General features: G+C 47.1%; 1 protein-coding gene across 1 annotated transcript; it reads right to left on the bottom strand.

The window, feature by feature from the left end:
- Window positions 1-15,774: 15,774 nt before the first annotated feature.
- Window positions 15,775-55,813, bottom strand: GPKOW (G-patch domain and KOW motifs). The gene is made up of 11 exons (XM_029608197.1): window positions 55,527-55,813; window positions 54,571-54,734; window positions 51,387-51,526; window positions 30,614-30,720; window positions 30,181-30,385; window positions 21,314-21,446; window positions 20,966-21,077; window positions 20,530-20,683; window positions 20,282-20,351; window positions 19,933-20,018; window positions 15,775-19,701 (listed from the first exon to the last, which is right to left on the bottom strand). Exons 1-11 carry the CDS (start codon window positions 55,703-55,705, stop codon window positions 19,573-19,575), a joined length of 1,479 nt encoding a protein of 492 aa, XP_029464057.1. The 5' UTR covers window positions 55,706-55,813; the 3' UTR covers window positions 15,775-19,572.
- Window positions 55,814-72,089: the final 16,276 nt, after the last annotated feature.

Below are 72,089 nucleotides of genomic sequence, written 5' to 3'. Positions count from 1 at the left end.
AAGATCCAGGATGTGATACAGAAAAAGGATGAGTCCCCCGGAGATTTTCTGGAGCGGTTGATGGACGCCTACCGACGATACAGTCCATTTGATCCAGAAGATTCCAAGAATCACCTCATCTTAGTGATGAACTTTGTCGGACAATCCTGTCCGGACATTCGCCGGAAATTACAGAAAGCAGAAGGATTCGAGGGAATGATTATCAGCCAACTAAAAGCAATGGCAGATAAGGTCTATGTACACCGAGAACCGGACGGAGAAAAGAAGGACAAAAAGGAAAGTGGTCGAAAGTTAAGAGAAAGTGTTAGTTTGCTAGCCACAGCTCTGGAAGAGACTAATTTTGGGAATTTGTCCAGGCACTATCAAGGATACCCTGGACATGGAGGAAGAGGCAGATCGCCCTTTAGAGGGCCATCTAGAGGAAGACCGAGTAGAGGAGGACCGTTTGGAGGCGGAAGAATGACGTTAGGAATTAATCAATGTACATTTTGTAGAAAAGAAGGACACTGAAAGTCTGAGTGTCCGGAGTTCCTGCAAACGAAGCAGGAAGGATGCACTCCGTCCAAACCAAAGGAAGCTGAATGGCAGATGACCGTGGGTGAAACATCCGGCGAAGAAAATGAAGCATGACTAGATAAGGAGAATCTTCCCCTTGATCCTTTGGTGGAAATCAAAGTGGGAACCACGACATTTACAGGATTGCTGGACACTGGAGCGCAGCGATCAGTTATGGCAACTGCTAGAACCACGCCCACTGCAAGGAACATCTCTATAGTCGGAGCCTCTGGAAAGCCACTGGCAGCTCCCAATCCAGTCACCCATAATTGTGAAGAAGTTATGGCTACAGTACATTCCAGTCGACCTGATTTACGCAACCAACCCTGGCAAGGAGCATGGACTTTATTCACTGATGGAAGCAGCCAGGTTATAAATGGAATCAGGGTCGCTGGGTATGCTGTAGTCTCCGAGGATGACATTGTTGAAGCCGAACCCTTACCCCCAGGGACATCAGCGCAAAAAGCTGAACTAACTGCGCTCACAAGAGCTCTGCAGTTGGCAGAAGGAAAAACTGTAAATATCTATACAGACTCTAAATATGCCTTCCTTACAATTCAAGTGCATGGAGCATTATAGAGGGAAAACAATTGAACAATGCATCAGAAGTACGTGAATTACTAGACGCAGTTTGGCTACCTCGCAAGGTGGCTGTAATGCATTGAAAAGCACACACCAGGAAATCAAACCCTATTGTCAAGGAAATCAGAGAGCAGATGAAGCAGCAAAAAGGGGCAACTCGGGAACCCTTCCAAGCAGTATTAATTGCATCGAATCATCAGGCTTCAGGCAGTCCTGGAGCTCATCACCAACGACTGCTTTCGCTCTTAAACTCTGGGCAAAACAAAATACCAAAATTATGACTGCAGTGTACCAGAATAGATTGGTTTTAGATTACCTTCTGGCCCAGGAAGGAGGGTTTGTGGAACATTTAACCTCTCCAATTGTTGTTTACAGGTAGATGACCAAAACAAGGTTATCCAAGACATCACTGATCGCATGGTCAAGATGGCACACATCCCTGTCCAGCAATGGAATAGTGCTTGGGACTGGACCAATGGATTCCGTGGTTGGTTTTCCATGATCGGTGGATTTAAGAGCTTGTTTGTTATCCCAGCCAGTTTAATTCTGTTTTGTCTTTTAGGACCCTGAATTATTCCTTTCTTGCTTAAATCGCCTTCGTCGGATGATGGAGGACATTGCTGAACGCAATACAGCCACGCAGCTCATATCACTGTACATGTATTCCTCTGAGCCTATAGAACCTGTTTAACCATCCTCATGTTTTATCCTGGGCCATCTTCCCATACATGACAAGTTCGGGCTACAAAGGGGGGTGGAGCCATTAGGGCCCATCCGTCTCAAACCCGTGAAGAAACCATCGGACTGTTTGGGAAATTAGGGCCCCCTGAGAACTCAAATTGCTAATTTTTCTTGTTTCTGTTTCTTTCAGCTCCACAGTTGCGTTGTGATGGTGTGATACTTTTCATAGAGAATGATAAGTATCAAAGGGGGGAATGAAGGAGTCTGAAAGCTTCAACCTGACAAAGGACTTCATGTACCAGAATTCCCTGCTTCATGACGGGTTTACTTACAGTCTGCAATACAGCTGTAATTAGGACATTGAGAAACTCTCTGTCAGCACATTGCACATTTTCATTTTTTTTGGCTTCGCTGTTCTTATTCTCTGATAAGCTTTCACTGCTGTAACCTAGAATAGAACAATGGATGTATTATGTGAAGGGCTGTATTACTGCAGACTCGCGAATTCCTTTCCAGAACTGCAAGTCCCAGCAGCCTCTCCTGCAGAACATGGGAGAAGTTTCACGAAAGTTCCAGGGTGTCTAGGGAGGGGGTCAGTAGCCCCTTCAGCCGGAATATGCTTGCTCAGCAATGCTTAGAACGCATGTGTAAAAGATAAGAACTGTAAAGTGCATAAGAGTCTGCTCCTGAAGGGGAGGGGCATGCAGTTGTACTGAGCCTTTGTCTTAGCTGCATCTTGCTGGCAATAAAAGTCTATCTTTACGGATCAGTTGTCTGGACCTCCTTACTGACTAAAAAGAGACGGTTACATACCTATTACCTATTATTATACAGATCTTCTAAGAGTTTCGTGAGACCGCAGGCCTGAAGATTAATTTTATTAAGACTTGACCCACGGTTGCGGGAATCTTGGGAGGGGCCCTTTCCTCTTACTTGGGCTTTAAATAAGATTAAGTACCTGGGTGTGAGGATCCCCCCGAGACCTGAAATTGCTGAACAAGCTAAATATTAAGGAGATTGTTGCACATACCCGGTCGCAGTTGACAGCGTGGCAACCTCTTCCTTTGACGCCTTTTTTGGAAGATGTGCACTTTTAAAGATGCTGATCGTGCCTAGATTACTATTGGGCAGATACCGTACAGTGCGCTCCAGCGATTTTTACTGTATCGGCCTGGACATAAGTTGCAAATGTTAGCATGCTGGCTTACGGCAAGCGATCTCCATAAGCTACGCTCCTCTTTTTTGTCGTTTATTTGGAATGGTAAAAAAGCACGAATAAGTCGTGCTAAGTTTGAATGCTCTAAGGAAGCCAGAGACTTGGACCTCCCTGATTTGCGCTTGTACAATGCCACCTGTCAATTGCAATTTTAGGGGAGTGGTTGACTGGTCAATATTCGTATTGTGAGGCAGGCTTATTGCCCAGGATGCTGGCTCCCTGGTCTCCTGTGTATCTCATTCAAGCCCAACCTGGGGAGCTATGAAAACTGACGTTCCCTAAGACTCTGCTATACCCATGTGTGTGGGCTTGGAGATGGCTTTGGAAAACATGGGGTTTTGAAGGGGGGGGGGGGGGGAAATCGGTCTCTAGTACTTCCACTGGTCAATAACCCAGGTTTTCTCCCAGGCCAGGAGTACAGCCTTATTTTTTCTGAGTGGGCTATGCTGGGAATTCATTTTATTCTCCACCTATATGAGGAGAAAACTCTGGTTCTTTCTTTCTTTCTTTCACTTCGTTGACTCAAAAGTTGCAGATTCCACCTTGACAATTTTTTGCTCATTTCCAAGCCCGTCACTTTGAGCTCTTTTTACTGGGATGTTGAATCATTTCCCTCTGAAGTCCTTTTACTGATATTATTCAGGACATATCACTCACGAAAACCTCTACTGCTGGCTGGCATAAGCTGGGCAAACAAAGGGTGCAGACCTGATTCCTTGAACCTCTCACTAGCTATTTGTCCACTGCCTTAGGCGAATCAATTTCTGCGGATTTTTTGTCGTTGTTTAAGCATTGCACTGCCGCAACCCGGATTTTAGTCTCTGGGAATTGAAATTTAAGCTGTTGCATCATGCTTACCTTGACAACATGCGGAGGTATAGAATGGGTCTGACTTCCTCTCCCCTGTGTATTAAGTGCAGGAAGGAGGATGGATCCTTAATTCACCATTTTTTGACCTGTCCCAGTTTAGATATGTTTTGGAATACAGTGTTATCCACTATTCATAAGTGCACTGGTATAGAGGCTTTGAAAAACAGCTGCTGCCTTCTTTTATCTGGGGTATTAGAAGGGACTGTCACTAAGGGTGCATCACGTAACAGATTTACTCGCTTTGCTGTATTATTGGCTTGTCGTAACATTCTGTCTGTGTGGTCTGAAGAAGCCCCATCACCTTCAGCATCCTGGTATCAGCATATGGCTTTAACTATGCAAATGGAGTGGCTGGATGCTATATTTGGAAAGCATAGGCCTGATGAGGCATATTGCACAGTATGGACATCCTTCTTTCAGTTATTGCCCTTGGATATTCAACAGAGCTTCTTGAACACAGGATAAGTGTCACTGGTTAGGGAAACCTTCAGGACCTCCAGAGGGGGGCCAATGTTTACTGCTTATTGTTTCCTATTCATAGTTTCCATGGCAGGACCATGCTATCTATCTTCACATTACATTGTTGTCTTTTTGGTTTCTGGTGTCTTCCTCCTGCTAAGGTAACCATACATGTTTCCTTGGGGGGGGGGGGGGGGGGGGATTAGGCTAGATCCCAGCACTAGCATTAGAGGCAGAAGGGGATGACAGGTTTAGATGCTGGGGCCTGGATGTTTGTGGTTGGGTGTAGTGTGAGTGTTGTTTCTGGGGAGGGATCTATAGAGGCTTATTGTAGACAGGGGTAGACTCAAAACGGAGAAGGTTGCACTTCTGGAATTCTGAATAGCTAAATATTGGAGAAATTACTTACGTGATACTTTCATTTTCCTTAGTGGAGACAGATGGACTCAGGACCAATGGGTATAGTGTGCTCCTGGTAGCAGATGGAGACGGAGTCAGATTTCAGTCGGACGTCAGCACTACATATACCCGTGCAGGAAGTTCTGCTCTTCACTATTCTCCTCGAAAAGCAATAGTGGATATATGTGTGTTTGGATAACTTAACTTGAACTAGTTGACGTGAATTGTAGCTGGAGACAGCCAGTGTCGTCAACCAAGAAACGCAGACACCCAGTAACTATGGGTGTCTTAACTGGGGGTCAGTCTGGCTTACCCGTGCTTGTCTTGCTCTCAGGGATTGTCACCCGAGATTTCCGTATTTTGAGGCAGCCGTGGGCAGGATACAGAGTCCATCTGTCTACACTAAGGAAAATGAAATTATCAGGTAAGTAATTTCTCCATTTCCTAGCATGTAGCAGATGGACTCAGGACAAATGGGATGTACAAAAGCTACTCCCAAACTGGGTAGGGGTTTGCCTGTGGCCCACTTAGTACTGCCCTAGCGAATGCTGTGTCCTCCCTGGCCTGAACATCCAGGTGGTAGAACCTCGAGAAGGTGTGAATGGAGGACCATGTCGCCACCCGACAGATCTCGGCGGGTGACAGCATCTTGGTTTCTGCCCAGGACACTGCCTGGGCCCTTGTGGAATGGGCCTTGACTTGTAGATGTGGAGGCTTGCCTGCCTCTACGTAGGCCACTTTGGTTACTTCTTTGATTCAGTGGGCTATGGTTGCCTGTGAGGCTGCTTCCCCTTGTTTCTGCCCGCTGTGAAGGATGAATAGGTGGTCCGTCTTTCGTACGGATTCCGATCTTCCAGATAGCGGACTAGGAGTCTGCCAAAGTTAAGATGGCATAGGCGGCGTGAGTCTTCAGAGTCCTTATTCTCGTCTGGAGCTGGCAGTGAGATGGTTTGGTTTAGAAGGAAATGAGAAACCACCTTTGGAAGGAAGGAGGGGACAGTGCGTAGCTGTATGGATCCCGGTGTGAATCTGAGGAACGGTTCCCGGCAGGATAGCGCTTGAAGTTCAGAAATGCGACAGCCTGAACATATTGCAACTAGGAATGCAGTCTTCAAGGTCAGAAGCCGTAGGGCCAGACCACGTGTAGGTTTGAAGGAAGCTCCTGCTAGGAAGTAGAGTACTAGATTGAGATTCCATAGCGGTACCGGCCACGTTAGTGGTGGTCGGATTTGCTTGACCCCTCTCAGGAAGTGGGAGAATTTTGAAGAAGGTTCAACTGGCCGCGCTGGCCTGCTTCAGAGCCAAAGTGGACGGCATCAGTCTATCTTCCCATCCAGACGTCTCCCGCAAATCCGACCACCACTAAAGTGGCCGGTACCCCTATGGAATCTCAATCTAGTACTCGACTTCCTAGTGGGAGCTTCCTTCAAACCTACACGCAGTCTGTCCCTACGGCTCCTGACCTTGAAGACTGCATTCCTAGTCTCTCTCAACTTCATCTTCTTCAGGCCGTCCTGCAGGAATTCCAGGATCATGGGAATTTTGACTGTCCGCGGAAGGATGTCGCAGTCTTCACACCAGGCTTCGAATATTTTCTCGTATATAAGTTAATGGTGTGAAAAACTTGTGTGCTCGGAGCAAGGTGTCAATTACTGCCCTCGAGTATCCGCTCTTCTTCAGGTGAGTCCTCTCAATGGCCAGACCGTAAGAGAGAATCGAATTGGATCTTCATGGAGGATCAGTCCTTGCTGGAGCAGGTCCCTGTGTGGAGGTAGACAAAGGGGGTTCCCTGCTAGAAGTCTTTGCATGTCTGCATACCACGGCCTTCTTGGCCAGTCCAGGGCCACTAGAAGTACTAGCCCCCTGTGGTGTTCTATCTTGTGGATGATCCCGCCCAGTAGTGGCCATGTAGGAAAGGCATACAGCAGGTCTTCCTGTGGCCAAGTTTGGACGAGGGCGTCGATCCCCTGGGATTGAGGGTCTGTGACTGAAGAACTTGGGAACTTGGGCGTTGGACTGGGTTGCCAGAAGATCCATGGCTAGGGTTCCCCAGCGGTCTATTATCAACTGGAAGGCTGTGGATGACAGCCTCCATTCCCCTGGGTCTAGACTTTCTCTGCTGAGGTAATCCACAGTGATGTTGTCTTTTCCCACGATGTGGGTGGCCAAGATCCTTTGCAGGTTTGCTTCCACCCACGTCATCAGGTTGTCTATTTACATGGACACCTGTTGGCTTCTGGTTCCTCCCTGGGGTTTGATGTACGCCACTGTTGTGGCGTTGTCCGACATGACTCTGACAGCTTCTCCTTGGAGTCTGTAACTGAATCGTAGGCAGGCTAGTCTGACTGCCTGGGCTTCCAGTTGGTTGATGTTCCATCCCGACTCGTCCTTGTCCCATTGCCCCTGGGCCGTCAGTTCCTGACAGTGGGCTCCCCACCCTCGTAGGCTTGCATCTGTGATGAGCAAGACCCAGGTCGGTGGGGATAGTCTTACTCCCTTGCTCAGATGGTCTTCTTGTAGCCACCATAGGAGTTGGGTCCGTACCTCCGCCGGCAACTGGAGGTGGACAGTGTAGTCCTGGGACATCGGGTTCCATCGTGACAGTAGGGAACCTTGTAGTGGTTGCATGTGGGCCCTTGCCCATGGTATGACTTCTAGGGTTGATGTCATGAGTCTGAGGACTTGGAGGTAGTTCCATACCATGGGGCGAATGCTGTTCAACAGTTTTCTCAGCTGGTCCATCAATTTCCTTCTCCTTGTAACGGGAAGGATGACCTTGTCCTGTTGGGGTCGAACCGGACTCCCAGGTATTCTAGAGATTGGGAGGGCTGCAGACAGCTCTTGGTTGTGTTGATGACCCACCCAAGGTTTTGCAGTAGGTTCTTGACTCTGGAGGTCACCTGATGGCTTTCTTCTGGAGATTTTGCTCTGATCAGCCAATCGTCCAGGTATGGGTGTATGAGGATTCCTTCTTTCCTCATGTCGCTGCCACTACCACCATGATTTAGTGAATGTCCGAGGGGCAGTGGCTAGTCCGAAGGGTAGCGCTCGGAACTGGTAGTGGTGTTCCCTGATCGCGAAGCATAGGAAGCGCTGGTGGTCATGATGAACCGGGATGTGCAGATAGGCTTCTGACAGATCCAGGGAGGTCAGGAATTGTCCCGGCTGTACTGCCTTTATGACCGAATATAGGGTTTCCATGCGGAAGTGTTGTATCCTCAGGTAGCGGTTGACCGATTTGAGGTCCAGGATGGGCCAGAACGTTCCCTCTTTCTTGGAGATGATAAAGTAGATGGAATAGTGCCTAGTATTTTGTTGGTGCTTGGGCTCTCCCTAGAGCAAAATTGCTCTAGGGAGAGCAATTTTGTCAATGTGGTTTCCACTGCCATCCTCTTGGAGGGGGAGTGGCAAGGAGATTTCACAAACTTGTCTAGAGGGATGCTGTGGAAGTCCAGATAGTATCCCTCTCAAATGGTGGTTAGGACCCACTTGTCCGATGTTATCTCAACCCATCTTCGGTAGACTAGGGCAAGCCTGCCCCCTATGGCTTCTTCCTGTGGATGGGTCTGTTGATTCTCATTGTGGGGTGCGGCTGGGGCCTGGACCTGCGCCGGCTCCCCTCTTGTTATGTTTGTTCCAAAAGGACTGGCCCCTGCCTGCAGGGCGAGGCACTTGGTATGTATTCTTGTACGGTCTAAAGCGCTGTGCTCCTCTGCCCTTGGATGTTCGGGGAGAGGGACGCTGACTTCTTTTGTTCTTGTCCACCGGTAGCCGAGGTACTGGGGATTCGCACCATTTGTCGGCTAACTTCTCCAGTTTGCTTTCAAACAGGAGGGGCTCCTTTTAAAGGGCATTCTCATGAGTTTCATCTTGGAGGTCACGTCGGCTGACCAGCTTCAGAGCCAGAGTTGCCTTCTGGCTGCCACAATGGATGAGACGCCCCTGGCTGAGGTGCGCACCAGATTGGACATCGCATCCATGAGGAAGGATATCACTGGTTCTCATGTTTTGATGGGCGAGGTAGCGTTCCTGGCAAGTGATAAGCAGGCATGTGTCACCACGGCACAGCAGGCAGTGATCTGTAGTGACATAGCTGCTGCAAATGACTGCTTAAGGATGGATTCCTGATGTCTGTCCTGGACATCATTGAGTGCCGTTCCTCCTTCGACTGGAATGGTAGTGCGTTTTGTGACAGCGCAGACCATGGCGTCCACTTTGGGAAACACCAGGAGTTCTTTGGCTGAGGGATCCAATGGGTATAGGGCTTCTAGGGCCCATCCTCCTTTGAAATTGGCCTCCGGAGCATTCCATTCCAGGTCGATCAGTTGTTGTATGGCTTGTAGCAACGGGAAATGGCGTGAGGCTTGACGGAGCCCAACCAGAAGAGGGTTTGTCTTTGGTTCCACTGTGGCGCTTGTGCTTGGGATGGCCAGTTCCTTCAGGCTCAGAGACACGAGGTCTGGTAACTCGTCTCTGGAGAAGAAACGCATCATGGTACGGTATGGTTCCATTCCTGGAGGGATTTCTCCTTCCTTCAGGGAGTCTGGTTCTTCCTCTGAGGTGTCCGTGTCCCCTAAGAGGAGGCTTTTATCCAGAGGGGGCATGTCTCGGGGAGGCCGAGAAGGGCCTGGAAGGTTTTGGTCTTCTGATGGAGGCTGTGGCTGTATCGCCGGTGGCATTGATTGTGCCTGGACAAAGGTTTGCAGCCCTTTGAAGAATTCTACCCAGGAAAAGGCTCCTGGGTCCATATTGAAGCCAGCGGTGTTCCCCGAGGGGCCGAGCCGGGGATAGAGCGGTCCGGGGTACTATCGATGGAGCCGGATTCCTCTACTGGCCGGGAGGGGGGGCCTTGTCCTGGTGTCCCCAGGGCCACCTCACACTGTTGGCACAGGGAGAGTCCTCCTTGTGTTGTGCAGCTCTTAGGTGGCAGGCTGGGCAGAGGACTTGTGACTTGGCTTTCTTGGCCGGTGGTGCCATGGTTTGGATACGTAGGGTAGTTCAAGACTGGTCTGTGCGTTTATATGCGCGCACCGGGCGGCTTAGATATGCATTCCATGGGCATCGAAGATGTGCGTGCAAACTGCGAAGATATGCGTGCAGGCCGCTATGTGCGCTTATGGAGATGCACGCGCCGCTATACGCACAGGCTTAACTTGTGCGCTTGGCGCCGTTGGGCGTGTCGCTATGCGACCGGCACCCTAGTGCGTGACGCTGTGTGCCCGGTGTAGATGCGAGTGCCGCTATGTGCACAAGTAGGTTATGTGCCCGGCTCGCCGCTGTGGTCACAGCTCAGTTAAGCAGACAGTACAGCGATTGAGGGGGGGAAATTGCGCCGATGACCACTCGGGCAAGATGGCGACACCTCCCCCCCCCCCCCCCCCCCCGGAGGGTCTCCACGTGGGAGGACCCTCATACTGGATCGGGGTCTAGCTCGTACGGGGCTGATCAACCCGATAGGACAAACACCGACTGGCGATCTGTGCGGCTATCCGAGCCTCGGAGACCGGAGACTTTAAGAAAGTTTTCTACCTTACCTTGTCTCGGCGTTTCCCGGTCTCCGGCTGCGGGGGGAGAGGGAAAAGTACCTTCACTGTCGTGCTCGGTATTGCACCCACTGCCTCTCAGCCACTCCCATTCCTGGGGGCTAAGTCCATGCCGGGAACCGGCTACCGGACCGAGGCTCACCTCTGAGGGATCTCGGAAATCACCTCAGAAATTCTCAACTGGGGGAGGGACCCTTAGGTATCTCCGCAGGAGAGCGGGGCTCGTCTGTAAAGATTATTTCTTCTTTGGTTTGGATTTTCTAACGCTGTGCAAGTGTGTGTATAGTCCCGAAGTGCTAAGGAGATGGAGAAATACTGAAGAGCAGAGCTTCCTGCACAGGTTTATGTAGTGCTGATGTCAGATTGAAATCTGACTCCGTCTCCAGCTGCTATCAGGAGTACACTTTACCCATTGGTCCTGAGTCCATCTGCTACATGCTAGGAAAGGGCAGTTTGGGATACACAAATGGAAGCGTGTATCGTATTATACTGTACATATAATATCTTTTGTATTTAGCTCTGTATCCCAATTTGTTCTCTTTTTGATTAACTGTTTATATGCTTTGTTTTGCCATGTGTACTCTTATATGATTCCTAACGGGATTTCTGTTATTACTGCTCCCGTCAGTCAAAAATTATTACAACAAAAAAATAATATATATAAAAGATTTAATACCTGGACTGAGGATGGAACACTTGAGGTTATGATGATTCAATTAAGATAAATTGGCTTATGTTTTACTAGTAGATACTGGGCAGTGGCCTAGGTAAGACTTATAATACCTGATATAATACTAAAATCATTTAAATCTAACACTAGATTTTAAGTAAGAACTGAGTAAAAAAAGATAAATATAAAATAGGTTAATGCTGAGATTTAAAGCCTGCTAGAGGGTTAGATATAATTGTATTGGAGGATCTCAAAAGTCCTGCTTTTTTGGTCACGTCAGTCGCAAATTTTCTGGTGCACTACCAACTTCAGTAGTCACCCTACACCCCTGGTGTTACAATGGGAAAAAGTTGAGAACTACTGCTCTAAAATCCATCATACCCACTATACACCCCATCTCAGAACCGCGATCTAGTAAGCTCTCAGTCCCATCTTCTTCCCTATACATTGAAGCCCTCTTCCAACAGCAGCACAATAGAGGACCCCCAATTCCTTAAAACATCCAAATCTGGTGTGGTGGGCTGAGTGTGTGTGTGTGTGTGTGTGTGTGTCTATGTGAGTGGGTGATGTGGATGTCTGTCTCAGAGAATGAAAGGCTTAGGGGGTTATATGTGTTCATGTGTGCGCCTCTGTGAATGGAGGATGAGTTTGTCAGAATTTGGTAGTCTGAGTAAGGGAAGTGGAATTGTTTATGTGGGTGGACTGTATGTGAGTGAATGGTCCCCTACTTTCCTCCTTGTGCTGAACACTCTGCCATGTTCTCTCCTTTTCTCCCCTTTTCATCCCACCACCCACAGCCATGGTACTATGCTTCCTCTGTATCCCCAGATGCCTGTTAGTCAAAAGCCCAGCCCCCAGATGACCACCTGATCATTTGATCTGCAGAGCCATTGGCCATCCTTCCCGTTCTCACCTTCCTTGGGGGGCACTGAGCCAGCTGCATGGTGATGGGACTAGAGCCATGTTGGCTGTGGGCATCATGCTGGGGCCTAGAAAGGAGGGTGGCAGTAGCAGTGGTTACAGCTCTGGCCAGATGCTGCAGGGGTAGATATTCCTGGAGGTGGCCAGGCACTGCAGGTCAGAGCCGTGTGTTGTCACCTGCCTTCTCCATGTGTCTGCCCCTGGGGGACTCGGGGGATATGGCAGGATGGTGTGTTTGTAATGCTCTCTTTTCCACTCACATCCCCACACGTTCTCTCTGCTTTCTTCCCGTCTCTCACCCCTTTCCTCCACCATCCTCTCCCTCACACTTCCCTTTGCCTCTCTCATCTTCTTACTTCTTTTCCCTCTTCACTTCCCTCCCCAACTCTTCCTTTCCTGTTTTCTCACCCTTCACTTTCCCGTCCCCTTCTCACCCCTTCTCCTCTCCCACCACACTACCTTCTCCTTCTGCTTACCTCTCCTCTTCAGTATCCTCTCATGACCCTTCAAACTCAGTGGAGCTGCTTCTGCTGCTGGCAGAAGGTATGGATCCCGCCAGCTTTGCCTTCTCTGCTGTGCCAAAGTCAGAACTGGTAAACTAAATTCAAGATACAAATATGTTGAGGTCAAGCAGAGAGAATGAGCCATTCCAGGGATGAGGTTGAATACCCGCCCCGACGGAGCTTCAGCTGATATTTGTCTGAAATTGATGTAATCAGGGAGAGACGCCTGAGAGCCATAAAATTGCCACTCCAGCAGTGTTTCCTGAGGTCGAGCAGAGAGGAGAGAGGACTAATCCAGTGGCCATACTGGGGGTGAGGTTGAATACCCGGCCCTGACGGGGCTTCAGTTGATATGTCTGAAATTGACGTAATCAGGGAGAGACGCCTGAGAGCCATAAAATTGCCACTCCAGCGGCGTGCGGCTTTTGTATCATTTTGCAGCAACCTGTTTTTTAAATTCCTTAACTCCTCTTAAACTTGGGATTATGTTATATTGTTATATTTTTGAAGATCTTTCCTTTCCTTTTGTGACCTCCACGTGGAAGATCTAAGAAGAAGAAAAATTGAAGGAAGTACGGGGAATAAAGTCTCCAGATTTCTTTTAAACTTTACAATGGTGAGAAATGTCTAATACAAAGCGTAAGGGCAGAATTCGAGCAGATACCCCGACAGCTCAAATGACTGCCCCTTTGCAACCTATAATTGAGTGCTTTTTCTCCCCAGCGGACATTTTAACTCCGGGAGGGCTGTCCACTATAGTGACCGGCGAGGACCGAATGCTGACACTATTGGACCTTCAAACATCTCTAAGCCCGGAGCTCCAGTGACACCATCTCTCCCTTGCAGCGAGCAACCTCGGGAATCAGGTTTAATCAACCGACGGAAGGCGTCAGATGTTAGGCCTGTTGAGGGGAATCTTGAGGATAAGGCCGCTTGCATACAGGCTATCGGAGGAACAGGGATTCCGCCTCTACTGCAGCAGCAAGAGCTGGGTGCGATTGGAGGAGAAAACCTGGAATCCATTCCGATGATCTTTACACCTGTGGGTCGAGTAGACCTGACTACGGTCCCCACACGATAGGGCAAGAACGTCATCAGGAAGGTTTGGTAAGCACAAATACTTCAGTTTTGGGATCGGTTAAAAAGCACGCAATCACTTTGGAGAATATTTGGAAGGCGTTGATCTCTTTAGAATCGTCAATAGTCATTCTTTCTACTATAATGAGTGAGACAACAACATATCCACCAGATAGAACCGGTATTAACTTCCCATACAAATAAAATAAACGATCTAGAAAAGCAAGTATCTCAGATTCAAAAAGTTCAAGATGGTATTGTTCAAGGAGAACTGATTAACTCAAGAAAGTTGGAAAGTATCGAAAATGAGTTGAGGTATAGAAATCTGAGAGTTCTGAATTTCCCCTATGTTAAGTTAGTTTTACCTCTTGATCAATTTAAAAAAATATTTAATGGAGATATTGTTGTTACCCCAAGAAGCAGTGCCACCAATTGCAAAGATATATTTTTTAAATGAAAGTAAAATAGATAAGAAAAAGCCACAGAGTGTTCCTATTGTACAGCCTGCAGATATAGGGAATATTACAGATCTAATTGAGCAACCTTCAGAGGAACAAATTGAATTTCGAGGAACTTTGCTAGTTTCTTTTATATTTCCTTTGGACTGGGATTTAATAGTGAGACTTTTCTTGCGAAATAGAGTGAAGACATGCTTGGGTCAGAAGGTATAGATATACCCAGATATAACAAGAGTGACTCAGTTACATAGGAAGAATTTTCTTTTGATGTCTCAAGAAGCTAGGGATCTTGGAGCAGTGATTACTATAATACATCCAAGCAAATGTGTGGTAAAATTAAATAATATATGTTTTTTTTAACCGGTTCAATTGTGCTCTTTTCTTGATTCTCATGTCCATAAAGCTGTAATGAGTGCTACCTAACCGTATTGGAGTCAATTACAGAATGTAAATGTTTGCACTCCTGATTTTCTTTTTTAAATGGTTATTGCTTAATAACTGAGCTCCTGGTGAAAAATTGGATCTCCACATTTCCTTACTGGTCATATATGTGCTTAGGATATGTAAAGAAATATTCTTTATGTTTATAGTTTCCTTTTATATTATGTAAAAGTAAATTTGGATATATGTGGATATTTGCTATGTTGACCCTTCATTGACAATGTATATTTGTTGTCTATGTAAAAAATGCATAAATATAAATAAAAAAAAAAAGATACAAATGTTTCAGGATTCATATCACAGTGTCTGATGAATGTGTCATTGTGATTTTTGGGGGTAGACTGCAAAATATATAGGGCTTACAATCATATGGTATGTAAAAGTTCACATTGTGTATTATATGCCATTCTATATGTTTGTTTAAAAATAAAAACAGATTTGTCATAAAAAAACCCAAGAAATATGTAACATTTATAAATGAAAAGAAATCCATGCTGCATTGGCTGTAGATTGAAATTACTGGCTGGTCTGAACTAGGATGTGTCCTCTTATTACAAATCATACAAAAAAAATTTCAAATTTGTTACCTCAGTAACAGTGACACAAAATTCCTCCATACCAGGCATTTTGTGAAGTTACAAGACCCTGCAAAAAGTCTCTCAGAACCCATATAGCAAATCTGCCATATCAAAACAACACTAACTCCCAGAAACCAAACAGCCACAAGCCTAGCTATAAAAAGGCTCAAGGAACCTAATCCAACAAAAAATTATTTTATAGGTGTGCCTGTAGGATCATCTGAAAATAAAAAAGTGGAAGGAGCAACATTCTATCTAGCTTCAGTTCTAGGCCCAATGCACTTTTTATGCAACTTTCCCTACCTCCTACACTTCCTGAAAGCACTCCCCAAGTTTGAAAACGGAAATGGTTTAATTTTCCCCTAACAACCTAGCTCTAAATCATGTTTGGTTGAGCTAAGTCCAGCTGTTCCAAGGAACACACACACACAGAAATTGCAATACTCAAGAGACATCACTACAATCTGATGTCTCTTTGTATCAAACCAAGGCTAATGAGGTGTTTTGTGATGTCAGGAGGTAAGCTTTCAATCAATAACTGTTTGTGTCAGTTCCCTCCAGTATGGACTTGGTCCAGCCATGTAACAAGTGGGTGGGCTATTAAAAGCTGCCTGTGATTATTTTTCTATTGTATTAGGTGGGAGTGAATCAAACCTGCAGTGCTGGCTAACAGCATATGGAGCAATTTACAGAGGCCTTTGAGTATTAAATATGTTTTAGTGGACTTGTTTTGAACTAATGAACTAACACCAGAAATTATCAACTGTCCAAAACCAGCCAGTGATGGTGAGATGCCCTAGACCTGCATTATCTACTAAAAATTGAAGGTCCTTTGGTTTTATTATTATTAATTATTTGTACAGCACATAATAAGATGTATGCAGCATTGTACAGACAAAAGACAGTCCCTTCTCCTTGGAGCTAACAATCTAGTCAAGACAGACAAACAATAAGAGACATTAACAGGAAGGCCATGATTAGGAAAACATTAAGCTGGGTGGAATACAAGTGGGAATAACTGAGGAAGGAGTACTTAGGATGTGGGGTCTGGTGGACGTACTTATACAGCGACCTATGGAGTCAGGTTAATCTGAGTGACCTTCCATTCGTACCATGATTTGTCAGGATAGTCCAGTAATGACAAAATCCACCCCAGGTGCAAAAGACCAGAGGTAACTCTTAAAATTTTGCCTCTGGCATATGCATCTGCTTGGCTGGGTAGCTTCCTTCTTTAGAAGGACGTGCTTGCATGACCTTATGGACAGGCAATACTCTACCTTCATTCTTGACCAAATACAAGAAAAGACGGGCCCATCTCAATTTCTGTTCCAAAAAGTCTAACATGCCCCAGTACCAGATTCACAAAACATCGTGTGAAACATCTGCTGCTCCTTGTCTTCCAAATCAGAAGAGTAAATTCAGAGTCAGTGTCATTAGCTGAAGATAAGGCTCCTGCAGGGACCGAGGGCAGCACAACTCCATTCATTTTCATTAGTCGGAGCTGGGTCAGCAAATATATCTGCCTTTCTCTTGGTCACAGTCAAAGAAAGATTGACCAGGGACCCTGCAAGGAATAAAGAGGGTTCCAACTGCCCTGCCTTATCAAGCCAGTTAATCAAAAAAGATTCACATTTTCTGCTATAAGGGCATTGACGTGGTTAATCACTGTATGTGTCTTTAGATAAGGTACGCAAGGGAATACTAGTGAACCTTGATCTTTGTCAGATAGCCCCCAAGGGATAATTTTTGGGACTTCAAAAAGGGTTTAAAAAGGGCCTAGATAAGTTCCTGGTGAAAAAGTCCATAAACCGTTATTAGTTAGGTAGACTTAGGAAAGCCACTGCTTATCCCTAGTTATAATACACCACCCACACCAAATAATTTCTTATATGTTCTTTTTTGTTGTTTATTTATCCTTAACCTCTTTCAAAAAACTGCCAAAAAAATGGTCATTAATCACTTTTCACACCAAAAAAAAGAATAGGAACAGTTCACCAATACATCGCTTAAAAATCAATAACCGTAGAGACATCACTTCAAAAATGGCATTTTTTCTGAACGTTACCTAGCTTAGACTTCCATTCAGCAATGGCATATTTGCCCCAACAAGGCCCAGTTTCGAATCACTTCTTCGTCAGGGGAAGCCACTTAACAACTGTGCATCTCAGCTCTCCACCGTCACTAGTACTTGATCTTCTATTTAAATATATAAGTTCATCTTAAAAAATGCTCGCAGCGTGTTGCCTGTTGTATTCAACATGGCGAATCTTTCCTATTCTTGTTGTGAACTTTCCACAATTTTTTCATAAAACAGAAAATTCATTATAAAAAAATATTTTTTGGCATAAACAATAATAAAAGTTACATAGGGTGGACGGTGGTGTTCATGATTAAAAACAATAAGGAACACCTGGATGGTGCCCTGAAATGTTATGAAACATCACCTTCCTCTTTTAAAATGTTTTTGGTGTGAAAAGTGGGTTAAAAGTTGATGGGTAGATTAATGACCATTTTTTTGGCAGTTTTTTTTGAAAGAGGTTAAGGATAAATAAACAACAAAAAAGAACATATAAGAAATTATTTGGTGCAGGTTGTGTATTGTGACTTGATTGGATTACCCCATTGGTTACGTGTTATATAGTATCCCTAGTTATAAGCAAGAAGGATATGGATCTTATTGTGGCCAATCCAGGTACTTGTGACCTGGATTGGCCACTTTGCGAGACAAGATACTGGTACCTTTGATCTGACCTAGAATGGCATTTCTTATATTCTTATTGCATCTGCTTTCAGACATGAATTTTAACCATCATGAAAAATAAGGGGAGTCAAATTTATTATACTGTAAGCAGACAGCGCGTAGTCGCTACTTTGCACAGTCCCCCGTTCTAGAGGTGACTCATGAAACAGCCTTGGTGATTTCTCTCTCCTCTTTGTTCACAAACATTTCTCCTTTTTCTTAAGTAATCAATCAAGGCTGCTTTAGAAACTGCTTAATCCAATTACTTATGTAAGACCCGCTACCCCCAGTACTTTTTCCCACTCTTTTTAACTCCTGCCAATCATACATTATCCTTCTGAAATAGAAAGGGGCCTGCCAGGACAGTGTCTAGTTTTTCAAAAAGCATGTATGGGTGCTTCACACCCAAGATGGCACTTGCTGGTAAAACCTCCAAGCCAGAGGGCCTACAGCAAAAGGAGAAAGAAAGATTGCATCTCCTTGCAAACCTTTTTCAAATCTCTGCCATCCTTGCACACTGCAGCCTTGCTGTCTGATGCCACAGTGAGATGCAGCAATGTTCTCTGCAGTGTCCCTAGCCTCTACTTGTCCCCACTTTGCCAACACAGATTTCTGGAAATCAGAAGGCTGTTCCACAGGTCAAAGCACTGGTGGCCCAGAAGTCAGGAGCCAAAATGATTGTCAGCTGCTGTGCATTATCAGCTGCAGCAGAGGCAAGCCTGCTTTGATAAACTCTCCTGCTCCGACAGATCCAGGCCACAGTCTCAGAGCCAGCTCACCTCATAGACAAGGTCCCACAGGACACTAGCCAATAAAACTTTCCCACTTCCCACACAGTCACTCCAACGGACGGGGGAGCAGATGCACTTCCTGATCACAAGCTGCTGGCTCCAGTAACTCAAGACAACACAGAAGCACACTAAGCGCCATTTGCAAAGTCATGCCTCGGACTCTTGGAGACCAGCTTCAGGCTGGAGAGGGAAGTGTGACAATGCTAGTCCAGAAGGAGCCATAAGTCTCATGAGTGAAAAATTAAGTTGATTTCAGCACTATCAAGACAGCATGATACCCTACTGTTCAAAGTAGTGAGAAAAATATAATAATTTAAAAAAAATGAAAGGAATTTATTTACAGCATAAGAAGAAAATGAAAAAAAAAATTTCCTCCTGGGTTAAAATAACTCCACAAACCAGGACAAGTTCTGTATGACTATGGATTCTGGATAATTCCATGGATAGGAAGTTATACAGCACTAGCTGAGTCTGAGATTCTGGCCAAGTCTAAAGCTGGGGAGTCACCATATCTGACAGATGCCAGTGCTGTCTGCAGCTTTGTGATTCTGGATAATTCCATGGAGGATGCAGCACCGTGTTACTCTTAATTTCAGGTAACTTCACAAACAGGGAAGCACTCAGTACGGTGTGAGACTATGGGAGTCTGGATAACACCACAGATCGGGAGGGCACACAGTACTCTGCGCTTTTCTGGGTAATTACAATGGTTCTGGAAGGGCTCAGCACTGTGAGAGTCTGGTTTAATCCTACTGGGAAGGGTTCAGCCCTGCATGTAACTGTGGGATTTTGGGTAATTCTATAGTTGAAGAGGCACCAAGCACTGTGCAAAACAGATTCTGGGTCATGGAGCGTTATGGTCAACAGAAACACGTAGCACACGCCTCAAGGATACCATCTGCCAGAATCCTTACATAGTGAGATGCTTTCTCAGCTGTCACATGACACTGAGCAGACACCTTTCTCTACAACTGAGGAATATCAGTCTGTACCGAGAGACACAAAGCATCTGCAGCATGAGTTCAAGACTGCAGCCATGATTTTCTTCATTCCCAGGTCTTATAGTCCTGCCCCTGTCAGGATCTCCCTCAGCCATCTGATTCTCCTATGTAGTGACAGACAGCATCAAAGTCCAGTTTCAGCACATTCACCTCATCACTCTGGAGTTGCACAAGGACCCTGGTCTTCTCCTTATTTCGGTGGAGGATCCGCCCAATCTAAGGGACAAAGAGTCACATTCATCAATTGTGCACACACAAATACCATCATCTCCTCCTCACTCTTCCCTTCAGAGCCTGATACGAATGGAAGAGCAAGGGGATGTCATATTATCAGCCTGATGCTAATTTAAAGAGCATGAACCTGCTTTTTCACCAGTCGCCGCTTGGGCTATCGAGCTGAGTCTCTAACATTCTGGCAGTGCTTGAACAGCTAGTCTGATTGCTCACCTGACCCCGTTGTGGTCCTAGTACCACCATAATCCAGCTGTCCTCTTCTTTGGGAATCACTGTCTCCAACATTGACTCCTTGATGTCTGGGGAAAAGAAATAAGGCAGAAATAGGGGTCAACAAACATGTTGTAGATGATACCTTGTTATTGGACTAACAATACATCTGTGATGAGCTTTCGAAGGGAGAATAGCTCTTGAAAGCTAGTCTGAGATGCATTGTTTGCTCAATAAAAAAAGGTTTCACTTACACTTGTATTTCTACATATTCAAGTGGACTAACATGGAAACCACAATATTATATAGTCGTTAAGGCAGAGCATTATGGGCGAGATTATTGCATCCTCACCATACAGAATTTGTCCATCCTCTGTCCGACACACGCAGGTATATGGCATTAAAACAGCTTCAATAGTCATCTAAAGAGAAAATAAAAAAAAGAAAACTGCTGAATTCTAAAAGCAGTCCTGAAAATGACGACACAGCAAGAAGCAGAGATACCACAGGGCACAGTGCTAAGGATGGATATCTAGGACATGTAGAATTTCTCCTGGATTGGGCTGTTGGCAAAGGCCCTGCTGCACTAGGGGCGGGTACCTTGACATTGTAGTATTTGCCTCCTTTGTACAGCTTGTCGATGAATCGCACACGCAGATCCCGCTGCAGCCAGTGGGAGCCTTGGGAAGAAGAGCCGTTGCTACTAACACCAACATCAGCATGTTCCTTTAACTCTTTCCTAGTGTGACTGTCCCTGACAGATAGAGAAGAGAGAGAGAGTCTTGTGTTAGTATACACAGCCAGGGTGTGTGTGTGTGTGTATATACACATAAAGTACCTATAAACATGAGAGTTCCAGATACAATGTAATAAAATAATAGGGGTTGCTGTTGGTGGGTCTTATTGTATAAGGCCATCGCTGCAAAATGGGTCGGTTTGCTTTATTCTGTTCGTCTCACTGCTCCCCCAGCAGACCTGTACGAGGTGACACAATCCAGCAGCAACACCAGTTAACTTGCACCAGAAGGTGCTCTACCTGTCAGCTTCATCCTGGCGTTTCCTCTTCTGCTCTTTCCTCTCTGTTTCCCTGCTGCTAGGCTTGCTCCTTCCCTCTTCCTTCTTCTCCTTGTGAGCTTTACTCAGTCGACCTGTGCAAACCAGAGAGCAAACCAGTCACATACCCACTGGACAGCAAGAGTGAGCGCAGGGGAGAAGAAAAAGCAGGGGAAAGAAAGAGAAGGCCAGAAGATAGACAGAAGAAGAGGAGGTAAGGGTGGAGGCATAGCTGGGAGAGGAGAGTAAGAGGACAGAGCCAGGCAAGAAAAGAAGGCGGGAAGAGAGGGGGAAGGGAATGCTGTCTGTTAGATGTGTGTCAGGTACTTACTCAAATCTCTGCCATATTTTTCAAACTCTTTCTTGTTGACCAACTTCAACGAATACTGAGTGATAGTCACTACCTTTCCCCCAATGGCGAGCTTTACCATCACTCGGGCATTGTCAGGATCAACCCCTTCTACCTAAGACAGAAGAAAAAGGGAGCGTATGAGCGGTGACAGTTATGCTTCACATCTGCAACACAGGGAAACAGTAAAAGGGAGGGACTGTCATCGTTAGAGACTGAAGTACAGGTGATAAATTTCCAGTTGCCACTGCTGATCCAACCTCCTCTCGAGCTCTGCTGGTCAGCAGCAGTGCACTCCCAACTAATGGGCTTCCCTTATGTGCTGCTGTCCCTGTCTTTCTATTCCATGACCTGCTCATGCCATGGCTGCAGCTTGGTACTCAGTTATAGTTTAAGAGAGAAAGTGTGTGTGGGGGCAAGGGGAAGAGAGTGAGACAGGAAAGGGGAGCTGAGAAGAGGAGGAGAGAAAGATCAATTGATGGGGAAAGAAAGGTGAAATTTAAAAATTTACCATTAATTCCTTTTCTTTATTCCTGACAGACCAGTCCAGACAAGTGGGTTATGCCTCCTGTCAGCAGATGGAGACAGAGAATAAAAGTTCAAAACTGACTTCACTCCCTCCTGTAAGGGTCTGGTGCTGCCTTCAGCTCTTATTTTATGCCAAAGCTAAGACAACTGAAGGCAATTGTTTTGGTTTCCAAATTACCACCACCATCAAAATCTAATGCAGCCAAGAAACTTCACTCCAAGGTCATTATCCCAGGAATTAGATAATCCCTATACCAACTTTTTTCAGAGTGGGCTGCCTCATACTCGCTGTTTTCTGAACTTGTCAGATTGAGAGCCCTTGATTGTTGTGGCTTTCCTGGGTGGAACTTGCACTAGTCTGGCAAGACTAAAGAAAAGGTAATTAACAGGTAAGTTTAAATTTCAACTTCCTAATCATCCATGCCAGACAAGTGGGACATACCAAAGCTCACCCAGACCAGGAGGAGGAAGCCACTATGGCTCTCAGGAGTCCTGCATTCAAGGCATAGCCTTTCCAGCCTGCACAGTCCTGCTCAAGTACTTAGAGCAGGAATGCAATGGAGACCAGGTTGCTACCCTGCCATTATCCTCTGGAAATATAGTTTCTGATTTTGCCTACGAGGAGTCCTGCAAGCTCGTTGAAGGGGCTCACTCACCCCTCTGGGACCTGCTGAAACAGGCTGAAGTGCCCATCGATGATCTCTCTCCTGAAATCAATGCTTTAATAGGACAAATCAAAGACCTATCCAGGAAGAAACTGGCCACCTACAAACATCTGAAAGGTGACCTACAATGGCCTTGAGAATGGCCATCTTTCACCTGGTCTACATTATCTGACTTTTTCACGGTCAAAAATGAGAAAAACTCAATTCCAACAGAAACAGGAGAATGTTGGGCATGGAGATATACATTCCTTTCAAATTACCAAAGGCCACCAGCGAAACTGACCTTGAAAAATCCAAATCAAAGAGATGCCACCCGATGAGGCTCGAGAGGAAGGGAGACTGCATATCTCTTCAAAACTAAGCTCAGGTTCCAAGTCGAGGGACATTCCTGCAGTGAAGAACTTGTTCATGGAAGAAAGAATCATATCCGAAAAAGTAGCATAAGAGCTCCCATGACTGTGTCCCGTGCCTCAAGCTACAGCCCATTCCTGCCCTCTGTGAGATTGGTTGATTCTGCCTTCATCCTCATTTCTTCTGGCAGAAGGACAAGATTGAATAGATCCCTCAATAAAACAAATTGCTCAATTTTACAAGGTTTTTAGTGAGGTTCTGGTGAGCCCCTTAGTTTGTATGTTTAACTACTGACTGTGGGGGAGGTGGGAGAGTCAGCAACATCCTCCAGGGTGGCTCATATTACAGTGCTGGCTAAGGAGGGAAGAATTGCCACACTGTGTGGCTCTTACCACCCAAACTCTCTTATAAACATTGATCTTAAGATCCTGGCTAAGGTTTTGACCATTCGCCTTAGAAATACTGTCATAAGAACATAAGAAGTTGCCATACTGGGTCAGACCAAGGGTCCATCCAGCATCCTGATTCTGACAGGTGGCCAATCCAGGTTGCAAGTACCCAAAACAATAAGTAGATAGGAAAATTGCCTCTTACCTGCTAATTTTTGTTCCTGTAGTACCACAAATCAGTCCAGACTCTTGGGTTTATACATCCCTGCCAGCAGATGGAGACAAAGAAAGTTTCACTGACACTGCTTCATAATCTCTGATGCCACTTGCAGTTCAGAGACAGCCTGCGGGCCATGCAACACCACCCGTGCAAAGGTTGTGCCCTCTCGGGCCTGTATGTCCTGGCGATAAAACCTGGAGAAGGTATGCAAGCAGGACCACATCGCCGCTTGGCAGATATTGACGGGAAACAGCAGTCTAACTTCCGCCCATGAGACTGCCTGAGCTCTACTGGAATGAGTTCTAATCTGAGAAGGTAATGGCTTTCCAGCTTCCACATAGGCTCCTGTGACCACCTCCTTAATCCAGCAAGCTATGGTAGCCTGCGAAGCTAGTTCGCCCTTCTTCCTTCTGCTGTGAAGGACAAACAGGCGGTCCGTCTTTCAGACTGGTTCTGAGACTTCCAGATACCACACAAAGTCTCTTGACATCCAAATGATGGATGAGACGAAATCCCTCTGTGTCCTTCAGTTTATCTAGAGATGGTAATTAGTTGGACTGATTCAAATGAAACTCCAAGACTACTTTAGGCAAGAAGGATGGGACAGTATGTAGCTGTAATGTCCCTGGAGTCATCCGGAGGAACGGCTCCTGGCACGACAACGCCTGCAGTTCAGAGATAAGATGTGTCGAGCATATAGCCACCAGGAACACAGTCTTCAAAGTTAATAAACGCAAGGAAAGACTTCGCAGGGGCCGAAATGAAGGACCTGTCAAGAATTCCAGTACAAAATTGAGATTCCACAAGGGAACCGGTAACTATAAGGGAGGTCAAAGGTGCTTCACTCCCTTCAGAAAACGGGCCATATCAGGATAGGCCAACAGGGAGGCCCCATTCACCTTATCCCTGAAACAGGAGACAACGACTACCTGCACCTTCAAGGAGTTAAGAGCCAAACCTTTATTCAATCCGCCTGCAAAAATTCCAGAATAAGTGCGACTTTGACCACCCGAGGGTTGACACCGCGTTCCTCGCACCACGCCTCAAACATCCTCCAGACCTGCACATACGCAGGAGAACTTCCTAGCACAGAGTAAGGTGACAATGACCATCACAGAATATCCTTGCTTCATCAGGCAAGCCCTCTCAAGGGCCAGATAGTAAGATAGAATCAAGTCAGATCTTCGTGAAGGACCGGTCTCTGCTGTAACAGGTCCCTGTGCGGTGGGAGGCATAGGGGATTCTCCACCAGGAGTCTCCACATGTCCGCATACCACAGATGCCTGAACCAATCCGGAGCTACCAGTAGGATTAGCCCCCTGTGGTGTTTGATTCTGGGAATGACCCTGCTCAGGGAAGGCATATAGCAACTCTTCTTCTGACCAGATCTGGATGAGAGCATCAATTCTCAGGGACCACGGATCTCTTCTGCGACTGAAGAATCGAGGGACCTTTGCATTGTGGGATGCGGCCAGCAGGTCAATTGATGGGAGGCCCCAATGGTCTACTATCAATTGAAATGCTTTGGCAGACAACCCACACTCTCTTGGATCCAGACTCTCCCTGCTTAGAAAGTCTGCTCTGAAGTTGTCTTTTCTTGCGATGTGGGAGGCTGAGATCATTTGTAGATGTACTTCCGCCCACTCCATCAGGAGGTCTATCTCCTGTGACACTTGTTGGCTCTTGGTTCCTCCCTGGTGGTTGATATAGGCTACTATCGTGTTGTTGTCCGACATCACGTGGATCACCAGGCCCTGTAGTCTGTGGCTGAACTGTAAAGACGCCAATCTGACTGCCCAGGCTTCCAGGCGATTGATGTGCCTCTTTTTCTGTCCACCATCCCTGGATCGTCAGCGCCTGATAGTGAGCTCCCCAGACCCAGAGACTCGCATCTGTCGTTAGAACCAGCCAGTCCAGGGAGGACAGGGACACACCCTTGTTCAGATGAGCTTCCTGTAACCACCACTGGAGGTGACAGCAAACTCCCATCGGTAGGTGGAGACTAACCAAATAGTCCTGAGACTGTGGGTTCCAACAAGATAGAGAGCATTGAAGAGAATGCATATGTGCCCTCACCCACTGCACTACTTCCAGGGCTGCCGCCATCAACCCGAGAACTTAGTGGTAGCTCCACACCGTTGGGCGTACCGTGTTCACCAACTGGCGCACCTGGTACATTAACTTCTGTATCCGTGTAGATGAAAGAAAGACTTTGTCCCACCTAGTGTCGAACTGGACTCCCAGATACACCAAGGACTGGGAAGGCTTGAGGCTGCTCTTGGCCAGGTTTACTACCCAACAGAGTTCCTGTAACAGGAAGATCACCCTGTTGGTTACCAGGAGGCTCTCTTCCACGGACTTGGCCCAGATCAGCCAATTATCCAAGTATGGGTGCACCAGGATCCTCTCTGTTCTTAACGCTGCCGCTTGGACCACCATGATCTTGGAGAAGGTTCAGGGGGCGGTGGCTAAGCCAAAGGGTAGCGCCTGAAACTGATGACGACGACCCAGCACTGCAAAGCATAGGAAACGATGGTGTTCCTGCTGGATTGGAATATGTATGTAGGCCTCTGATAGATCCAGGGAGGTTGTAAGGCCATTATCACAGAACGTAAGGACTCCACGCGAAAATGAGTTACTTGTAAGTGCCAGTTGACGTTTTTGAGGTCCAGGATGGGGCGAAAGGAATCTTCCTTCTTGAGTATGACAAAATAAATGGAATAACGCCCAGCATTTTCCTGGGGTGTAGGTACTGGGACCACAGCCCTCAACCCGAGTTGTCTTAGGAGTGTAATCTCCACTGCCTGCTTCTTGTGCTAGGAGTGGCATGGAGACATCATGAATTCATCCAGAGTTTTGCTGTGGAATTCCAGTGTATATCCTTCTCGAATGACTTCCAGTACCCATTTGCCTAATCTTGACCCACCGTTGGTAAAAGAGAGACAGGGGACCTCTTATCTCCTAGTCCCGAAGGTGGGTCGGTAAAATTGCATTGTGGGTTTCGGGACAAACCTGAACCTGCCCCTCTCTTGGGCTGTCAGGTACTAAAGGACTGGTACCTCCCAAGGGGGTCGAGGCCTCTGAAATGTTGAATTTTGGTAGGGTCGAAAACATTGGAAGCCCTTGGAACAACCCCTTATAGGCGAGGGGTGCTGTAGCTGCTTCCTCTTATCTTCCAGTAACTGGGGAACTGGAAACTCGCCTCATTTACTGGCCAGTTTTTTCAACTTGTTTCCAAATAGGAGTGATCCTTTAAAGGACATCTTTATAAGATTAGTTTTGGAAGTTGCATCAGCTGACCAGTTCTGCAGCCATAGCTGTCGTCTGGCTGCCACCACTGAGGCCACTCCTCTGGCCAAAGTATGGACTAAATCAGAGCCTCTGTCTGCTAAAAAGGCAGCAGCGTGTTCCATAACTGCTCTGGAATTCACCCCAAGTCATCAATCTCTTGAGAGAGGATCAGACACGAATGAACCACCAGAGCGCAGCAAGAAGCGATCTGTAAAGTCATTACTACAGCATCAAAAGCTTGTTTAAGGACAGACTCAATCAGTCTATGATGTGCATCTTTTAAGGCTGCTCCTCCTTCCACTGAGATAGTTGTTCGTTGAGACGGCATAGACCAGTGCATCCACTTTGAGAAAACGTTCCCTTCCCGCTGGGGTCCAGAGGGTATACAGCTTTCAATGCTCAGCCCCCTTTAAAACTTTCTTTAAAACAGATCAATCAACTCCTGGATGGCATCCATCACTGGAAAGTAGCAAGAGGCCTTCTGCAGGGAAACCAGAATGGGATTCTTCTTTGGTTCTGTCATAGAATCCGCCCCAGGAACTCCCAGCATCTTCAGGGTCTGGGAAACTAGGGCTGGTAATTAGTGTCTATAGAAAAACTGTAACATGGTCCGAAACAGTTCTAAACCAGGGGGAATTTCCCCATCTTCCAAGGAATTTGTATCCTCCTCTTCGTCCGTGCCTTCCGGGTCCCTGCCAGGGATACCCTTGGTAGGACAAGACATACCTTGGGGTCTGCCGGTAGGAATGGGAGAGGGAGGGGCCACCAGCTGAGGTTCTGTCCGGACAGGGGCAAGAGAAGCAGTAGACTGCACTTGCACAAAGGCTTGTAGCCCCTGGAAAAACTCCATCCAGGAAAAGACAGCCGGGTCCATGCCTAACCCAGGAGGTACTGGGGTGGGACCAGTTGAATTTCCCTCTCCCACAGATGAACCAGTCAAGGGGATAACTAAGGTCCGGCATACTTCCAGTTAAGGCAGTGGCCAACCCATCATCTGAATGGGAGGAGCCTGGCTTAAAAAAGCTCAAGGAGGTCAATTCTCCTTGTGCTTCCTCCAGCGTCAACATAAGTTGGAGTCCAGGTCAGACTGAGAGGCTCAAATATGGCAAGCATTGCAGAGAGCAAGGCGCTTAAGTTTTCTTGGCTGGCGGTGCCATTGGCGGCGGTAGATGTGCACTCTCTCGACTTGCGCTTAAAAATTTATGCGTACAATTTACAAGTGTCCGGGCGGGGCGCAGTGATGTGCATGCACAGCCCGTGCGCACAGATCTTCCTATATCGTGCACTTTCAAAGTTGTGCACACAGAGACATGTCCGACGTTATGTGCACAGCACGTACACAGAGCTGACGTACTGCATGTACTAACGTCCAATGGATGGCAATATGGCACGCTCACAAATGCGTGCAAGATGGCACGGACGCGGCCTACCATGAGGTGTACCAACCAAGCCTATAGTAGTGCCTAGCCCACTGGGGTCTGCTCAACCCGTTCGGAAGCCCAATTCAGTTCAGGAGGAAGCCCACTTCCTCCTGAACAATGGACACTGGCATTTCCTGGTTAAAGCATATGCTCTAACCCGTTAAATTATTCGTATCATGTTATATTTATTCTACCTGCCTCTATCTTCCTTCCAGCTTGTCTTTAAGCCTCCAAGTTTTCCATACCTTGTTGATTGTAACTTTGACTTATTCCTTTTCCTTTGTTATCTATTATTTACCAGAATTGTTACCTCAGTTTTACCCTTTGTTAAAATGTAAACCGATCCGATATGGTTATCTACTATGAAGGTCGGTATAGAAAACTGCAAAATAAATAAAATAAATAAAATTCCCCTTATCCCCAACAGAAGTGGGAATGACGTCGCTAAGGCTTGCCGAGCACAGAGACCAAGGGGAGTCCTACCAAAACTCCCTCTAATTGTCTCTGAATCTGGAGGTAATCTTCCTTTTTTTCTTTTCTTTTCTTTTTTTTTTTTTTTAACTTAGTGGCTGAGTACAGAGATGGTCTCTGGCTGCAAGGGGAGAGGGCTTTGGCCATCACTGCCATGCTCGGCTTCCTGCGCCTGCTGCCCTTCAGCTGCTTAAGCAGCAAAGTCCACACTGGGAACCGGCTATCAGACCAAGGCCCACCTCTGAGGGATCTCGGAAATTGCCTCAAGAATTCTCAACTGGGGGCGGACCTTTAGGTATCACCACAGGAGAGCAAAGCTCAATTTTCTTCAATTTAGAATGTAGAATTTCTCCTTCCAAATCCCCATAGGGAGAGGTACGTCCATCATCTGCTGGAGACGGAGAATACTAGAGAGCTGAGGTCACTGCAGGGGTATATGTACTGTGACATCAGTTTTGCAACCTGACTGCAACCTGCAACCTGACTGCATCTGCTGGCAGGGGAGCATAGCCCCATTGGTCCTGAGTTCATCTGGCTACATGCTAGGAAAATACTGTTTAAATAAAACCAACTTTAAAGCAATACACATTCCCATGGATGTTATATCCTCCTAAATACTGATGCTTAAAACCTTTTCAATCTGCATAATAAACAAAGTCCATTAAATACAAGGTACTTGTTTCATCAAATAAGGCCTCCTCAGAGGATATTTATGATGATCCATTTTTCACACTTGTGAACTTCAAAATACTTCTCCGAATCTCCTTGACCAAAACAGGCCTACAGAAGGAACCGGTGTCTGCAACAATATCTGGAGTTTGTCTATGGATCATTAATGACTCCACTGTAACCTGTGGCCCAATCCAGCCTTTCATTTGCACCTCTGGCTATTCTCTCTTTTTTTTCTTTTTTAATTTTATGCAAATTCATCACCACTAAGAGGACATCTGAAGTAAAGAAGGGAGGCAAAGCCAGTATAGCCACACTGGATGCACTCTTCCACTGACCAGAGAACCACTAAGCACCCCCCAGGGGGCTGGTTTTCAGAGGGAAGGAAGATTAACCATCATCTGACTGGCCTCCAAAAGTTTGCCCTCAGCTCAGCCCTGGCTCTTAGAATGGGGAGATCAGCCCAAAGCCGTCATCTGCAGGGCCCAGCTTCTATGTCTGCTGCAGCAGATAGATGCTACCATCTGCTGAGACAGAAAATACTCGTGAGCTTAAGACAGCACCAGACCCTTATAGGAAGAGTGAAATCAGCTTTGAGCTTTTATTCTGTCACCATTTGCTGGCAGAAGGACATAACCCACCTGTCTGTACAATAAGGAAGTGTATATTTTTTTTGATTATGGCAGTTGATTGAATTTTCTACCACCCACATCCACTCCCACCAGCTAATCTCATGGACAGCAAATCTGATAAATGTACACTTTCTTTTTTTGGATAGTGCAGCTGGATCAGAAATTTCATGTCCTGCTAAAGCCCCTCTGTATACCCCAGCACAGGGTCTCACCGTTCCATAGAGTTCCTTATGTGGTCCGCCCTCGATCTGCACGAATGCCCCGGTCACTAGCCCCTGTGGCTCATCCTCCAGCTTTTCCTCCCCCGGCTTCCGGGGCCGTTTTGGTCTGGCAGGCTCAAGATCCTTTACCGCAGACCTGTCTGCTCCGAGACCAAGACCCTTTGGACGCAACTGGTGCTCCAATGGCTTGACGTCCCTGAAAAGATGACAAGTATGCAAGTGAACACAGACATATGGGGCAAACTCACATCCCTGCTATACACACAGAACATAGGCAAGGAATGAACTCTCCATGGAGAGTCTAACAAAGAGGCCGAAAGCCTTAGAGATAGATTAATGACCTCTCCAGCTCTCCCACCCTCCAGAGCCTTCCACTAGATGCCACTGCCTCCAGGAATCTTCTCTTCCAATTTCTTGTACTCACTGTTTGAAGGTGCGTCCAATGCCTTCCCCCTCCTTCCAGCCCATCCCTCGTAACATTGCCATGCCATAGGCCTCCACTGGCACCGCCTCATAATCCACCTCTGTAGCCTGAAAGGGAAGGCAAGAGAAACTGAGCCAAAACAACGTAACAAAGAGATGGAACAAAAGAGAAACAAACAGAATGAAAGCAAGAGAGACAGAGTCACTAAGCATACCAGTGGTACCCTTACTCTCCTCTCCAGTGCAGTAGGTGCTAATGTGAGCTCTTAACCTCATCTCCAATGCTGTGTATGGTAATACAAGCTCCACTACTACTACTAGACGTATGTAGCCCTGTACCGATACATATAAGAGACTGTAAGCTCCATGGAGAAGGGACTACCTAGACATACACACAAGACAAACAAGAGACTTTAGCTTTTAAATATTAATTTAAAAAGACTTCCTCTGGGATAATTCATTTGATGTTGGTGATACAGGAATTTTGGCTTACTTTCGTGAATTCCTGAAAACATTATGGAAGGAAATTTTGAATATACCAATGTGGGAAATCTAATTTGACAGGAATTGACAAAGGTAAGTCAGAATTCCTATTTTATACTGTTTTCCTTACCAGGCTGGATCACTGGTACCTTACAAGGTGGGAAATAGTGCATCCTGAACCAACATCTTCTCATGCTATATGTCTGAGTGCATTCCCTTATCAAGGGCTTATAAAGTGGATTACACTCAGGTACTGTAGGTATTTCCCTATCCTCAGAGGATTTACAATCTGACTGGGTCATTTAGCATTAAGATGGGTTTTAATGCTGGAAATAACTACACCTTATTGCAAATGTCGATTCGGGCAGGAGAATTCATTTGGAGTGATGACAGGTAAAAGAGGAGTTGATTTGTACAATGCACTCTCTACCTAAGCTTGATTGAAGCTAGGTAAGAGTGCATCAAGTTACTAAGAGGATACATTGTTCAAATCAACTCCTCTTGTATTTTTCATCACTCCAAATGACAGAAAATCTTCACTGATGTCAACTTTGCTGTTCGTATCTCTGACTGTGTATGTAAAACTGCCCCCCAAAACCTACCCCACCCCCCAAACCTTACCCCAAGTTAAAAGTGCCCCCTCTTACAGTGGTATAAATAGTAAATTTACATACTGGTCTCTACTCTCTGTACTTGAACCAGTGCTTTTTAATATATTTATAAATGATCTGGAAAGGGGTACGACGAGGGAGGTGATCAAATTTGTGGATGACACAAAATTATGCAGAGTAGTTAAATCTCAAGCAGATTGTGATAAATTGCAGGAGGACCTTGGGAGATTGAAAGATTGGGCTTCCAAATGGCAGATGAAATTTAATGTGGATAAGTGCAAGGTGATGCATATAGGGAAAAATAACCCATGCTGCAGTTACACGATGTTAGGTTCCATATTAGGAACTACCACCCAGGAAAGAGATCTGGGCGTCATTGTGCATAACACATTGAAATCGTCAGCTCAGCGTGCTGTGGCAGTCATAGGAACATAAGAAATTGCCATACTGAGTCAGACCAAGGGTCCATCAAGCCCAGCATCCTGTTTCCAACAGTGGCCAATCCAGGCCATAAGTACCTGGCAAGTAGTGAAGGTACAAAAAAGGGCGACCAAAATGACAAAGGGGATGGAACAGCTCCCCTATGAGGAAAGGCTAAAGAGGTTAGGACTTTTCAGCTTGGAGAAGAGACGGCTGAGGGGGGATATGATAGAGGGGTTTAAAATCATAAAAGGTCTAGAACGGGTAAATATGAATCGGTTATTTATTTATTTTTATTGAATTTTGAAAATGAAGCAAGATATTAACTTGTATCAGAAATTGAGATACTAGACAAAAAATAATTACTTCATACATAACAAAGAACATTTTAACTATCTCATTATAAAAGAAAGGAATAGGGGAGACCAAGAGGTTTACTGAACGATTAAAAGGAAATAAAAAGGAAAAAGTCAATTACTAAGTTACCCCCTACATTAATTATAATTAAGTGCCGAGACCCCTCGGAAAGAAAAAAATAATTTAGGAGTGAGAGTCCAGGAAAGCTTGTAACTGAGACGGCTCAAAAAACAAATATTTAGAATTCTGAAATTTAATCAAACATTTGCAGGGATACCTTAAACTCTGGAATTTGTTGCCAGAGGATGTGGTTAGTGCAGTTAGTGTAGCTGGGTTTAAAAAAGGTTTGGATAAGTTCTTGGAGGAGAAGTCCACTAACTGCTATTAATCAAGTTTACTTAGGGAATAGCCACTGCTATTTCCGGCATCAGTAGTATGGGATCTTCTTAGTGTTTGGGTATTTGCCAGGTACTTGTAGCCTGGATTGGCCACTGTTGGAAACAGGATGCTGGGCTTGATGGACCCTTGGTCTGACCCAGTATGGCAATTTCTTATGTTCTAAATTACCAGCATCCAGCTGCTTCCTCCCACCAAAACAACGCCATTATGCATACGCGCCAAAGAACACACATAATATACGTCCCTAGATGGGAACTTATTGCAGTCGCACTTGGATGACATCACCCGCCTCTAGTTATTTAAACCCACTCAGTCCTGTATTCCTTGCCTTGGCAACAGTTCTTTTGAATGACCTACTCCTCAGTGCATGTTTCTTGTCCCTGCATTCTCTGCCAGTGTTCCTGCTCTCTGCTGTGGTTCTGTTTTCTGGTCTGCCTCCCCTGTCCAGTCCTGGTCCTCTCTGTTGTGGCTTGCCCGTGTCCTCATCCTATCTCCCTTGGGTTGACTTTCTGGTTTGACCTCGGCTTGTTCTCTGACCCTCATATGATTGTCTCCTGGACCTGTCCCTTGTTTTGGACCTCATCTTTGCTTGTCTGTTGCCTGCTCCAACCACTGGAACTCACTGTCTGCTATGACTTCTGGCCTGCCTACTGGACCTCACGGTCTGCTCTCTGCCCTGCCTACTGGATCTCACTGTCTGCTCTCTGCCCTGCCTACTGGATCTCGCAGTCTGCTCTCTGCCCTGCCTACTGGATCTCGCGGTCTGCTCTCTGCCCTGCCTACTGGATCTCACTGTCTGCTCTCTGCCCTGTCTACTGGATCTCACTGTCTGCCATGACCTCTGGCCCGTCTACTGGATCTGCTGTCTGCCATGACTTCTGGCCTATCTACTGGATTTTGCTGTCTGCTGCCTACCCCGACCGTTGTCTTGACCTGGATTCTTGCTCTTTGGTTATTATCCCAGGGACCCTCCTAAGACCTGCCAGCTGTTAGAACCCAAGGGGCTCAAACTATGGGGGAGACAGTTGGTATAGGTGAAGCTCCAGTTAGTCCCAATCAAGCTAAGTCTGCCAGTTGTCGGTGTGGGCCATATGGACTCGCTCTACCGACTGTGCTAACCACACCACAGCCCAAGGATTCACTTTCCCAACACAGTGATTTTTATAGTATCCTCCTGAGCCAACTGGAAAACCTTTTACAAACAGAATTATATGCTCTATTAATAGATACATCTACAAGATTTGGGTAAAAAGTTACGAGTTGCTTAGAATACTCCTCCTTTCTCAGGAATCTGTCAACTTCCAGGCCACAGACTTGAGATGAATTATGTCCAGATGACACATGGGTCCTGATGCAGCAGGCCCTAGCACAAAGGCAGATGCCATGTGGATGGAGTGGTCAGAATCACTTCCACTTTTGATTCTTGTATCTAGTGTTTACTTTAATTCAATTCTTCATTTTTTTCCCTGTCCTGTAGGCAACCAGATGCCTTACAAAAATACAATTATTAAAAACAAAAAGACAACACAAAATTAATCAGCAGAACAATATAGGAAAATTGGTTCTTATTTACTAATTTTCATTCCTCTAGTACTACAGATCAGTCCAGACTCCTGGGTTTTGCCTCCCTGCCAGCAGATGGAGACCGTGTACCACCTGCAGTCCCTCAGTAATGACCTGTATTCAAGCCAAGATGACAATAACAAACAAATTTCTAAGCAAACTTCCAAGAAAACTCCCTCCCCTCCAACAAGCCGGAAGAAGGTGAAGTTGCTCAAAAACACAATGGAAAACTCATTTCCCAAATTTAACATAAGCGATCAGTATTGAAAACCTCCAACTCCGCAATAGTACAAGCGGTGGACTCCACCCCCCCCCCCCAGTAAACGGATGGGTCTCTGGATTAATATGTGGTACAAAAGGAACGAAAATTAGCAGGTAAGAACCAATTTTCCTTTCCCTGGATCAGTCCAAACTCCTGGGATGCACTTAAGCACCCCTTAACTCGGGGTGGGAGGAGGGGGGGGGGGGGGGAAACGGACCTGGAGAGATCCGTTTGTAGAACACTCACCGAAGCACACGAAAGCCGGAACCCCGACATCCAAGCGATAATGCCTAGCAAAAGTGTGCAATGACTTCCCAGCTGCCACCAAGCAAATTTCATGCTGAGACACCTGTTGTGACTCAGCCCAGAAAATCGCCCAAGAAAGTGTCAAGTGCACCCCTAAACCCCCCTGGCAGTGGGCGGTAAGTCGACTCGATCACTTCTATCAGCCACCGCAGAATTATAGCCCTAGAAGCCTTACTTCCCTTCTTTGGACCACTCCACAGTAAAGAGGTGATCCGATCTACGGAAATCATAAGTGACCTTTATATACCTCAGTAATGTAAGCCTCCCATCTAAGAGCCTATGCTCTCCCACATGAGGTGTAGAGGAATCCAAATCCGGAAAAGCTGGAAGCTCCACTGTCTGACTAAGATGGAACGCCGAGACTAACTCAGGCAGAAAAGGCAGCACCATGCATAAAGATACCCCCCCGAATCTGATATCTGTAGGGAGGGACAACAGCACCTGGAGATCCGAAATTCTCCTGACTGAACAAATAGCCACCAAGAAAACCACTTTAAGAATCAAGTCCTTAACTGTAGCTCTCTTTAGTGGGTCAAACTGAGCCTCACACAATCCTCTAAGGCAGGGGTCAGGAACCTTTTTGGCTGAGAGAGCCATAAACGCCACATATTTTAAAATGTAATTCCATGAGAGCCATACAATATGTTTAAAACTAAATACAAGTAAATGTGTGCATTTTATGTAAGATCACACTTTTAAAGTACAATAAGTCTCTGAAAATATTACACCAGGCCTTAAGACACCAATACATCTCCTATTAGGAAAACGGACCAAGTCAGGCTGCTATAGAGTCCTACACAGAAACTACACGCCAGCAGAAAACCTCACCTGAATCACGTGCTGTCCCTCACCTAACATAGAATAAAGAGACCAAAACGCATAACAAGAAGCATGCAGACAAAAACTGAATTGGAAACTGCAACAAGCCAGAGTCTCTGTATGCAGTGTAACAAAGGAAAAAAGAAACATCACACATCCTTATAAAACAAATCAAGAAATATAAAATCATCAGCAGTAAAACTGTACTAACAAAAAGAACATATTTCGAAACAGCTGATGAGTGGAATATCCAATAATTAAAAACTCATATAAAACATTTCCAGATACCAACAAAATATTTCAAAATAGCAGACACAAAGACCCAGTAATGAAAAATAATAAGGATACAAACATTTTTTTGCTCTGCATACCTGGGAACGTTTGATATCCAGGTGTCCTGAGATTGTTCTGAATTAGCAGGAGGTGGGGTGGTTTGCTTGGAACTTTCTCCTCTCTCAGTCACATACCAGCGCTCTCTCTCACACTGGCTCTCAATGACACACCTATACACACATGCTCTCAGTCACTCACATATACAAATGTTTTTTCTCTCTCACTTATATAGGCTCTTAATTACACATTTACACACATGCTGTCTATCTTTTCACGCTTACACACACACAGGCTTTCAATCACATAAATACATGCTGTCTTTTTCTCTCACACACAGACTCTCATTCACATGCTTACAAACATGTCCTCTCTTTCTCTCATTTACACACAGGCTCTCAATCACATACTCACATGCTCCCTCACCTAAATCAGCTCTCAATCACACACAGACACACATGCTCTCTCTCTCTCATTTAAACACAGGCTCTCAATCACATACTCACATGCTCCATCACCTAAACCAGCTGTCAATCAGACACAGACACACATGATCTCTCTCTTACTTATACACACAGGCTCTTAATCATACATACACATGATCTCTCTCACACACAAAGGATCTCAATCATACACACACACTCTTTCAAACAAACAGGTTTTCAATTACAAACTTACACATACAGGTTCCCAATGGTAAACTTATATTCATGCTCTCTCTCTCACAGGCAGGATCTCAATCACAGACATACTCTCTTTCACATACACAGGCTCTCAGTCATTCACATACATGCAATCTCTCACTCACACACACAGGATCTCAAACACACATGCTTGCTCGCTCATTCACTCTCCCCCCCCCCCCCCCCGGGAACTCGCGGCAGCAGCAGCCACCTCCCAACGCTAACCTCCTTCATTTTCAGCCCTCGCGGAGGCGAAGGCGGAGTCCCATCGGCCGCGGTTGAAGATTTTCATTTTCCTCCGAGCCGCGCTGCAGTCTTCTTCCCGCGCAGGCACCCGATGCTCTCCACTTCCTCTTCCGGGCCGCGGGAAGAAGAGAGCACCGGCGTGCTCTCTTCTTCCCGCGGCCCGGAAGAGGAAGTGGAGAGCATCGGGTGCCTGCGCGATGACTCCAGCGCTGGCACCCGGCTGACACCCGATGACTCCCGCGCCGGCACCCGGATGACTCCAGTCGGCGTGCTCTCTTCTCCTCCCCCCCCCCCCCCCCCGCGGCCCGGAAGAGGAAGTGGTGAGCATCGGGTGCCTGCGCGGAAGAAGAGACCACGCTAGTGTGGTCTCTTCTTCCCGCGCAGGCACCCGATGCTCTCCACTTCCTCTTCCGGGCCGCGGGGGGGGGGGGAGGAGAAGAGAGCACGCCGGTGCCGCTGACTCCAGCTGTCCTGCCGCGTTCCGCCCGGGCTGACAGCATTTTAAGCCCGGGCGGGGGAGGACCGGGGAGCAGCTGGGTCAGCGGGGAACCGCGAAGTATGGCGACACTTGTCTGCGAGCCAGATGCAGCCCTCAAAAGAGCCATATCTGGCTCGCGAGCCATGGGTTCCCGACCCCTGCTCTAAGGACTAGATTCAGATTCCAAGACAGACAAATGTTCCGCACCCAACGACGCAAGTTCTTAGCTCCCCGAAGGAACTGTTTAACATCCGGATGTGCGGACAGAGGATACCCTTACACCTTACCCTGGAGAAAACCCAATGTTGCTACCTGGACTCTCAGAGAATTAAAGGCCAGTCCCTTGACAGAGAACTTTCTGTGGAAAAGCCAAAATATGACACAATTGCCTGTTCACAGCAGACCAGAACTCGAAGATCCTCCAAATTTGCACATTCGTTAAGGATGTAGAAGGTCGCCTAGCCTGCAATAAGGTGGAAATAACCACTTTGTAATATCCCCTCCATCTCAGTCGTCTCCTCTCAGAAGCGAAGCTGTGAGACAGAAGTGAGCCTCTTGTCCTGAAAATATTAGGCCCTGGTGGAAAAGAGTCAACCGATGTCCAAACCTCAGGGGCATCTATGGCCATGTTGATCACATCAGGGAAGCATGGTCAATGTGGCCATTCTGGAGCTACCAGGATCACGTTGCCGGATGTTTCTCTATCCGCTGTAATCTCCTTGTCCACCAGGGGCCATGGAAGGAAGACAAAGAAAAATCCCTCAAGTCTCCAGCAGCACCAGTACCCAGATTCCTTCCGTAACGTGTTCTGTTCAGCAGCTATAAAACCGCGATGCCTTGGTGTTCTCTTTGATCGGGATACCCCCATCTTCCGTGAATGAGACACATCGCTGCCTCCGACCACTCCCATTCCCTGGGGTCTAACTTTCTCCAACTGAGAAAATTCACCTGTTGTTCACTCTGGCAATGAGAGACACTGTCAACCACTCCAAATACTGCTCTACCTAGAGAATCAACTCCTGGGCCTCTCGAGCCACTGCCTGATTCTTGGTTCTACTTTGACGGTTGATGTGGGCCACCATCATCACCATCCTATTATCGTCTGATAGGATCTGAACTAGATGGCCGCATAACCTTGGCAAACAGGGAAGCAACGCGAAATGCACCGCTCTCGCATCTAACCAACTGATAGACCATGAGGCCTCCTGTTTCAACCACTGGCCCCGTGCTGACTGATCTTGCCACACAGCCCTCCATCCAGAGAGGTTTACATCGATGGTGACTATTACCCAATTCGGAACCTCCAATTCTGACCATGCTCAAGACTGGTGCAAGTAAGCATTCACGAAAGACTGTCCCTGGCTTCCCCCTCTAACAGAGGAGGAAGATGAAATTCTTCCATTAACGGATTTCAGTAGAAGAGAAGAGCCCACTGCAGAGGCCGCATTTGTGCGAATGTCCAATTCATTAATTCCAATGTCGATGCCATAGAACCCATGACCTGTAAATAGTTCCAGATCCTGGGCACCAAAAGCTCTAGAAGAAGCCTAATCGGACTCTGCAATTTCAGCAATCCTTCTCCATCAGTGTGTTGAATTGAACTCCCAGGTAACTCCAGAGTTTGAAAGAGGTCTAAATAGCTTGTTGCTAGGTTCAACACCCACCCTAGAGATTTCAAGCACATTGCTACCTTTTGTACTGACTGTCAACAGAGGTCCTCTGATTTTGCACGAATGAACCAGTTATCCAGACATAGATGCATCAACACACTCTCCTTCTGCAATGTCGCCGTCCCCATCACCATTACCTTGGTGAAGGTACATGGAGCCATTGCCAGCCGAAGGGAAGGGCCCGAAACTGAAAATGTACCTTTAGGATCATGAACCTCAGGAATCTCTGAAGCTGTAGCCTGGCTATTTGCAGATATGCCTCTTTCAAGGCAAGAGATGCCAAAAACTCTCCCTTGTGTACCACCGTTATGACGGACCTCAGAGTTTCCATCGGAAATGGGGAACCTTGAGAGCTGCATTTACTTTCTTTAAATCCAATATTTCTTGAATTGGATACAGGGAAAAGAAACAGAACGCTTAACTTAAAACTGTCTTTCAGTTACACCAAGCATGTTCAGGGTCTGAGCCAACAAACTCAGCAAGACATCCCTGTGAAGAAAAAAAAAAATCTCAGCAGAGCCCAAAGAGGCTCAAATCATATGCAATTTATCCCACTTCTAGAGATGAGAATGCCAATTCCCCATTGGAATCCTCCAATATCTCATGATCCAATCCCATTAAACAATACCAGGGACAGCCTCCTTGCAGCATATGTCCGCTTTGACTGACAAATGGGAGGTCCAAGTACACAATCCCTACATAATAGGTTGCTTCGACTTTGCTGGGCGCCCCCTGCAGAAAGGTCTGCAAGTCCTGGAAACATTCCACCCAGGAGGAGAGGGATGGATCTATACTGAAGCCCATAGGCCCAAACTTGCTCCCTCCAACCTTTCGCCCTCGGGAACAAGGAAGGAGGAGAACGGACCTTTGCCTCGCCTCCCACTCCCCTTCAGAAAAACCATAGGCAGAGGGGATGTCGCAACATGGGCAAAAGCTGTAGTAGTCAAATCGCTTTGAGCATCTAAATAGCACTGTTACAAACAGAAAGAGAGTGAGGACTGAATTGCTATCAGATGGCAAGCCTCACATCCCCAGCACCTAGATCTCCTGAACTTCGGATCTAGGCGGCCTCCTGCATGCATACCAATTCCATCTGGGCGTACCTGCATACCCCCCCCCCAGGATGCGTGCAATTACGCGCTCAAGATTAGGTCATGGTCGTACACACACAAGTACATTGGCTAATATGTGCTCATATAGGCCATGGTTGTACATATATGAGTACCCGTGTAAATACATGCTCCAGTCTAGGTCGCAGCCTTACACGCACAAGTACCAATGCAAATATGCGCTCAAGTCTAGGCCGCAGACGTACGTGCTCAAATCTAGGCCTTGGCCTTCCATGCACAGGTCCCTGCGCATGCAACCGCCACACGGTGAGAATGCGCGCACACCCCTATATACACAGGAAAAGAACCACTGCTGCAGCCTACCACGTGGCTAAGCAAAGCCTGCCTGTACCTTCAGTGCATTTAGGCCTATATCCGTTTTTGCCACCCGCAGCGAAGAGCAGGGGGGGAGAAGAGGCCGCAGAGAAGGGAGCCCCCCCGAGTGCCTATTGCCTACTTTTTATCTTTTTTAAATGTTTATGGGTGCTTGTCTCCTTTAAATGGCAGCTCTCACCCGATTCGAGGCTGTAGCGAGGTTCCGACTTCTGTGCCCCCTCTTCGCTTCCCCGCTGATGTTTGCACGGCAAAATGGCGGCCAGTGAAAAGCTGAGCCCAGGCTGTACGTTCCCTCAGCTCCCCTACCCCTCCGCAAACTGCTCCTCTTACATTTTGTGGATTTCCAGAGGCAACAACTCCTGCCCGATCAGATGTTGCGGCAGGATTCGGGGTAGTAAGAATTTAGGGTGGCGAGATCGGTGGTCCGGGGGGAAGCTGTGCACAAATCTCAGATACCCACAGCTATCCTATGTCGCCCTGACATTTTTTTGTTTCTTGTCCTGCTGCAAAATGGCAGTCAGGGGAGAAGGCAGAGTGGGGACTTCAAACTATTGCAGCTCTCCCTTCCCGCGGCAAAACAGTGTTCCTGTGTTTCCCCTTTTATGTCCCATCAACTCTGGCCTGATCTGGTGCTGCGGCCGGGTTCTTACTTGGATTTATATATTTTCTTTTCCCCGCAGCGAAAATGGCGGTCAGGGAGAAGCAAACGCAAATTGCTCTCCTGTCCCGCGGCGATCAGCGCTCCTTTTCCCCTGATTTTGTCCGCTATTCTTGCCCAAACTTGTGCTGTGGCAGGATTCGGGTTTTTGTAAATTTTCAAGGCAAAAATGTTGTTCAGGGAAAAAGCTGAGTGGGAGCTTCAATAGCTAGCAACCACCCCGTCTCGCGGCGAACAGCGCCCCCCAAGGTCTGAAGAGCTTCTCAACAAGCTCATGTCTCTTGACAGGCTGAGAATCCATGGAGACTGGGGCCAAGAGCCAGCATTCCCTGCTGCTTGCTCTGCTAAACAAGCTATGTACAAAAGCACATTAAAACCAGCAGAAGATCTCTACCAGACCAGTGACTCCTCATTAGTGCAATTGCCTCTCTGCACCTCCGCGGGACAGGGAACTGCCGGCACTAGTTGAGGAACCGATTCCCTGCCTCTGCCATCAACACTGTTAGGGAGTCGAAAACAGCTGCCATTTCTGCACTGACAGGGAAAGCCTCAGTGCTAGAACCAGTCACCCGCGAGGCTTGTTCTACCAGTGAGGCCATGCTCGACACAGACCCCCGAACACCATGCTGATTTTGCCGCACGTGTATGCTGTTCCTCCCCGCACACACGGTACCACCAGCACCTCAACTGAAAGCAGAGGGAACAGTCCCTCAGCGTCACGGAGCCAACACCTGATCTCCTCCACAGGCAGAGAAGCTGCTGAAAAACCCCATTGCTGAGCTCCCCTGGAACCCCAATGCTGCAAGATTCCTCTAACTAGTTCCTTGTTCTCTTTTATTTTATTTTTTTTACTCTCTGAGAACAAATAAGATACATAGAAGCCAATACTCTCCTTTGGTGTAGAGGTTCCGGTTCCAGGAGCACAGGCCACAAGGCAGATCAGAAAAGAGCTAGACCAGTTGCTATATTCATCCCCTTTCACCAAATTTTAGTGACCCAGCCCAGGATAACCATATAAAAGGGATACTTCCCTGCTCCACCGGGCTTACAATGCAGAAATGCCAGCAGGGTCCTCCGCTGTCTCCTGAGGGATGAGGGACCTGGACCACCAGATGTCCACCTCAAGGACCTCCGGACCGAGCTGTCAGAAAGTCACCAACCCCATGTTCGTCCACCTCAAACCAGGGGGGGTGGCCCCACCAGGACCTCACAACCCTCTGGGAGGATCCAGAAATGTTCTTGTCTTTTAATCTTTTTTTTTTCTCTCTCTCTCTCTCTTCAGATTGTAGGTTTTACACCATCTACCATCTGCTGGAGACAGAGAAATACTGAGGGACTGCAGGTGGCACACTTAGTTATATTCAGTGTCAATGAAACTTTTTCTGTCTCCGTCTGCTGGCAGGGAGGCAAAACTTAGGAGTCTGGATCATTCTGGGTTCATATAGGGCATTGCGAGTAGTGCCCATCCTGCTTGCGGACAAGAGAGGCAGACTCGGCAGCCTGCAAGCCGCACCTTTATTTGTATGTGTGCATGAGATAGAGAGAAGGAGACTGTGTGAGGGAGTGTGTGTGAGTGCGTGAGAGAGAGAGAAAGGGAACCTGTATAAGGGTGTATGTTCCAGAAAGAGAGGGGACCTGTGTGAAGGGGGGTGGAGTGTGTGTGTGTGTGTGTGTGTGCAAGACAGAGAGTGTCTATATGAGAAAGAGACAGAGGGAAGGTTTGTGTGAGTGTGTGAAAGAGAGAGGGAGCCTTCATGAGGGAATGTGTATGAGTGTGAAAGAGAGAGAGGGAGCTTGTAAGAGGGTGCGTGTGTGAGTGAGAGGGACTGTGTGTGTATGTACAAGAGAGTGATGGTGTTAATGAGAGGGAGGGAAACTTTGTAAATGTATATGTGTGAATAAGACAAGGAACCTAAGTGTGTGTATGAGAAAAGGGGCCTGTGAGTGAATAATGGCATGTGTATGTGAGGGAGAGAGCATGTGAGAGCGAGAGAGCAAGTATGTGTGCATGTATAGGACAGCCTTTGTGCAATGGTGTGTGAGAAAGAACAAAAGTGTATAATTATGGGTGGGTATATGAAAGAAAGGTGAAAGTGTGTGCACAACCACCCCCACTTCCCACCCCATCAACTAATCCATGACAATCTCAGGGCATCTGGAGATCAAAAGTTCCCAGGTAGTTTTGGTAGTTTTAATCACTGGGTGTTAATATTTGATGTGCGTGCTGTTTTTCAATTTTTGTTTTGGAGCTAGAACTTTTTTTTTGCGTTTTTAATTATTGGATGTCACTATTTGACTGCTATTTTGAAATATTCCTTTTATTAGTGTGGTTTAACTATTATTGTTTTATATTTCATTTTATTGTTGCATAATTTTTACTTGTGTTTGGGAAAGGGAGTTCGGGGCCAGGGCCTGGACTTGAGGGGGGGGGGGGGGGCACGCAAGGTAGAAGGTTCGCCTAATACCCTTGCACAGAGCTTGAACCCTCAGTGAATTCACCTTTAATCCTTTGTCTGGTCTGTCCTAGAGCAATTTCAAAATAGTGGCCATCTTGTGCTTTAACAAAGTAGCAGTTTCTTCTGCCTATACCACCTTTCTAAAGTCCTCCAAATTCTGATATGTCAATGAGGTGGAAATCTTCCTTGGTCTCAACAGTCTCCTCTTTTCAAGAGCCATGCTGTAAGATAAAATGGTGTTGGATCCTCCACAGTTACAAGCCATTGGCCAATAGACCCTGGTTGAATCTTAGTAGCTCCGATTCACATACCTTGGGCAACCTGCCCAATCTGGGGCTACCAAGATAACTGTCTCCAAAGGGTCTGCGATCCTCCTCAGTACTCTTTCCACTATTGGCCAAGGTGGGAATATGTATGTGTCTCAGCCACCTTTGTGTCAGTGTGTCTATCCCCCTTGGCTCCTAATTCTTTTCTTTAGTTGAAGAATTATTTCGCTTTGGCATTTTTGTGTATAGCTATTTGACCTCACTGGGACACATCCATTTGTCCACTGTTTGACTGAAGACTTATTTGGCTAGTTCCCACTCCCCTGGGTCTAGAATCCGTCAGCTTAGGAAGTCTGCCTGTATATAGGAAAGATGGTTATCATCTGCTAATTTTTTTCCTGTAGTACCACAGATCAGTCCAGACTCCTGGGTTTTGCCTCCCTACCAGCAGATGGAGACAGAGAAAAGTTTACTGACTCCCAGCCTCAAGTGCCACCTATAGTTCCTCAGTATTCAACTGTATCAAAGCCCAAGATAATAAAATTCATAAAAAAAACTCTACCCTATTCACAAGCTGCATTATAGAAAATCAGAAAATAGAATGAGCGGATGACTCTCCCCCTCCAAAGATCGGACGGGTTCTGGTCTGATCTGTGGTACAAAAATTAGCAGGTAAGAACCAATTTTCCTTTCCCTGTACATATCCAGATCAGTCCAGACTTTTGGGATGTACCCAAGCTCCCTACTCTGGGTGGGACCTGGAGAGTCCCGCTCACAAAACACTCTCGCCAAAGGATCAAGAACCTGTATCTCCCACATCCAGATGACAGTGTCTTGCAAAAGTATGCTGTGACTTCCAAGTCGCTGCCCTGCATATCTCTTGAGGAGAAACTAGCTGAGCCTCCGCCCACGAAGCAGCCCGAGAGCGCGTCAAATGAGAACATAACCCCTCAGGAACTGGACGACCTTTGGATATGTAGATCGACCCAATAGCCTCCTTAAGCCACGCACAATGGTAGCCTTAAACACCTGCATACCTCTTTTCAGACCACTCCATAGGACAAAAGTTGATCCAACCTTCGAAAATCATTAGTAACTTTCAGATATGTTATTAATGCCCTGCTTACATACAAAAACTTAAGCTCTCACGCGTGGAGAGCAGAAGCGTCCACCTCTGGAAAAGCTGGAAGCTCTACTGTCTGATTCATGTGAAACGCCAAAACTACCTTCAGTAAAAAAGAAGGTACCATACGCAAGAACACTCCCAAGTCAGAAATCCTAAGAAAGGGACCACGACATGAGAAGGCCCGTAACTCAGAAACTCTCCTAGCTGAACAGATCGCCACCAGGAAAACAACCTTAAGCATCAAATCCTTAAGAGTCGCCTTCTGAGTGGTTCAAAAGGAGCCTCATACAAACCCTTGAGGATAAAATTAAGACACCAAGGTGGGCAAACTCTCCGCACCAGAGGAAGCAAATTCTTTGCACCCTGTAGAAAACGAATATCTGGATGAGACAATAATGAAGAACCTTCAATCTTCCCTCTAAGAAGAAGCAGCCACCTGAACCTTAAAGAGAATTTAGAGCCAGACCCTTGACCAAACAGTCCTGCAGAAAGGATAAGACATCTACAACCTCAGCCTCCAGAGGCCATACACCACGCGCTGTACACCAGGCTTCATAGACCTTCCAGACTCTCACATAGGAAAGACAGGTCGACTTTCTCCTAGCCTGTAAAAGGTGTCATAATCACCGCCTTGGGATAGCCTTTGTGCCTCAAATGCCTCCTTTCAAAAGCCATGCCGCTAAACAAAAGTGAGTAGCCTGGTCTGAAAATATGGGCCCCTGACTAAGGAGGCCGGTTAGATGACTGAAGCGAATCGGCCCATCCACGGTCAAGTTGACTAGATCCGCGAACCACGGCCGACATAGCCACTCCAGAGCCACGAGACCACTTCGCCCTGATGTCTCTATCCTTCGAAACACTCTGCCTATTAGCGGTCATGGAGGAAAAACATATAATAGTATCCCCCTGAGGCCAAGGCACTACTAGAGCATCGGCACCCTCGGGCCCCATGCTCCTTTTGCCTACTGAAAAAGGAAACCGCCTTGGCATTCCGGTGCATTGCCATTCGATCTATGTTCAGCGGACCCCACCTCTCACAGATAAGATGCATCGCAGTCTCTGAGAGCTCCCACTCTCCCGGATCTAAGAGCTTGCGACTCAAAAAATCTGCTTGGAAGTTTTCAATTCTCACAATGTGCAATGCCGCAATCCGTTCCAGGTGAAGTTCTGCCCAACGCATCAATTTCTAGGCCTCTGGAGCTACCGCTCAACTCTTGGTACCGCCCTGCTGATTGATATACGCCACCATTGTCGCATTGTCGGAAAGAATTCTCACCGACCAACTCTTCACCAAAGGAAGAAAAATTTGTAAGGTAATCTCACTACCTTGGTTGATAGACCAGGGATCCTCTTCTCCAGACCAACCACCTTGAGTGAACTGATTCTGACAAACTGCTTCTCAGTCAGAGACTGGCATCGGTAGTAAGTACCACCCAATCTGGAACCTCGAGATCCACACCATGCATCAAACTGGCACGTAGCAGCCACCAAGTCAGTTTCTCGCTTCTCCCTCTAGTGGCAAGGAAAGATGAAATTCTTCCAAGAGCAGATTCCACAGAGTCAAAAGAGCCCCCTGTATAGGACTTAAATGAGCAAATGCCCATGGTACTAACTCCAGGGTTGACGCCATGGAGCTTAGGACCTGCAAACAGTCCCAGACCCTAGGCATCGGCACCGCAGCAAACGCCAAATCTGCCCCTGGAGCTTCTGAACACGTCCTCTGTGAGAAAAACCTTGCCCGACTGCGTATCAAACCGGGCACCCAGATATTCCAGGGACTGTGATGGCACCAACTGATTCTTTGACACGTTCACTGCCCAGCCAAGAGACTTGAGTAACCTTGTCACTTTCTGCTCCAACCAAGGACTAAGATCTTCCAACTCTGCCCTGATCAGCCAATCATCCAAATAAGTATGCACCAAAACACCTTCCTGATGGAGAGCCGCTGCCAACACTACCATAATCTTGGTAAAAGTCCCTGGAGCTGTGGCCAACCCGAAGGGCAGGGCCTGAAACTGAAAATGTTGACCCAGCATCAGGAACTGCAGAAATCGTTGGTGATCTGATCAAAGGTACACCTCCGTTAGATCTCTCTTTTGTGAACTGCCAATATAACCGATCTTATAGTCTCCATACGGAACTGTGGAACCTTAAGCGTTTGTTCACCTTTTTCAAGTCCTGGATTGGGCAAACTATACCTTCCTTTTTCAGGATGACGAAATAAATGGAATACCTCCCTACTCGTCCCGCAGTACTGGAATCATTGCCCCTAACTGGCGCAGCTTGTGAAGCGTGTCCCGTACCACTAACCATTTGACCAGCGAACCGCAAGGGGAAACCAGAAACAAATCTGCCGGGGTGCACAAATTCTAACACGTAATCTTCTCTGACAACGCTTAGGACCCACTGATCCTGAATAATTTTGGCCCACTCCCCGTAAAACCATATTAAGTGGCCTCCTATACAAGGAATGTCTGAGTGTACCTGCCTCACCTCATTGCGAGGACTTGGTTCCCGCTGCACCACTACCTGCGGAGTCACAGAAGGGTCTACGGCCTCCTTGAAAGGACCGACCCTCGCAATGCGGACTGCTTCTGTGGCCGACAGTAGTCTAGCTGGACGAGTTCTCCTACTATTCCGAAACCGGGACCACTCCTGAAAAAAACTCTTGTCCTTAGGCTTATCGTCAGGCAGCCTTGTACCTTATTCTTGCCCAAGTTCTTCATCATCTGCTCTAAATCCTCTCCAAACAAAAGTTTACTTTTAAACGGCAGAGAACTCAACTGTGATTTGGAGGACACATCAGCAGACCAGTTGCGTATCCATAAGTCTCCTGGCCGAGACTGCCAACACCATAATTCTCGATGACGTCCTTATCAAGTCATACAAGGCATCTGCCCCACAGGCCACTGCCGCCTCTACACGTTCCACTGTGCTCACTTCGTCACTGGAACTTGGATGACTCTCCTGCAGCTGTTGAACCCAGCACAGACAAGCTCACTGCATAAAACTAGAACAAATAGCAGTTCTCAGGCTTAGAGTGGACACCTCAAAAATCCTCTTAAGAAGCACCTCCATCTTCCAGTCTTGCATGTCCTAACACTGCAGACCCCGCCACAGGACTAGTCGTCTTCTTAGTAATTGCAGAGACTGCAGCATCAAGCTTAGAAAGGGCAAAAAGTTCTAATGTCTGCTCGGGTAAGGGGGTTCAGTTTTGCCATAGCCCTACCCACCTTCAGGCTTGCCTTGAGAGCTCCCCACTCCCTATCCACCAGCTTCTTTACGGATTTGTGATAAGGAAAAGCTCTTGCTGGGCCCCTCAAGCCCATCCAGGACTGGATCCGCCCCCTCCAAATCTGAATCCTCCTGGGGTACCTGAACCCCAAGATCCAGAAGAGCCTGAGGAATTTAGGGTCCCAGTTCCTCCTGCTGGAACAAATAGACCACTTTTGGGTCATTCCTGTCAAAAACCGGGACCTGGTCCTGACCCTCTTACTGATCATCACCTCTGGGACCTGGATCCCCTGGAAATCAAGCCCCGTAGAATCCCTTGTGCACACAGGGGAATCCACTGACCCCTCAGAATCCTCCTCAGGAAGTCCCAACTGAGAAGGACCTACCGCCTTTTGTCGAGGATTGAGCCGATTGAAACCCCTTATCCTGTCCACCAGATGGCCAAATTCGCTCCCAAGAGGCCTGTTGCTTAGCCAAATAGGCCTCGTGCAGAAACAAAACAAAGTCCAGCGAAAAAGGCTGCTGGACTCAGCACATATCCTCCACATATCACTTCTTGCATTGCAGACTGGCCACGTCAAAGGGCTTCTTCAGTAGCAATTCCGCCTTATTATATTTAAAAAAAATGTATATACCACCTATCAGAATTTACAGGTGGTTTAAAATAAAACAGAGATAAAACATACATCTGATAATTAAATACTATACAACAATCAAAACAGAATAAAACATAATAAAAACATATAGACATAAAATAAAGTAAAAACATAAAATAAAACAAATCTTTCTTTTATCATTTCTTCACTGCAATAAACCATGTTCAGTAATAAAAACTCAGTAATTGCATCATGTATGAGAAAAAAACCCGCCAGGACCACCACTTCATAACCTCAAGGATAATCACTGATATATTATATTCTACGTAAGATTATATGCTTGCTTGAACAAAAAAGTTTTAACCACCTTTCTGAACTTTAGTAACGAGGTCTCCATCTTTACCTCAGCAGGCATTGAGTTCCAAACCAAAGGGCCCTGAACAGCAAACAAACCATTATGTGATTTTTCTAAACTAATAAATCTGAATGAAGGAACATCTAGCAAAAATTGGGAGGCAGACCGTAGTGACTGATTCCGTTGATATAACTTCAAAGCAGCATTAAAAGATGAAGAAACAAGATCATTAAAATCTTCAAAAAGCATAAGCAGAACCCTAAACCTGATCAGCCAAGCCACAGGCAACCAATGATATTGATTCAATATTGGTGAAATGTGTTGTCATAAGGGAGTCCCAGATGTGATTCATGCACAGAAGTTTGTACATATTAGAGGGCACGTAAGGTGGTCTGTGGTAAACCAAAAAAGAGAACATTACAATAGTCCAAAAGTTACATAACTAGAGAACGGACTACTGTTTTTAAATCATTTTCTTCCAAATAAGGACACACTGCGTACCAGATGAAGTTTATAACTTTCCTATCCTGACAGTCCTTCAATGCTGACCCTTCATCTACTGGGATTGTTTTCTTTGCCACTGCTGTTACCACAGTGTCCACCCTTTGGCATCCGGAATAGGCACTCTTTCTCCAGTTACTGAATCAGGTACAGCTTTTCCATCGACTTCATGAATGCTGCTCCATGCAGAATCTGGAAAATCCCATTCAGCCCTGTCATATCCTGTATGGTTGTATGAATAAGGAATATTTTGGCTGGATTTCTGATGCCTGCCAGGATTGCATTCCCTTTGGGTACCTCCTCCTTTGGTTGGTCTTTGCTCAGACTCAGCAACTGTGTAACTCAGAAGGCACTTAAGGTCCTGCCTTCTAAACCACCCAATGGCTGCATCATCTCCCAGTGAGGACAGCTCCTCTTCCTCCTATTCCTCACAAAGAGTCTCAATGAAAGGCTCCTTCATCCCTCTCCAAAAGTGGATCTTTGGGAGTTTTATCCAGCACTGACTGCAGCCTAGGCTTCTTTACCTGACAGCCCCCTTCCCTAGGAAGTAATCTGAGACCCTTGCCAGCCATTCCCTCTGGAAGCTTTCTCCCCTTCATTTCACAATACATTTTTGTGCCTTATAAGCACAAATTCTGATGAAAATTCCAGCCCTTTAGCCTCCTTAGGCCCTTGAGGTTCCAGATCTTCTGTGGGGTCAGTGTGCAAGGACCCTGACGCTACAGAGGAATGACTGGGTCGGCGCACAGCTGAATTTCCTAGCTCTAGCAGAGCAGGAAACATGGCTGCTGAAAGAGCCCGCTGATCTGAAAGGACCACACAGTCAGCTCCTGATTCACTCCTCCACTTAGCCCCATCTCAATTCTCACAAAAGAAGCCGCCGACACTCAGGATGCACCTTGCTCCACACTGCCCGTACTTGCGGGGGAAGCACCAGAACAGCTAACAAAGGGCCAAATCACCATCATGGGTCTAAGGCACTACTTTGATCCTGTACACTACGGCTCCGGTGCAACCACCTTTTTTTTTTGTTTGTTTTGTAGTACTTTCCCTGGAGAAATGCAGGTCCCTTAGAAACTGATTGCACCGGGGAACAAAGATCAGTTACCTCCTTTTTATTTTCCCCTGACTCGACCTGGCTACTACTGGGGAAATCAACTTTAAGCAAGGTCGTTGCTCCAGAAGCCTCCTAGTCTTTCTGCTGGACCAGACAACTCCCACCATCTGCTGGAGGCAGAGAACTACTGACATCTTCCCTGGTGTACCAGGCTATATAGGGAAGAGGGGGCATCAGGACAAAGCTTTCCCTCTGCCTTCATCAACTGGTAGAGAGGAACAAGTCCCACTTGTCTGCACTGGTCTGACAGGATGAACAGGAATCTTTTTTTTGAATGGTGATTTTCTGCAGAGTATCCTCCTCCTCCCACCCACCATTCACAATGGCCAGGCCTGCCAGATCACTTCCTAAAGGAATATATAACAATGTGGTCATATGCTAGAAGCCTCTTACCGATTCCGGTCGCAGGCTCACATCCACCTTATCCCCATCCTCATAACCATTTGGGACCCGATTCTGCATCAGAAGAGGAATCAGCAAGTTTGGGTCATCCTTAGGGCCACCCTCCCAAACCTCCAGGGATCTCTTTGACTCTGAAATTCAACAGGTCAAGAAAAATTAGCATTAGGGAAACAAAAGTCACCAACTTAGCTCACTTAGCTCATGCCTTATAACCACCAAAATCACCAACTTAAACAAATCCATCCACACACATACCACAAGCAATCTATCACCAACACAACATACTACAGTTACCTCAAGATACCAAACCAATACATTACAGTCTTTCCACATCTGACCTTGATGGGTAAATTAATTGATTCATTACTAAAGGAAAAGATAGTTCAGTATCTTGAATCCAACAGAGTGCAGGATACAAGGTAGCTTGATGTTACCAGATAGAGATAATGTTAAAGAAATCTAATCAGTTTCTTTGATTGTGTGTCCAAAGAATTAGATTAGGAGTGAGCAGTGGATGTGGTATACTTGATTTCAGTAAACCTTTTAACGCTGTCCCATAAGGACTTCATACTCCTCAATGCAGAATCTGGAAAATCCCATTCTACACCTATCATATCCTGTATGGCTGCATGAATAAGGCTGATATATTTAGACAGTAATTTTCAAACTCACATGCGGGTGCACATGTTCATCAGCCTATGCCCAGGGTCGCAGTTATTTTATAACTTGCGCGCATGTTACAAAATAGCCTGGCCACGCGCACGTGTGCCAAATTTTAAGTGGACACATGCAAGTGTGCGGAAATGCCACTTTCCACCACGTAAATAGGGGATTTTAAAAGGGGTGCACACCGACACCATTTCCAGTTTTACCAGTTTGTCCCCAGTTAAGAGATAGTTTTTTCCACACCCCCCTGGTTTAATAGCATTGACATCCCTCAGCTATCTCAGATTCTTAAAAGCCCACTGATCTGCTTATTTATCTTTATTTTATAACTTGTACGGCATTCATAGCTGAAGTAAAGTTACGCGGCAGGGGGCATCAGTGCACACTGGAGCGCATAAATATTTACACGCACATCTCAGCTTCACGCTCCTGTCCCTTTTGAAAACTTCTGAGATATGCGCGCTGAGGAATTTACGCGCGATGTCTGGGTAAGCTTTTAAAATCCGCTTGGCACGTGCGAGCCAGACATATTGCGCATCCCTTAATTAATGTGCGTGTTGAGCTTTTAAAATTCACCTTAAACTGGGCAGTTTAGGGGTGATCCCAAGGTTACTAATGGGATTAGAAACAGGTTGTGAGATAGACAACAGAGGGTAGTGGAAAATCAAGTTCATTTCAAGAAAAGAGATTTGTGGACTAACTCAAGGGACCAGCCTGGAAGCCGGTTCTAGACAATATTTTCATAAGTGAAACTGCCAGAGAGGACACTCCTGATGAAGACGACAAAATGAGAAGTGATCTAAGAACACTTGAGGAGTGTCAAATGCTAGATATATGTAGGATTCAATTCAAAAAGTATAAAGTCAAGCATTTAGGGTGCAGAAATTCAAGGGCGCAATAAATGATAGGACAGAGGCACTGATGTACATAAGAACATACGACTTGCCATACTGGGTCAGACCAAAGGTCCAATCACAGTACCCTGTGGCCAACAGTGGCCAAGCCAGGTCACAAGTACCTGGCAGGATCCCAAGGGGTAGACAGATTCCAAGTTGTTTATCTCAAGAATAAGCCGTGGACTTTTCCTCCATGTGATAATCTCAAGGTTGAAAAACAAGGCATTGGCCAGAGCAATACCAGGGTACATAAGGAGAGACATAATGAATCAAATAAAGGAGGTGCTAGAGCTTCTGTACAGACCATTGACGAGACCTCATCTAGAGTGCCATGTGCAGTTCTAGAAATCATTCCTCCAAAAAGATAGAGACAAAATAAAAACAAACAATCTGAGAAAAAAACAGTGCAGTGTCTGCAGCAAAAGCCCTGGAAATGCGACTAGAGGACCTCAATATGTAACATTTCTCAAACTTTTTAGATCTTGAACCCCTTTCAGCACCTCCTCAAATAAGTGCTACTTTATTTTTTTTCTATTTATGCAATTTTACATAGTTTTCAAGTGAAAATACTTGAATAGAAAGGGATTTTAAATTTCAGAAATTTCCAAACACATAGGGGCGGATTTTAAAAGGCCTGCGCACGCCTAAATCCTTCCGGATTTACGCACGCAGGGCCCTCGCACGCCTAAATCCTTCCGGATTTACGCGCGCAGGGCCCTCGCACGCCTAAATCCTTCCGGATTTACGCGCGCAGGGCCCTCGCACGCCTATTTTGCATAGGCCGCCAGCGCGCGTAAGTCCCGGGGCTTTTGAAAAGGGGCAGGAGGGGGCGTGTCCGGGGGCGTTCCCGAAATGACACCGCGTTTCGGGGGCGTGGCGCTGGCCTGGGGGCGTGGTCGAGGCCTCCAGACCAGCCCCCGGGACCGGAGGACGGAGCGGGGCTGCTGGCTGGCGTGCGCAAAGTTACGCCTGCTGAAAGCAGGCGTAACTTTGCCGACAAAGGTAGGCGGGGGTTTAGATAGGGCCGGGGGTGGGTTAGGTAGGGGGAGGGAGGGGAAGGGCGAAGGAAAGTTCCCTCCGAGGCCGCTCCGAAATCGGAGCGGCCTCGGAGGGAACAGGCAGCGCGCGCTGGGCTTGGCGCGCGCAGGTTGCACAAATGTGCACCCCCTTGCGCGTGCCGACCCCGGATTTTATAAGATACGCGCGGCTACGCGGGGGCTGGGGGAAAGTTTGCCGCCTACCCTTACCCCTGCCTCTAACGCAGGGGTAAGGGTAGGAGGTAAGTTAGCAGGTTAACGCGCGGCAAAACGGCAGAGTAAAAAAGTGATAGTCGGGGCGCGCATTACTGTATTGGAGGGAATAGCTAATTCGATCATTTACATGTAATATACATGCCGGGGGCGGAAGGGGTTACCCGGTGATTTAAGGACGCGGTAAGAGTAGGTTAAAGGGGATAGTGTATTGCGGGTTGGACTAACACAGCCGAAAAGTGGGTAGAAAGCGGGTTAGGAGCAGAGTAACCGCAGCCGCACTTTACTGTATTGACCTGCAAGTCATCCAAACATCTGAATCACAAACTGAGTTTACCAACATTCCAATATGTCTTATATTACCTTGTATTAATTCTTTCACTGCCTGAGAAAGTACACCATCCTCTGGACCCTGCTCCTGCTCTCCCTTCTCTTTATTATAACAGAGAGCAGGTTTAGGAGTTTGCCATCGATTCTTCTGGATTAAGGGAATCATAAGTTCTTTGGGTGCCTCAACAGGATTAACACTGAAAATTGAAATGAAAGAATGTTAACTAAAACTTAACAATACAAACTGGTTACTACAGCAGTACTAGAAACCCAGGTTTGGAATAACATTCTCTGCTCTGATGGCGATGAGGGGTGGAGGAGAAATTGGATTCAGAGGACAAACAACATGGGCCCTGACTTTTACAATCTGGGGTACTGATACTCAAGACAGAAGTGAAAAATGACAGGACTGCTTCTAACGCGAAGTCCATAAGCAAAACGTCAGCACTACCTCAATTTTCAAGAAGGCTCACCACGCAGTAAAATGTTGCTAGCAGTACAGTTTTGTAAATGTTATCTTAAGGTTTGGGAATAATTGCACAGAGCGCCAGTTGCTACCTTTAAGAGAAACATAGGGGCTAACCTGCATGGCGCCGCAAATACTGCCACCATAAGAAGCTTGTTGGGCAGACTGGGTGGCCCGTTTGGTTCTTTTCTACTATTATTACTTTGTTACTATGTGTCTTTCTCATGTAAATGTTGAGTTCAGGGCCCCGAGAATGGTCCTGTCACCTCCATTTCTCTCTCCCACCCTCATGATCGTCTCCATCCTACAGGTCTCCCCCTCCGAAGCTCACTTGTCACTTCTGCAGTTCCTCCCATCTCTCCCTCCCCCCGGCTTTCCCCCTCCCTCCAGACCTCCCTCTCACTTCTGCATCTCTCCCACCCCACTTTTCCTTTCCCTTCTCCCAGGGTCTCCCGCTTATATCTGAAGGCTCCCCTTCCACCACCACCACCACCACTTCTCTCTCCTGGGGTCTCCCTTTCACCTCTGCAGCTCTCTCCCCTCCACTGCATGCAGATAATCCTTTTCCTCCTTTTCTCTCTCTTCCGCTCCTGGCAGTAGCTTCCGCACTGTTGTCCTGCTGAAGCCGAAAGAAACTGGAAGGGAGGCCGAAGCCGAAGCGGCCTCCGGGGCTACCACCTCACTGCACACAGCTTCCGCCATCTTTCCCACCACTACCCGCGCCTAAAACTCCCAGCATGCACAGCAGCGCGCTACCGGCCCATGGCCGATCTTCGAGTGACATCAACGGCACTGTGCATGCCGGGAGTTGTTGTTTTGGACAGGGCCCGCAGCGGTCAGTGAGCCTCCGGTATTAGGAAAGCACCGATGATCTACCGAAAGTATCACCCGCACAACCGCGCAGAATAATGTCCCTTAGAAACCACACGCTATATAGGAGAGGTGCAAAGTAAACCTTAGTTTAGACCTACTGGCATCAGGGATGAGGGAGGGGGGAAGGGACTGTGCTAGGTAATAGAAGAGTCAGTCTACAGTGGATCTGGTGACAAGTGTTCCAGTCTAGAAAGAGACAATATAGTTGCAGGAACGTTTATAGGGACTGTGCAGGAGCAGGATGACACATTTGAGACACTCGGTTGAGAAGGGCGACCAAAATGATAAAAGGGCATGGAACAGCTCTCCTATGAGGAAAGACTAAAGAGGTTAGGACTATTCAGCTTGGAGAAGAGAGGGCTGAGATGGGATATGATACAGGTCTCCAAAATCATGAAAGGACTTGAACAGGTTAATATAAATCAGTTGTTTACTCTCTCAGGCAATAGAATGACTAGGAGACACTCCATGAAGTTAGCAAGTAGCTCATTTAAAACAAATCTGAGAAAATTATTTTTCACTGAACACATAATTAAGCTCTGGAATTCATTGCCAGAGGATGTGGTTACAGCAGTTAGGGTAACTGGGTTTAAAAAAGGTTTGGATAATTTCCTAGAGGAGAGGTCCATAAACTGTTATTAATCAATAAGGAATAGTAGCTTGGGATCTATTTAATGTTTGGGTACTTGCCAGCTACTTGTGACTTGAATTGGTCACTGTTGGACACAATATACTGGGCTTGATGGACCCTTGGTCTAACCCAGTTTGGCATATTTATCTTCTTATGTACTTATAAATTTAAGCAGTGGATTCAAATTTAGACAAAAGATCTTGAAGTGCTCACCTAAAGCTGTGTGTAGGAAAACATGAGAAAGGCAATCTTCAGAAAGATCTAGCATGTTTACTGAATTCTCAAATAGGCATGCATAGTTTTACCTGAGTAACTTCAGGCACAGAAATAGCAGGAATAAGGTATCCACCTAAATGAAAGGGTGTTTACAAACAGAAACTACCCAGGTAGTTTCCCTTTCAAAAATTTGCTAACATTAATTTGGTACCCATGTACCTGCAAACTCTTCAGAGCCACATGTTCACAAACTGTGGGCACAGCCCATACAGGTAGCCCTCTCCCTCACCACATTCTCATTTTCAGCATCCTGATCACTGCAATCGTGTATTTGGTGTTATTTAACTTTTTATTTAAATTGATCTTGGAAATATGCAATTTTGGAAGACCCAATAATATTCAGATAGGTGGCAATTTTCAAAATGCATTGGGACAAAGAGTGTGCATGCTTTTAATCCATAGGCTTTGCATTGATTTCAAAGCAAAAGTAAGTGCAGGCCTTTGCTTTGAGACTTGCAGCCAGTACAAAGCAGGCACTGTCACATGCACCTGCATTTTACTGTGGATAGATTTTTGCCGGGAAAGATGTGAAAAAAAACTTCTAGGCATGTATTTTTCTTCCCCCTCTGACCTACATAGGCCTTCTCTGGATGCAGCTAAAAATACAAGTTGTAGAAGGCAGGTCCGTTCAGCCACATCCAAGGAAGATGCTCCTCAGCCAGCTGATTAAATCGCCCTATTAAAATTCTTCAAAGTACATTCAGCTAAATCTGAGAGTTTTCCATTCATTCAGATTTCTATATGCACTAGGATGTCTGAGCTTCCAGATCTAGCTAAGGCCACAGTGCAGTTTTACTTCTATTAAACTAGGGAAGATTTCCACTCTCTACCTTAAACCTTATGGTTTCTTTTTATTTCCTAAAGGCCTCCAAATTGAACAGAACCAAGTGCAACTATCTCTACATGTGGTATTTATGCCATGTTCTAGACCATTCTTGATTTCCTGGGATGGATGGATTCCCCCCCCCCAGGTTGCAGCTATTTCACATCTAGCCACCACCACTGCTTGTTGTTGTGTGATCAATTTCATTATTTTTTAACAGTGAGATCTTTCATATCCTCAGAGGAGGATGCCATGGGAGCACAGTATTCATCAGGTGGGAAATAATGCTCAGGATCAATTTCCAAAATGTTTCAATCGCCGGGCATTCCCACCATAGGTTAATCATCGTGCCCCTTTTTCCTCAACTTTGCCAGCAAACGCTGGTCACACAAGAATAGATTTTGTTCAGCCCATGAAATGTGGAGTACCACCTAAAGTACATTTTAGAGCTCTCCTCAATTTTTAGCCAGGAAGTGGATGCGCTCCCCACTCTCTCCAATTGACCGCCATTGCTCCTCATACAAGCACATCTTCAGGGCTTGTCAGTTTAGAAATGAAATGCTTATTCCCTGCAATAGTTGGGTTATCTTTATATAAACCTTGGGTCAGTTGAGGGTCACTACATTACAGAACATCCAGTGGCACCCTCGTTGACCTTAAATCCTGTGCAAGTCCCCCTCACAGTATGATCTGTAATCCAGCCCTGCTCCCAGGCAGTACTCTGCCCCAGTGCAACATTCAGATACAGTAGCTACCTTCCAGAAGAAAAGCAGGTCTTCCCCAGACATAGGATATATTAGATGCCAGTCTTGCCAACTCAAGGCTCTGGCTGGCTCTCTCTGCCTGCAATGCCAGCCTCTGCTTGCAGCTGGCTCTTATTGCCTTGTGGTTCCAGCCTTGCTGCAGGGCCACATTACCTGCTCTGCAGGAGGCGGGACAGTCCACACCGCATCCAGCAGTGAAAGCGGGCCACCAGAATTAGCCTCTGATCACGGATTGGCTGCTCCAGTTATCAATAGATATGGACGCTCGCCACTCAGCACAAGTGGGGAGGAAAGGGGTGGGAGCGAGTCTGTTGCCGTGGCTACCCTATGATTTCCTTATTGCTAGGGAATTTTTTTTTTTTTTATTACAAGGTATCTGCAGGCAGGAGTCTGAGTGCACGCAGCGCAGGAGACACACACAGCACAGGGGAATAGCTGCTACAAGTTTAACCAGAGGTAAGGCAGAGGCAGCCCAGCACGGAGCCACTAACCACATTTTCTGGAGCTGGAGGGATCAGCGAGGATGTGATAAGCAAAGGGGGGGGGGGATGGGTCTTCTTTCTGACCAAAGCTCTGAGGAGAAAAAAAAGAGAGAGAAAGGTAGGCAAAAGAGGGGGCAGAGAGAGGGAGAAAAAGGAAAGGGGGTGATGAAAGGAAGAGAGATGGAGAAGGAAGGAGAGCGACAGAGAAAAAAAGATTTAAAGTAGATAGAATGAGAGATTGAGAGAGAGAGAGAAAGAAGAGAGAAAAGAGAGATTGAGAGACAGCAAGGTGAGTGAGAAGGAGAGATGGGTGGAGGGGAAGGGATTTGTTTGTGATTTGGAGAATGAATGTTTCCTAAGACCTCCGCAACCAGGGTCTCTGTCCTTCTCTGTTTCTTATAAAACACGTGCATCTTCCCCAAACAGTACACAGCCTCAGAACAGAATTTGAAAGAGATTTGTCTTTGGGGGACAGGGACGGGGGGGGAAGGGGGTTGGGGGTGTTCCCCTGCAAGAAATAAAGAGAGAACAAAGTGGGGAGAGGGTAGTGAAGTAGGGGCAGTCTCCCCATCCACCTGCAGCTCTCCTCCTCACACTTCACTTCTTCTTCACCAGGCAAGAGGTAAAGATCAGTCTGCTCAGCGGGGAGGTCCGCATCCCCTGGGAACATAGCAGACTGTTCTTCCCCATGGGGAGGGGGGCTGACAGGACCCTAGAAACTTGTCAGACACTTCCGCCCTGGGTATGGGGGCTCCCCTCAGTCCTAAGCACTCAGGACTCTTCGGCCCTGTGTGCGGCACCTGGTTCAGGAATCGGTGAGGTGTGCCCTGCCCTTTCCTGACGAGCAGACTCAGCAGTCAGGAGCAGGTGGGAGAGACAGATAAGAGGGTAACCTTTAGACAGGGAAGCCACAGTGCTGCCTCACTACCATCCCCTCTCTCTCTCTCTCTCTCTCTCTCTGTCTTTCAGGTCACAAGATCCCTGCAGCGTGAGCACATCGCAACTCACTGCCCATGTAGCACAAGTCAGAGATTGACCTTTGCACGGTTCTGGCCACCCCACTCCCCCGATCAACCCCCGCTTCGGCCCATGTCTCACTGGTGGAGCCGGGTCCAAGAATGCCTGCTGTCTCGGGGAGCAGGAGGGGACCTTGGGGTGACCCTGAGAGGAGGAGCGGACCAAGGGCAGTTCCCCTTCCTGGCAGAGGTCCATCGTGGGAAGGTGCAGTGCCTGGCTGGGGAGGTGCAGGAAGGGGACCTGGTCCTGGAAGTGAATAACATCCCTGTGTTTGGCCTTACACTGGGGGATACATTGGGAGTCCTGAGGACCAGCCGGGACCCTGTCCACCTGAAGACCGTCAGACAAGGTACCCCCCAGTTTCTGCCAAGGCTTGAGGCTGCTCACCAGCGGAGAAAAAAGAGACATCTGAGACAATGTACAAAAGAAGAGCGCAGCTTACAGAAAAGCAGAGGGATAGGAGGCCACATATTATTACTGCAGCTTTGACCCAAGTGTGACTTTTACGCCACTCCTGAAACCTGTGCTCCTGCACCATCCCTCACAGGAACTCTTGTAACTTGCAGCTGAGACTATTGACCTATGAATTACCCCCACCACAGCACTCCTCCACAATTCCCTAGAACTCCACCTTTAGCCAGCACTTCCCCAGCATTCCCTACAGCTCCCCCCTCCCCCCAAACCCGTGCACCTGCCCCAGTCCTTACAGCTCCCCAAACATCTATTGCTCCGTCTTCATTCACTGCAGTCAGGGCAGGATTTAAAATGATGGTGCACACAGGCAGGGAACTCAGGGTAGGGGAATTTTTCCCTGGAAATAACAACAGTGGGGGGAGTCCCAGTTTTTGGGCACTATCAGAATTCGGTGCCCAAGGCACGTGCCTATGCCTAAATCTAGCCCTGACTACAGCTCCCTACCTGGCAAAAGCCAGCACTCTTCCACCATTCCCTCCAGCTCTCCCCTCCACAGCCAGCACTCTTCCACCATTCCCTCCAGCTCTCCCCTCCACAGCCAGCACTCTTCAACCATTCCCTACTCTCCCCCCCCACAACCAGCACTCTTCCTCCATTCCCTCCAGCTCTCCCCTCCACAGCCAGCACTCTTCCACCATTCCCTCCAGCTCTCCCCTCCACAGCCAGCACTCTTCCTCCATTCCCTACAGCTCTCCCCTCCCCACAACCAGCACTCTTCCTCCATTCCCTCCAGCTCTCCCCTCCACAGCCAGCACTCTTCAACCATTCCCTACAGCTCTCCCCTCCACAGCCAGCACTCTTCCACCATTCCCTACAGCTCTCCCCTCCACAACCAGCACTCTTCCACCATTCCCTACAGCTCTCCCCTCCACAACCAGCACTCTTCAACCATTCCCTACTCTCCCCCCCCCACAACCAGCACTCTTCCACCATTCCCTACAGCTCTCCCCTCCACAACCAGCACTCTTCCACCATTCCCTCCAGCTCTCCCCTCCACAACCAGCACTCTTCAACCATTCCCTACTCTCCGCCCCTCCACAGCCACCATTCCTTACTCCTCCTTCTATAGCCAGCACTCTTCCAAAATTCCTTACATCTCCCCCCAACAGCCAGTGCTCTTCCATTTCCTGCAGTTCCCCACCCAGCTGCACAATTATTTTGGTTACCCAGTATTATTGTTTGTCTATCTTTGATAAGTCTTCTCACACGATTTCTGACTGCCCATTTTCTTTCATGTAGGTGCTGACTTGTCCCAGGACCTGAGTGCATTTTTGCAGAAAAGTTGCACTAATGGCTCCCTTGAGAGCCAACTGCAGCGGACAGTGAGACAGAACCTGTACCTGCGGGCTGTTCCATGTGAGTGTGAGGCCGGTCGGGGGCACCCTTCCACCTGGGAGACATTCCACATTCATCAGAGCCCTGGGGGCTGCTCCATGGAGTGAGGGTGGGCACATCTGTGCCAGGGGCCATTCCCATCGTGTCTGAGCCCCCTTCTGGTGTTTATCTGGCAGGTGCCACTTTACGGTGAGATCGTTGTAACTTTGCTGTCTCCTTCTTTGTTCCTGCTCTTGGCTTCTCAGTAGTAGGTACCATGTGGGAGCCTCGAGACAGTGAGTTATCTGGCACTGTACATTCTCCTTCCAGATTCTCTCATAAATCATCTCATGGTTTCTCTGTGGCAGGTACCACATGGAAGCCACAAAACGGTGTGATATATTGCACTGTGCATTCACCCTCTGCTGCCCTCATTGATCATTTCATGTTTTCTCTGTGACAGGTACCATGTAGGAGCCAAGAGATGGTGAGATATATTGCGCCGTGCTTTCTCCCACTGTTTCCTCATAAATCCTTTTCTGGTCTCTCCGTGGCAGGTACCACACGGGAGCCACGAGAAGGGGAGATTCCAGGTGTGGATTATAATTTTATTTCCCCACAAGATTTTCTCACACTGAAAGGAAGAGGCCTTCTGTTGGAGAGTGGCAAATATAAAGGTATGGGGATTTCTCCAAGGACTGTGAAGACTGGGGCAGTGAGCAGAGGGAAACAGGGCGAGGCAGAGGGTAGGGAGGGTAAGGGAGGATTCTGATAGGGAATGGAGCCTTAAAATGAAACAATCAGAAATATGCAGTGATGAAAGGGGTTGGGATGAAAGGAGGAGAGGAATCAGGGATCTTCAATACGTGCAATGCCTGACCTCCTAAACACCTAAGTTGAGCTGTAAAGCAATGTCAACAATGTGGGCTATATAGAAAATCAGGTGACACAGGCTAGAGAAGGCAGCTGAAATAATGTGTTACTAACAGAAAGAGTAAGACAAAGTATCAGACTATAATTTTGATTTGGGGCTCTCAGGGCAGTACTATGGAACGCCTCGCCCACTTCACATCGATGAGGACATGGCATTGGTGCAGAGGAAGCTGAGACATATGACCTGGAGCCTTGATCCACTCCGCAAGTCCATCTGTAACTCAGAGCAGGGCGAAGGCGCCGATGTAACTGAGCTGAACAAGAGTGGGGAACAGGAAGAAAAAGAGAAAGAGAAGAGGTTCCTGGCACTTCGGCCTGGTAAGGGACAGTTTCACCGAGCAAGCAGTTTATGCCTGCTGAGCTAGGTCTCAACAAACCATACTAGGCCTCAGCCGGCGGTAACAAGTTGTGCTCGCTGTAAGTACCCAGCTCGGTCCAGACTCCTGGGTTTTGCCTCCCTGCCAGCAAATGGAGACAGAGAAAGTTTCACTGATACGTACATAACCTAATGTGCCAACTGCAGTCCCTCAGTATTTCTCTGTCTCCAGAAGATGGTAAATGGTGTTAAAACCTGCAGTCTGAAATATGTAAAAAAAAAAGAAAAGAAAAGAAAAAAGGAAAAATGAAGAAGAAGAAGATAAAAGTGTCCTCCCAAGAGGTCGTTAGGGCCTGGTGGGGCCATTCCTCCTGGTTGAGGCGGATGAGCAGGGGGTTGATGACCCTTGGAATGCTTCTGCCCTGAGAAAGCTCTGAAATCTGGTGGTGCTGGATCCCTCAGGCCTCTCTCCCTCTCCAGCGCTGAAATCTGGTGGTGCCAGATCCCTCATGCCTCTCTTTCTCTCCCCGCTTGGCTGCAGTCCCTGTATTGGAAAAGAAAACTCCTTTCAGGGAAGTAATTTTTTTCTTTAAAAGAGACAAAAAAATATATATATATGATAAGGAGGACGGGGAGCCAGGAAATGTGGAGGCAGCCTCTCCTGCCGAGCCGATAGTGTTTTCGGCAGGGAGGTGGCATTAGCCACCAGCGACTTTGTGACTTCGGGTGAGAGTCTGGCTGCTCAGCCGGTAATGCCTGGATGCATGTTTCTGTGGTCAGCAGGCAGGCATTCAGTGGTGGACTCACCCAGTGCAAAGCAATTGTTTTACGAACTGTTTCAATTGCAGGAGAAAAAAGGGCCACTGTGCTCAGTCCTGCTGGTAGCAGGTGCAAGAGGTGACTGCTCAGATTAATATCACATCGCCGCCCTGCTAGCTCCCGCTGAGAGTGGGAGGATAAGTTTGCAGATGGTGGGCAAAGCATTCCCGTTTAGCACAAGCCAAGGAGCCGATGCAATAAAAAGCACGGAAAGCGGGCGCTGAAAAGTCAGCACCCGCTTTCTTTTTTTTTTTTGTATTTAAACGGTTTTTATTGGTAACCAAGAAATGAACAACACAATACAGAATACACATCCAAGAACATAGTATCATGTCCACTACAAAGAGCACCCGTTACAAACAGTATACAATATTGATCATGATTAATGGATGACCTTGGTATACCAATTTTCAGCCTCCTAATGGAAACTTCCCCCTACATTCCCTCCCCCCCTTCCCCCATGACCAGATCACAGGGCAGCGTTCAGCAGAAGTATTGGCCGAGCAACATTGCTAACTGTAAAGTAAATAAGAAAACGAAAATAGGAAAACAATGGAAGCTTATGCACTAGAAGGAACAGTCCACATCAATGGGGCTGGTTAGTAGTATCCATCTGAAGGCAGTGGTGTAATAGATAATGTTCGTTTGGGAATTTAGTAATCTCGATGGGTATGTGTAGTCAGAGGAACATCTCCTGGAACTGCAGCGTGAACTCCACCAGTACACTCCTGGGCGTTTACTCCAGACAGGCCCTCTGAGCCTCCAGCCAGTCCGAGTATGGGGTCCATATTCTTTGGAATGCGACAATGCGATCCTGATGTAATGCTGTGAGCTGGTTCAGCTGATAATAGGAGTGTAAACGTTGCTGAATTTTAGCTAAAGGTGGTGTAGTTTTCTGTTTCCAATAAAGTGCAATCTCCGCTCGTGTTGCGATAAAAACTTGTAAAGCCAGTTTTTGCACGGATTGTGAAGTGTCTGGTATCGGTAAACCCAAGAGCGCATGCCATGGTTCAATGATTATCTGATATTGCAGGATCTGGAACAACCAGGCAAACACCTCTTTCCAGCATTGAGCTACAATGGGACATTGCCACCAAATATGATAATAAGTACCCTTAGTGTCACAACCTCTCCAGCAAGTATCAGGGATGTCCGGTGCAAATTTATGAAGAGCAACAGGTGTAAAATGCCACCGATAAAGTAGTTTATATCAATTTTCCTGTAGCCCTGTAGATATGGAGCATTTATGTGCAGCTGCATATATTTGTTCCCATTCCGCATCAACCAAAGAGGTCTGAAAGTCCTTTTCCCATAAAGTGCGATGTCGAAGCGGGCCCAGCTTTCGGGTGTTCATGAGGCCATATATTTTGGAGATCACTCCCCTCAGGTTAGAAGCATTTTTACAGAACATTTCAAACAGCGTGCCCTTAGATCTGATCAATCCCTCACGAACCCCCTTAAGAGTAAAGTGATACACTTTGGCATACAAGAAAAAATCAACTGGTACAAGATTATACATATCACGTAATTGCTCACGCGACAACATTGCATCCTGTTGATAGACATGCCCCAACCTAAAGACCCCCATCCGCACCCACTGCAGGGGGGCTCGAGAACGGTCCTGCAAAGGTATCACTACATTGGTAAATAAGTTGGTCATCATTGAAAAACGCTCGTGACCCACTAATACAGGTTTCCAGCGACGCCATAGCTTCATGGTATGCGAAGAGCAAATGGCATAGTTAGATTAGCTCCCCAGTGCGATTGAGGTTGCCATGGGAGGGCATCTATGGGGAAGCTACCCAAGAAGCTCCCTGCTACCCAACAAGCTACCCAAGAAGCTCCCTGCTACCCAAGAAGCTACCCAAGAAGCTCCCTGCTACCCAAGAAGCTCCCTGCTTCAACAGCAGGGGAGAAGAAAAACAACCAATAAGGACTGTATAACATAGTCTGGGTAAAACAAATAAGCATGGGTGTAGCTTGCTTATTGCGGCGGTTACTACCCCTAACTAATCAAGCTAGATATTTCAATGGTGGGGGTGGAAGGGAAATAGAACCAAGAGCTAAGAGAAACAGATAAGTATGAGAGAAAAAAATGTGGGAAGCTTGCTGGGCAGACTGGATGGGCCGTTTGGTCTTCTTCTGCCGTCATTTCTATGTTTCTATGTTTCTATAAGAGAGCTTGTTCCAGCTTAACCCACTGCGGTATATCCGCTCTAGTGTGGAAAGCAACCACCGCCCTTAATTGCGTTGCACTGTAGTACCAGACGAGGTTGGGCACTTGTAAACCGCCCCGAACTCTGGTCTGATACAGGGTGGCCCTAGCTATCCTAGGGGGCCGGCGCCGCCATATGAAATGTCCCATTATTTGTTGCCATTTGCGGAGTAGCATGTCAGGGAGATAGATAGGGATCGTGGTAAAAAAATACAGAAAGCGAGGCAACACATTCATCTTCAGAATGGCCATCCTACCTAACCAGGAGTGGGTATGTTCTAGCCATTTATCCAAATCGCTCTGAATTTTTACAAGCAAAGGACGATAGTTCAAGTCATACAATAAATCAGTGTGCTTCCCCAATTGAACCCCCAAATACTTTAAAGATGTAATGGCCCATTTAAAAGGAAATCTCTCCTGTAGAGCCGTAGCTACCTCAGGAGCCACAGTTAGATTAAGTATTTCTGACTTGTCAAAATTAATTTTCATGCCAGAACGTACCGTGAATTCACCCAGCTCATCCATAACCCCCTTCAACGACCGCTCGGGATCAATAAGGGTGAACATAACGTTGTCTGCGAATAAAGAGATTTTAAAATGGCTGTTGCCCTTGGTAATTCCACGCACACTCGCATTTCCTCTAATACGGCTAGCAAAAGGTTCCAGAAAGATGGCAAACAAAAGAGGGGAGAGAGGACACCCCTGCCTAGTCCCTCTCTGGATCAAAAACTGGGGACCATAGCTCCCGTTAACCTTTACTCTGGCTGCGGGATTTGCATACATTTTATGTATCCAAGCAATAAAGGAGGCCCCAAAACCTATGGCTTGTAAGGTATGGAAAAGAAAGTCCCAGTGAACAAGATCAAAGGCCTTCTCAGTGTCCAGTGCCAGGAGGATAGCTGGGAAGCCTTCTTGGTGTACTAGATCTATAATATCCACTATCCTGCGGACATTATCCGCCGCTAACCTTCCCGGAACGAAACCCACCTGATCGTTGTGTATGAGCCCCGGCAGTACCCCATTTAACCGAGCAGCCAGAATTCTGGCTAGAATCTTCAAATCGATATTAATTAAGGATATCGGCCTATATGAACTACACTGAACGGGGTCCCTGCCCGGCTTGGCCAACACGGTGATGCCTGCTGTGTTGGCATCCAAGGTGAGTTCTACCCCCTCCAAAAGGGAGTTAAACGCAAGGGTCAGTGGACCAGCTATTGTCTGGGCAAATTTACGATAGTAAATACCCATAAAGCCGTCCAGCCCTGGTGCCTTTCCGGCTTTCAGCAGCTTAATAGCTGCTAACACTTCCAGCTGCGATATGGGCTTATCTAGGACCTCCCGTTGTAGTGGAGTAAGGTGGGGCAAGGCGATAGAGGACAAATAATCATCAATAGTGTTAGGAGCAATGGTTTTGTCACAGGTGTATAATTTAGAATAAAAGTCAGTGAATGACTGTCGTATGGCCTCGGAGGAAGTAACCACCTGACCCCGGGAGTCCTTTATCTTGGCTATGATCGTCTGAGCTTGGGCTGCACGCAGCTGTCTAGCCAACAGCTTGCCCGCCTTATTACCCCCCTCAAAATACTGTTGTTTAAGAAGGGTCAGGTAGTGGCTAATGGCCGTATCTTCCAACGCCCTGAGCTGAGTCCGCACCACCAAAATTCTTTTGTAGAGCCGCCCTGATTGTGTGCTGCTGTGTCGTCTAGTTAAATCAGTGAGTTCCTGATTTAGGTGTGCCCTTCGGGCGTCCTTCTCTTTATTACAGAAAGTCGCCCGAGCAATGCAGGAACCCCGAATTACTGCCTTAGAGCACTCCCAGACTGTGAGAGGTGACATACCCTCCGTTTGGTTAACCCTAAAATACTCCTGGAGCTGCTGTAGGATGGATGCAGTAAAAGAAGGATCCTTAAAGAGACTATCATTGAGTCTCCAGGTGTGTAGCCCACCGCCTAGATCTCCCATGGTACAGACCATCCATACTGGGGCTTGATCAGTCCAAGTGATGTTATCGATATCAGTTTTCTGAACCCTAGCCTGCATAGAGGCAGACACAAAGATGTAGTCAATACGAGTGTACGTGGAGTGGGGGTTGGAATAAAACGTATACGAGCGGGAATGTTCATGTCTAGTCCTCCATATATCCACCAGTCCCCAATGATCTAGAACCCCAGACCAAGCTCGTCGTCCGCTATGTGGGACTGTATACCGGAGCTAGAATCCTTGGCGGGATCCAAAACAAAATTAAAATCGCCCCCCACGATCACCTCCCCCTCTGCATGTTGCTGCAAGATAGCACACAAACATTTTATAAAAGACCCCTGGTGCTGAACGGGGAAATACACATTAAGAAAAGTGAAGATCTTTTTATCAATTTTAATCTTATTAAGTATAAATCTACCATGAGGATCCGTAACTACCAGGATCTGCTCATGTACAAATGAGGAGGAATACAAAATACCCACACCTGTGTATTTATGTTCAGGTGTACTAGCAGCCCAAAAAGAGGTAGAAAATCGCGGGAATTTTAGTAAATGTTCATGCGATTTTCTAATATGCGTTTCCTGAATAAAAATGACGTCAGCGGCCTGCCTTGTAAGTTCTCTCTTAAACAACTGCCTTTTCTGTGGGGAGTTTAGGCCTTTTACATTTATAGACACTAATTTAACCGCCATCATATGGTAAAATAATAGCCTCCATAGCACACAGATCCCTCCCACAGTCAGCCAGCCCCGATTCTCCTGCCCCGTATTCTACAAGCTTCCGCCAAAGGTAACCGTGCTCCACCCTCACACGCTTCCAACTAATAGTGCTACCCATGTGATCGGTCATGATCCCTGTACGTCCTGCTGTATCCCAAGTCGTGCTATGGAATACTAAGTTTGGAAGACCTGTGGCCATCCAAGCAGAGGAATAAGCATGAAAATCCCCCCCCCCCCCCCTCCGAGCCCCTGTCTGTTAATATTGCTGTGAGTTTCTTAAGAAAAAACCCTCCTGGGCTATTAACGCACTGCTTAGATGCTATTTAAGAACTATACAACAAGAATAACCAGCATAACCATAAACCATCAGGAATATTCACCACATGCTCCAGACCTTCAGCAAGAGGCCTCAGATAAAATACCAGAGCTGTTAAAGTCCTTCTGAAAAGGGTAATGCCTGTAAGATCAGACCTCCTTTAATCAGGTTCTGAGGTTTGTGATCTCGTTCCTTCGGACTGACGGCGCAGTCTCTTGCCACCCTTCCCTGCTCTCTGCCACCTTGGCGCCGAGTCATGAGTTAGTGGATGATCCGCCATCTTGGAAGTAGTGAACGAGATGGGCAACTGGGCCTTTTGGAAAACTACTGCTGCATCCTCTAGGGAAGCGATTCGGTAGGAAGTTCCCTGGTGTTGAAAAGTTAATCCGAAGGGGTATGTCCAGTGATAGCGGATATCTCGCTCCCGCAAGGCTGTGGTCACTTCCCTCAGGTCATATCGCTTTTTGAGCGTGATTGGTGCTAAATCTTGAAATAGAGAAATGTTGCAGTTGTGCCACTGAATAGATTTCAGTTGTCTTGCCTCTTTCAAGACCCGTTCCTTTAAGGGGAAGCTGGAGAAACAGAGAACTATATCTCGCGGTTGTTGATCCCGGTGCGGCCCCAACGCTCGATGAGCTCGTTCGAAGCCAAATTCTAAAGGGATTTCCACGCTCTCTGGCTGGCCCTCAGCACCCTTACTAAGGACAAAAGTGCATATTTGGGCTGCAATCTGCCGCGCATCGGCATTCTCAGGGGTTTCAGGGACCCCTCTGATCCTCATATTGTTCCTTCTACCACGATTGTCCAAGTCCTCAATTTTATCGTGGAGCGCTTTTAAATCAGAGGAGGTTTTGTCTTGTCGGGTCACCAAGCTATTTATCGCATCCCCGTGGCCATCAATACGGGTTTCCGTCTCGTCTACCCGGTTCCCCAGGGCAGTGAGATCCTCTTTGAGGTCAGCCACCGACGCCATAATGTCTTGCCTATATTGCTTCATGTCGGCTCTTAAGTCCATAAACCAGCGCCTGGCTTCCTCTCTAGAGAGTGCCGTAGATGGGGGAGCCGGATCCGGTTCCTGGGGGTCTCTCACCTCAGCCGCCGGTTCTCCTGTACTGCCCGGTGCCACGGCCCCGCTCTCGGCGCCATCTTGGCTTGCATCCGGGGAGAATTTCCCGTATGAATATTGCCTTAAATCCATCGTTTTTCGCTTGCTGGCCATAGCGGGAGCGAGTAATGCAGTGCTGGTATTCCCTAAAGTTTTTCGCCAAAAAATTGAAGGGATTGAAGCGTTTTGCGAGGGTTAATAGTCCCGGAGGGAGTGGAGCTGAGCCAATGTGCGTCCTCTCACATTGGATGCGAACAGCGCCCCCCAGCGCCCGCTTTCTTAACGCGCGCATGGTGCCCTCAAGTGGGGGGCGCCATGCTATACCCAAATTAGGGGGTCGCACTAGCAAGGAGGTGCTAGGATCGCTTGCGACCCCGCCGTGGATGCTGGTTATGAAAACCGATGCCGGTAAACTTGGCGTCGGCCTTCATAATTCGGCGGTCTGCCGAGGTTTTGTTTTTTTTTTAAGTAAAAAAAAAAGTACAGAAGAGCAGTTTTTTCTGCTTTTCTGTACTTCTTTTGCATGCACTCAGCTATTAACGCCTGCTCCAGGCAGGCGTTAATAGCTGAGAGCAAAATGCGCATCTGAGACGCACACTTTTTTTTTTTAATGCGGAGTGAATGAGTAATAGCCTCATTCACATGCATTTGCATGTGATGAGCGCTATCGCATTCATGCTGCGTTGGACGCGCGTTAAATAGGCGCTAATCCCCCTATTGCATTAGGGGGTGGATTAGCGTCTATTTAACCCGCCATCTGAGTGCGGTTTACACAGTGCGCTCGGCTGAGAGCACTGTATTGCATCGGCCCCAAATTGTTTGGGCCGTGGTTATGCACTCTTCCACTGATGGCGGGGAGGGGAGCTCGAGGCGCTACGTTAATTATTCGCGCTAAGTGCAGGCTGAATGGTTGCAGCACCAGTGCGCTCCAGCAGCATCAATTAATTTAGAAGCATGTGCTCCCTCTTTAGAGCCGCTTTTAAATTGGCAAGCATCACGATAATCACCTCTATGGGAAGGGAAGTCCAGGGCTGCTGTTGCCGGGTATTCCCTTTCATGGTAATGGCTCGGGAGGGGGGGGGGGGTAAGCTCTCCGGCAGGAAGCAGGGGGAGAAGTTCCATGGGGGCCATGACAGAGGTTCCTGTCATAATAGTCGCACCCGATGCACATAGGGAGGCAGGCTCTGCAGGGCAGGTTTAGCGTCTCTTGTTTTAGCCTGTGGGAGGAAAAGAGTTCCATCCCAAAAGGCTGGAGGGGGAAAATTTGTCTCTCTAAATCTCTCTCTCCTGGTAAAGTTCCGGGGAGTGGTTCGATAGGCAGTGGTCTGGCAGCCATTTTAATATCTTGGGCAATGAGCAAATCTTACGGATCTCCTCTGGCGGGAGTGAAGGAATTAGAGCAGGTTATTTCCAAGGAATATTCTAAGGGGGCTGGCTTTGATGCACCCCTCTTCCTGGATCTGCGTTGTTTTACTCCCTTTCTGTTAGAGTATTTCTACTGCGTGGCCTACTTGGGAGAGTGCTTAGTGCCCTTTATGGGGGGGAAGAGTCCCCTGATAGAGCGGGCTGATGATTCCTGCAGGATTTTGGGGGCACTTCTCACTCGCCCAAAGAGACAGGGCTGCTAGGTTCTAAGCCCTGGCAGGCATAGTGGATGCTATTTTTTTGCTCAATGAGATTTGCTTGGCGGCGCAATGGCTTAGGGGAGCTCTGGTCTCAAAAAGCGGGCACCCTTTCCGTTGAGTTCAGGCTATGTTTTTTTGGTGACAATTTAAGGTTCTGGCTAACATTCTGGTTTACATATGTCTGATCCAGACCTTGATTCTGCATGTCCTTCAGGAGCTCAGAATCAAAGTTTCACATGAGAGCTCCATCCGGGAGGTGAATCCAGTATGTGGTAGCAATACCAAGAATGGGTAAGGCCCTTACTGGAAGGTCTTGAGAAGAGGGACTTCTCCTCCTAGACACTCAGTTCTGGTGAGGCGCAATCTTTCTAGGATGGTATAGGTCTGCCTGGGGAAACCCTCTG

The sequence above is a fragment of the Rhinatrema bivittatum genome, chromosome 1 (assembly GCF_901001135.1).
Source record: "Rhinatrema bivittatum chromosome 1, aRhiBiv1.1, whole genome shotgun sequence".
In the NCBI taxonomy this organism is placed as follows: Eukaryota; Metazoa; Chordata; class Amphibia; order Gymnophiona; family Rhinatrematidae; genus Rhinatrema; species Rhinatrema bivittatum.
Note: the sequence above shows the minus strand (reverse complement) of the source record. Positions and strands in the feature narration are given on the sequence as shown.

Coding starts and splice junctions, on each gene's coding strand:
- GPKOW (XM_029608197.1), bottom strand. CDS start 55,705: ATGGCGGAAGCTGTGTGCAGTGAGGTGGTAGCCCCGGAGGCCGCTTCG. Junction 21,078..21,313: donor AAAATATGGCAGAGATTTGA/GTAAGTACCTGA, acceptor TGGTTTGCACAG/GTCGACTGAGTAAAGCTCAC. Junction 20,684..20,965: donor CGCCAGGATGAAGCTGACAG/GTAGAGCACCTT, acceptor TCTATCTGTCAG/GGACAGTCACACTAGGAAAG.